The sequence below is a fragment of the Equus caballus genome, chromosome 2 (assembly GCF_041296265.1).
Source record: "Equus caballus isolate H_3958 breed thoroughbred chromosome 2, TB-T2T, whole genome shotgun sequence".
Lineage (NCBI taxonomy): Eukaryota > Metazoa > Chordata > Mammalia > Perissodactyla > Equidae > Equus > Equus caballus.
The window spans coordinates 30501102-30562049 of NC_091685.1; the positions used below are offsets into that span (position 1 = coordinate 30501102).

The window sequence follows — 60948 nt, forward strand, 5'->3', positions numbered from 1 at the left end:
TGCACCTTATTGTCAGTCACCGTATATACGTGTCCCTTCACCCTTTATGCCCACGCCCCACGCCCCTTCCCCTCTGGTAACCACTAATCTGTTCTCTTTGTCCTTGTATTTGTTTATCTTCTACATATGAGTGAAATCATATGGTGTTTGTCTTTCTCTGTCTGGCTTATTTCGCTTAACATAATACCCTCAAATTGCACCCATGTTGTTGCAAATGGGACGATTTTGTCTTTTTTATGACTGAGTACTATTCCATTATATATATACCACATCTTCTTTATCTATTCATCAGTCAATGGGCACTTAGTTTGCTTCCATGTCTTTTTCTTTTTTTGAGGAAGATTAGACTAGAACAGATGGTGACTAGAATAGGGTGGTAGAAGAGATGTGAAAGGCTAGTCTTCAAAGGAAAAAAAGAAAAGCTTCAAGAGAATATCTTTAAGGACTAGGCATAGGGAAAACTTCTTTAAACAAGATATTTTACAAAGTGCTACCCATAAAAGAAACAAATTGATAAATCTGACTATATTCAAGTAAAGACATTTGTTCATCAGAAGATACCACAAAGAGAGTAAAAACACAATTTGAAACTGGGATATAGAATTTAAAAATAGAGCAGACAGGGGCTGGCCCCGTGGCCGAGTGGTTAAGTCCGTGCGCTCCGCTGCAGGCGGCCCAGTGTTTCGTTGGTTCGAATCCTGGGCACGGAAATGGCACTGCTCATCAAACCACGCTGAGGCAGCATCCCACATGCTACAACTAGAAGGACCCACAATGAAGAATATACAACTATGTACTGGGGGGCTTTGGGGAGAAAAAGGAAAAAATAAAATCTTTAAAAAAAAAAATAGAGCAGACAATTTACTAATGGATGGGTGTGAGGGAAATGGAGGAATCGAGGATGTTGCTGAAGGTTTTGGCCTGAGCAACTGGAAGAATGGAGTTGCTTTTCTCTGGGTGGGAAAGACTGGGAGAGGAGTAGCTTTAGGTGGAAAAAACAAGAGTTTGCTTTGGGCCGTGTTTGAGATGCCTGTTACACGTCCAAGTGGAGATCTCAAGTGGTCTCTTGGCCGTTTACGTCTAGAATTCAAGGAGAGGTCTGATGACACACATTTGGGAGTTGCAGCATATAGGTGGTGTTTAAATCACGGGATGAGAAGTCACTGAGGGAGTGAGCACAGACAGCAAAGAAGACTGAGCCCAAGCCCCGAGGCACTGGGTTATTTAGAAGTAGGGAAGGTGATTAGGAGCCAACCAAGGAGACGGGAAAAGTACTCAGGTTGGAAGAGAACCAAGAAAGGGCGGGGTCCTGGAGGTCAAGCAAGAAAATATTTCTAGAAGGAAGGAGTGATAGGCTAAGATGAGCCAGGAGGACTAAGCAGATAAGGATAGTTTAGTGCAATGATGGTGTTGAAACCTCACTGGAGAGGGCTCTGGAGAGACCAGGAAGAGAAAAAGTGGATAAAACAAGTAGGGACAACAGTTTTGTTTTTTTTTTAATGGGGTGGAAAATTCAAGGACTTTATTTCTGGTCACCACTCTTCTCTCTTGATCCAAACGGTGATATAAAAAGAATAGAAACACACAAAAATCAGTCCATGAGATTAGCAGCTAACTCCCCTCCCTCCCTCATTCACTATCAAATCAAGACACGTGGTTGAAGTTTAATTGATGTTTATCCTCCGCAATTCCTGCTTCCTGCTGTGTCCAAATTCTGCTCTTCCCTGAAGCCTCCACCAACAGGTGGGGGAGAGGGAGGTGGGCCTTGGAGAAGCCTGTGTGTGGCAGCTTAGTCCTCTGAGAACAGGTAGGGTGGAGACATGGGCTGGACTGCCATCGTTCCTCTCTCTTCCAGCTTTCTTTTTGGCCCCACTCAGGCCCCCTGACCCACCAACATGATTGGCCTGTGCCCAGCACCGTGGTGCTTTTCTTTCTCACCTCTCCAGCCCCTGTGAGGCTGCCAAACCTCGATGGCCCTTACATCAAGTCGCCTCTGCCTTAGGATACAGCTCCTTCCTTTGACAGATGTTCTCTGCCAGGACCCCAACCTCCACACACCCCAACCTGGAGGAGTTAGAGGCTAGAGATTTGGCACGGGGGGGGGGGGGGGGCGGTTTAGCCCACGTCTCCCTCCAGGTGGGCAATCAGCACCATCATGACAGCTTGCCCCACCGCCCCAGCACCTCCAGATGTGACAGCTCAGACAACACAGACTCCATTGCTACGGAGATAAAGCCGCCTGCAGTGAAAGGCAGAACCCAGCCGCCACCTGTACCACTGCGCTTCACTGCCCACTGTCCCTCCTAGCGTTAGAAGGGCACAGGCTGTGCCTGCCAGTGTGCCTATTGCCAAACTGGACCAGGATGCACTTCATGTAGCAGGACAGTCATATGCGCAGGATCCCAGCTCCTGATCCCCTTGAAATGAAGCGCCAATGGCCAGACCATCCAGCAAGCTGTGTGCCAGGTCAGCAGCCATATTCAGGTTCCCCGATACACGCAGGTCTGAACCTGTTTTTCCCCCTTCAGAATTGTGAGGTCTCCACGGCCCATCTTTGGGTCTGTGCTCCCTCATCTCCTCTTCCACGACCCCCCGCTTCCTTTTCTTCTTCCTCTGAGCTCTGCTTCTCCTTCGAAGGACGCTCTTGTCTTCCACGTGTGACCGTGAGCGTGTGCATGTCCTCCTGTCACGCGTCTCACAAATTTCTCCACCACAAGAGAAGCAACAGTTCCACCGAGGACCCACAGTCCCGTGGACAGATGGGGCCCTCCCACAGTGCTCCAGGGGGTGGTGAGAATGAGGCTCCGGGGCAGGAGCGCTGAGTTGCAGGCAAGCATCTCCCAGGAGCCCACTCGAAGCAAAACAGAGCAAAATCTAGAGCAGAGGGCGATGCCAGGAGTTTGACTCCACAGGAGTAAAGAAGAGGATGAAAAATGGAGCTACAGAGTCAGCACTGTGGCCTCCAGAGTCCAGGTCCTTCCTGATGCCAGGAGCCCCTGACTCCCCACAGCCTCCATGACTGTCCTCGTGGCCATGGCCATGTCCTCTGTGGCAGAGGCTCTCGTGGGAGTGGCCATGGTGCACATCCTCATGCGAATGTCCGCGATTGTGACCATGAGTATGTACATGCCAGATGCCCTAATGAAGGTGACCCATGGCCACAGGCATGGCTGTGTCCATGGTAGAAATCCACACGTGAGTGCCTGTGGCTGCAGCCATAGGGGTCCTCACGCAGGTCCTTGCACAGGTTGCCATGACCTTCGTGTCCAGCCACCAGCAGCCCCAAGACTGCCCAGGACAGCCATCCCAGCACACCCAGTGGGGACCCCGGGCCTCTGGCCACCTCACAGACCAGTAGGACAGAGGCAGTGACTCCACTTGACCCTCAACTCTATATCTATGCGGGGTCTGCTTTATTCCACTCATGCCCTCTGTCCACTTCTATGGGCCTCTCCTCCATTCCATTCTGTCCCCACCCACAGTGTTCCCAAGACTCTTCCCGACATGGCAGTTTTGAAGCATTTTGCCATCAAGAAAAGCAGAGGGGTCGCGCAGTGCCTGGAGGGGCCATTTCATCAATGGAAAGTTTTTGTTTGTTTTTAGTATGAGACAAATTGAAGAAATTAAAGGGAGTGTCTATGGTGGAGAAGAAATGTAGAAGCGGGGATTCAGGATGAAGTGGAAAAATGATTAAACAAGAGGGGCTCTGTATGGTCAAGATGCAGGGTGCCCCTGAAGGGAGAGAAGGGTAGAAGTCTCTGTGCTGGGGGCCGGGCAGTGGGGGAAAGCAGATAGAACAGAACAAACATCACAGTCTTCTTCTTCTTCTTTTTTTTTTGGTGAGGAAGATTGTCCCTGAGCTAACAGCTGAACCAGTCTTCTTCCATTTTGTATGTGGGATGCTGCCACAGCATGGCTTGATGAACAATGCGTAGGTCTGCGCCCAGGATCCGAACCTGCCAACCCCGGGCCACTGAAGCAGAGCATGAGAACTTAAGCACTTTCACCAGTGGGCTGGCCCCCACCGTGCTCTTCTCCCCTCTGGTCTTTATCATGCAGAGCAAACTGCCCAGTTCACAGATTCGTCCATTCAAGGTTGTGAATACTCATACACTGATGTTTTTTCTCTCTTTTACTCCCATGTGACTCCCAAGGCAGGAACTGGAAAGCTGGAAAGAATGAATAAACTGGTCGTTGTATTTCTCTGACATGAAGGAAGCCACTGCAGCATTCTTTAAGAGCATCAGGGGGCCCAGGTAAAATTCATTTAAGAGATTGAGTTTGAGCTGGGAAGGGACCTTGGGCTGTAATTGGACATAGGGCTTCCTATGGCTAGAGAATTGAAGGCCAGTCTTGTTTTCACCTGTTTCTCCCAAACGTGGGCAGACAGAGTCTGGGGCAGTAGTATCTGCTGAGCCACAGCAGTTTGCTTCTTTGCCAGGAAATGTTCTATGCAAGGGATGGGTGTCCTGAGACAAAGGCCTACAGAGCTGGGACAATGCCCCCAGTGTGTGCTCCCATCCAGTGGGCCTGAGACGATTCCTGGAGACATTTTTGTTGGGTTACTGCACACCCACAAATAGCTACTTAAAAAAAGGAAAAGAACAAAACTTGACAATTAGTGGGTTTCTTAGAAAAGGCATTTTAAAACTAACAGATACACAGATGCGCCTGTTGCTTCTTGCGATAGACTGTAAATTGTTCCCCCAGCCTCCGGTCTTGCCCACGCCAAACCATTCTGCACATTGTAGGACTAATCTCCTTAAGGCACAGATCTGATCTTGTCACTTCAATAGTCAAGCACCTTCAGTGGCTCCCCACTGCCTTTAAAATAGTCAAGTACTGAAGATCCTTCATCCTGGAGCCTGTCTTCTCTTCCCAGCCCATCTCCCACTGCTCCCTTGGTCGTCTGCTAAACTGAAGCTTCTCTCTCGAGCTCGTGTCTCTTCTTTATCTCTCTTCCTCTCTTCCCTCTCTTCCCCTGACTCACTCCTACTCAATTTTTACTCTTAGTTTAGATGTTATTTCTCCTGGGGCGCTTTCTTCCCAACCTCTGGGCTGAGCTAAGTGCAAGAGGCTTACATAACACCCTGAACTCTTTCCTATCACAAAAATCACCATTCTGTATTGTATTTGTTTAGTTGTTTGTCTTCCCTGCTATGCAATAAGTTCTGTGAGGTCAGGGACCATATCTCTCTTGCTCACAGTTGTATCTCCAGTGCCTGGTATGCACTTACGAATGTAAGCAAGAAAGAAGGAGCAAGTGGACTGAGCATTCTGCCTTGACTCCAAAGTTCTCCTCTTGCTTTTCTTTCCCCCTTGTGACCTGTCCTCGCCGCAATTCTTACCTATAAAATTTCTACCCAAACCACTCATATTCAGTCACTCAGTTTAGGAGAAAGTTGATGTTGCAGCAAAGCAGGGAAAGGATGGTCTTCTCAAAAAATAGTGCTGGGTCAACTGGATATCTAGATGGAAAAAAATGAATCTGGACCCCTACCTCATACAAACACCAAAATCAATCTTAGATGGATGGCTTATTTAAATATAAACAATAAAACAATAAGACTTTTGGGAGAAAACATAGGAGAAAAATCTTCATAATCTTTAGGTAGGCAAAGATATCTTAAACAGGATACAAAGAGCACTGATTATAAAGGAAAATATTGATAAACTAGCATTCAGGTAAAAACCTGTTTTCATTAAAACATACCAATAAGAGATTTAGAAAGGCAGACACAGAACAGAAAAATAATAGAGAAAATCAATGAAATCAAAAAAGTTGGTTCTTTATAACAATCAATAAAATTGATAAACCTTTAGGTGGACAAACCAAGAAAAACAATAGAGAAAAGACTCAAATTACTCAAATCAGGAATGAAAGAGGAAACATCATTACTGACCTTTCAGAAATAAAAAGAATAATAAGGGAATACTATGAAAAATTGTATGCCAACAAACTAGCTAACCTAAATGAAGTGGACAAATTCCAAAAAAACACAAATTACCAAACTGACTGAAGAAATAGAAAATCTCAATAGACCTATAACAAGTAAAGTGATTGAATTAGTAATAATAATTTAAAAAAAAAAGACTTCCAACAAAGAAAAGCCGAGATCCAAACAGTCAGACAGCTTCACTGCTAAATTCTACCAACTGTTGCAAGAATTAACACCAAGCCTCCCAAAAAATAGAAGAGGGAACACTTCCCAACTCATTCTATGAGGCTAGTATTACTCTGATACCAAAACCAGACAAAGACATCACAAGAAAAGACAATTGTAGACCAATATTTCTCAAAATTTAGATGCAAAAATCCTCAGCAAAATACTGCGAAAAGAATCCAGCACCATATAAAAAGAATCTCACACCAGGACTAAGTGACATTCATCCCAGGAATGCAAGATTGGTTTAACATATGAAAATCTATCAATGTAATATACCATATTAATAGAATAAAGGACAAAAGCAGTATGATCATCTTATAGGTGCAGAAAAATCATTTGACAAAATCCAACTCCTCCTTCTGATAAAGACACTTCTGCTGGGAATAGAAGTGAATTTCCTCAACCTAACAAAGGCCATCTAGGAAAAACCCACAGAGAACATCATACTTAATGGTGAAAGACTTGTTGCTTCCCCCTAAGATGAAGACGACGACAAGGGTCTGCTCCTACCACTCCTATTCAAAATAGCACTGGAAATTCCAGCCTGAGCAATTAGGCAAGAAAAAGAAATAAAAAGCATCCAAATTGTAAAGGAAGAGGTAAAATTATCTCTATTCACAGATGACATGATCTTATATGTAGAAACTCTAACGATCTTACACAAAAACACCGTTAGAGCTAATAAACAAATTCAGCAAAGTTGCAGGATACAAAATCAACACACAAAAATCAGTTGCATTTCTATATACTAATGATGAACAACCTGAAAAGGAAACTAAGAAAACAATTCCAGGGGGCCAGTCCGGTGGCGCAGTGGTTAGGATCACATGTTCTACTTCAGCGGCCCAGGGTTCACTGGTTCAGATCCCGGGTGTGGACATGGCACCACTTATCAGGCCATGCTGAAGCAGGCATTCCACATATAAAGTGAAGGAAGATGGGCACAGATGTTAGCTCAGGGCCAGTCTTCCTCAGCAAAAAGAGGAGGATTGGCGCCAGATGTTAGCTCAGGGCTAATCTTCCTCAACAAAAAGAAAGAAAGAAAGAAAGAAAGAAAACAATTCAATTTATAACAGCATTGAAAAAAGTAAAATACTTAGGAATAAATCTAACAAAAAAAGTGAAACACTTGCACAATGAAAACTAAAAAATTCCATTGAAAAAAATTAAAGACAACCAAAATAAACGGAAAGACATTCCATGTTCATGGATCAGAAGACTTAATATTATTAAGATGGCAATATTCCCTAAAATGATCTACAGGTTCAATGCAATCCCTATCAAGATATCAGCTGCCTTTTTTTGCAAAATCAGCAAGTTAATCTTAAAATTAATATGGAGATATAAGGAACCCGGAATAGCGAAAATATCTTGAAAAAGAAAAAAAAGATGGAGGACTGGACAAAGTGGGAGGACTCATACTTCCAGATTTCAAAACTTAACTACATAACAAGACACTGGGGCACTGGCATAAGACTAGAAATATTGACCAATGGAATAGAATTCAGCATCCAGAAATAAACTCTTATATTTATGGTCAATTAATTTTTTTTTTGAGGAAGATTAGCCCTGAGCTAACATCTGCTGCCAATCCTCCCCTTTTTGCTGAGGAAGACTGGCCCTGAGCTAACATAGGTGACCATCTTCCTCTACTTTATGCGTGAGATGTCTGCCACAGCATGGTTTGACAAGCGGTACCATGTCTGCACTCGGGATCTGAACCCGTGAACCCTGGGCTACTGAAGCGGAACGTGCGCACTTAACTGCTGAGCCACTGGGCCAGCCCCTGGTCAATTAATTTTTGATAAGAGTACTAAGACAATTCAATGGGGAAAAATAGTCTTTTCAACAAGTAGTGCTGGGACAATTGGATATCCACATGCAAAAGAATGAAGTTGGACCCCTATCTCACACCATATACAAAAATTAATTCAAAATGGGTCATATACCTGAATTTAAGAGCTAAAACTATAAAACTCTTGCAAGAAAATAAAAGAGTAAATCTTCATGTTCTTGGATTAAGCAGTGATTTTTTAGATATGACACCAAAAGTGCAAGTGACAAAAGAAAAATATAGGTAAATTGGGCTTCATCAAAATTAAAACTTTTGTGTTTCAAAGGACACCATCAAGAAAGTGAAAAGAGAGCCCACAGGGTGGGAGAAAATGTTTGCAAATCATACCTGATAAGGGACTTGTAACCAGACTATACAAAGAACTCTTATAACTCAACAATAAAAAACCCCCAAATAACCCAAGTTAAAAATGGGCAAAGGATTTTAATTGGCATTTCTTAAAAAATAATACAAAAATGGCCAATATGCACATAAGACAATACTCAACATCATTAGTCGTTAGGGAAATTCAAATTGAAACCACAATGAAATACCGCTTCATAACCATAGGTGTAGGATGGCTATAATCACACAGGGGGACAATAAAATGTTAGCAAGTATGTGGAGCAACTGGAACCCTCATACACTGTGTGTGGAAATATAAAATGGTGCAGCCACTTCAGAAAACAGTTTGGCATTTCCTCAAACGATTAAACAGAGCTATCACGTTACGCAGCAATTCTATTTCTAAGATACATGCCCAAGAGAATTGAAAACTTATGTCTGCACCAAATTTGTATGTGAATGTTCACAGAAGCATTATTCATAATAGCAAAAAGTAGAAACAACCCAAATGTCCTTCAACAGGTGAATGGATAAACAAAATGTTGTATGCCCATACCATGGAGTATTGTTCAGCCATAAAAAGGAATGGAGTACTGCTCATACTATGACATTGATGAACCTTGAAAACATTAAGCTAAGGGAAAGAAACAGTCTAAAAAGGCTACATATTGCCTCGCTCCATTTGTATGACATGTCCCGAATAGGCAAATCCATAGGGACAAAAAGCAGATTAGTGGTTGCCAGGGGCTGGCGAGGGGGGCAATGGGAAGTGTCTGCTAATGGACATAGAGTTTCTTTTTGGGGTGATGAAAATTTTCTGGAATTTGCTAGCGGTGATGGCTGCACAAATCCATGAATATACCAAAAATCACTGCATTGTATACTTTAAAATGGTGAACTTGATGGTGTGTGAATTATATCTCAAAAAAGCGTTGATTTAAATAAAGGCGAGCCACAGGACGACAAAGGACTTACATCCAAAATGTATGCAAAACTCCTACAAATCAATAAGGAAAAAAGAAGACAACCAAATAAACGAATGGACAGAAATAGAAGAGTGACTTCATAAAGGATGACATCTAAATGGCCAATAAACATGAAAAAGTGATCGGTTCCATCAACCATCAGGGAACACAGGTTAGAACCACAATGAGAGACCACGGCACACACGTCAGAATGACTGAAATTCAAGATTCTGAAAATGTCCTAGTATTTGATTCCACTGGAATAACTGGAACTCTCGTATCCTGCTGGTGGGAAAGTAAATTGGGACAACCCGTTGGAAAACTGTTTGGCACTATTGACTAAGGCTGAATACACACATACCCTGTGACTTAGCAATGATCCTACTGGAAACATTCCCAACAGAAATATACATATGATCACCAAACTGTTCATAGCAGTATTACTTGTTACAGACCCAAACTGGAAACAACTTTTATGTACACCAAACAGTAGAATGGATAAAAATGTAGTTCTATTCACATATGAAACACTACCACAGTGAGAATGAAAAGATCTTGAACTACCGGTGACAACACGAGCAAAGATGACAAACGCCATTTGTGCAAAAGAAGCCAGAAGCAAGAGTTTACACTCTAATTCTACTTACAGACGAGATTCTTCTGTGGTGGTAAAAGTAAGGATGGTGGCTATGCTTTGTGGGAGGGGAGGAGCGGAGGAAGAGGAAATGGGAGGCTTCCGGGATGCTCGTAATGCTTTATTTCTTCATTTTCAGACTGGTTACACAAGTGTGTTCAGTCTGTGAACATTTTTCAAGCTGCAACACACATTGTACTTCAATGAAAAAAGCTTTACTTAAAAAAATCCTACCCATTCTTCCAGGTTCTTACAAAATATTCCCTCATTAACATCCACAAAGTCCCTGGGATATGTGTAACTGAAGGCAATCTACCGTCTCTACGACCCCACAGCACTTTGTGGGTCCTCTTATCACTTAGCCTCACCTGGAAGCATCTGTATGGAAAGAACGAGAGCTTTGGAGACCTGGGTACCAGAGCCAGCCACTTCTCAGATGGGTGGCCATGAGCAAGTCCCCCACAGCTGTATGGTTCTTAGCGACAAGCAGCAGGAAGTGACTGCTGATTTAAGCAGAAAAGGGAACCAGGTAGTTGCTGGAAGCTCCAGAAGGCCAGAACCAGGCTCAGAGGTCTGCTGCCAGGTATGATGCAGAAAATCATACTGAAGAACTGGTTGGGTCCAGACACCATGGCTGCTTTGTCAGGCATAGGTCACATGGCCAACTCCATAGCCACTGGGTCTGGACTCAAGAATGACCCCAAAACTACTGTTAGAACCCCTGATGTCACTGCCTCTGGAAATGGAGGATGCCAACACACCTGCCACCAGAGCAGATTCTGTACAGTTCCCATCCCATGATGTCATCAGCTTCTGGATTCAAAGTCCGTGGCAGGAGTATCTGATTGGCAGAGCCCACGTCAGGCGCCCTCTCCCTAGCTGCAAGAGACTCTGGGAACATGAGTGTCTGGCCTTTCTTGCTTTTATAGCAGGAGATAGTTCTGTCTCTTCAAGTAGAGGACTCAAACAGGAGAATGGTCACCAAAAGAATGACAAATGTCCATGCTGTCACCTAAGGACAAGTTATCTCCCTGCACCTGTTTCCTCATCCAAAAAATAGGAATAATGATGGCTCCCATGCATGGGAGTTGTAATGGTTAAAGGAGCTGGGGGGAGAAAGGGCCCATCAGATGCCCAGCACACAGTAGGAGCTTAGTTAAGAGTAAACATCATTATTGTTGATTTGGGTTCCAGTTTAATGTCTCCTACAATCCCAGGGGTCCCCAAACCTTGGCATCTCAGTGACTCGTGTTAACTGTAGGCCGTGAAATGGGATTCCTTTTGTCATATTTTATCAAGTTAACAAGTTTCCTAACTCACAGAGAGGTCTTTGATAGCCGCCCACCCTTCCCACCATCCTTTAGAAGTGAGAACGCCACCTCTGAAAAGGCTGCGGCTTCCCCTCGGGACCCTCTTCCCATTGTCAGGGAAAGGACGTCTTCAAAAAGGTATTTGTGAGCCCTAAACTCGACTGAAATCAACTCAACAAATGTTTGCTTTAAACCTTTTTATTTTTAGACATTTTCCTTTAAGCGTTTAACATCTTTTATTGATTCACTGGCCGAGTGAGGCAGCATCTGCTCAGTTAGGGAAGGCACCGTGTTGCAAGATCCCTGTCGCCGGAGAGCAGCTGAGCGTCCCCGGGAGCAGGGACCGCCACCGACTGTGCTTAGTAGCACCTCAACCTGCACATAGGAGCCTGAAAGGGTGTTTACTGAGTTAGCGTCATTAGTTAAAAACAAAACACCAAAACCCTTCGATTCGCCTCCCCCTCATCTCTCCACATCCCCCTCTTTCCTCCATTTACAAGCTTTCATTCAGCAAAAGAACATACACTAGAGGAAAATTCCTCTAATAATTCCAGGAAGATTCCAGCGTGGGCAGAAGAGTCTGGTTTTAGGGCTGAACCATTCCAAACAATTTTGTTTTTAAAGCAGATTATGTTTGGGAAACATATTTCTTTGGGGCTTGAGGCCTTAAAGAAATGGCTTTGCTCTGTCCCACCCTTTGCTCCTTGGCCCTACATGGCAGGGGAACACAGCAGGAGTCCTCAGAGCTTGGATGGGTTTAGAGAGGGTTCATTTGGCTACAGTTGTGGAAGCCCAAAGGAGGCTACCGAAGTGGCTTTACCTCCACTTTTGGTTTGGAAACCAGACCTCTGACCCCTACTCAGACATACGGACAAACCGGCCCTCCTTTTGGTCAGCCCATGATCCCAGTTCTTTGAGCCAGGATAGTAGAGAAGAGTTCGATACAACAAAATGATGGACTCTGGAGTCACAGATACCTGGCTTTGAGTCTTGCCTTTGCAACTTACTAGCTGTGTGACTTTGGGCAAGTACTTTTCCTCTTTGAGTCTGAAATTCTCATCTGCAAATGGAAAACATAATACCTCCCAGGGTTACTGGGAAAAATAAATCCTATGAGATAACTTAGAAGCATCTTGCAAAGTGCCTGGTATTTGGTGGATATTTAAACACAGCGGGAGAAAGATGTCCAGGTAGGAAGAATTGCCAGTACTTCTCCAGACATATTCAAGTGAGCATATTCATGGTGAGATGACATGAGCTGTGTGATCCTGGGTCAGTCTTCTGACCTCCCTGACTCTCACTTTCCCCTCACATGGGGATTTCTGATCCCCAAAGGGAGAAGCTCCTAGAATTTGAGGTGAAATGTCAGAATGTGTCACTGTCTGTAGCAGACTAAAGATTTATTACCCTGTTTCCAAGATGCCTCCAATTGTAAGATGCACAATTGATTAAAAAATAGCTTTTTGAGATGGAGGGGAAAAAAAATGCAACTACATTAATGGACTCATCAATTTGCAGACATATTCTGATTTCAGAATCATTAAAATGTGAACAAATGTGTGTCTTGCAACTGAAGAAATATTGTAAAAATAATGCTGGCTCCCATGTACTAAGCATCTGCTGGGCCAGACACTATCGGAGCCGCTTTCCTAAGTCCTCGACTTGTTATAATAATAACAGATCTGCCATGAGGCAGGTGTTACCATTCTCACTTCCTGGTTAGGGAGCCGAATGTGCAGAGGTCAAGTCCCTTTTCCAAGGCCACGAAACCAGGAGGTAGAGCCTAGAAAGCAGGTCTTCTTAATTCCAAAATGCTTTTCCCTCTCAATGAACGGTTCTCCAGGCTAAGGAGTCAAAGAGATCAGCTCTGTGCAGAGAGATGGTTTGTGAGTGTGGTTCTCTGAATATGTCCTGAATCTCTCCAAGGTGACCAGGAAGGGCATGGGTAACATAAACACAGTTGTAATCTAATCAGTCACCAAACACGGGTCCTCGCAGATAAGGTGTTAACCAGAGAATAAGGATTGCCCAGAATCCAGATAGAAGGGAGCCAAGAAATGAGAATGAGTCAGGGTTAGTCCAGCCCCAGAGGGAGAGGAGGGGTCCTAACCAGCCACCAGGCTGGCCCCGGGCCTCTGGACACTGCAATAAGCTTTTGTGCTGGAGGCCATTATTCCTCAAAGTCACTCTATTCTTTCTACTCTGATGCTTTACTAATGAAGTAGAAACCTTTGAGAAGAACTCAGTCTTTCCCATAACCTTTCTTAAAGAGGGAAAAATGTGCTGCCCATTGTCATGAGCCAGCTGGCAGTCATCTGGTCCTGGAACACATTATAAATTATCCAGTTGGTTTTCTGGCTAGTTAGGCCAAGTTAGTTGCCCTGTGCCTGATTATAGGATTGAATATTTTGCTCTGCAAAGCTGTGCATATGGCCCTTACTCTGATATGACCCCACTGGCACACCCTGTTGTGACCCCTGACTCCAGGGCTATCTCTCTGTCTGTCTAGCTATCGTGTTTGGGAGGAGACAGCCAAACCCACATTAGTGGATTCCCAACATAGCTCTACTGCATCAGATGACAAAAGACAGTTCCACAGCTTTTTGGAAGGGTGGCAGCAGGCAGGTGGACGTAGCTGGGGAGCGGCAGGCCAGGATGGGGTTGGGGGTTGCCTGAAGCGTCAGGGATTGCATAAGAGATGCCCCTGTCGACCTGACCGGAAGGAACTCATGGTGAAGCTGCCAGAGGAGAAATGTGCTTCTTGGTCTTGACTGCAGAAGGCTCCTTGGACAGTGGCTGAGATAGCACCAGGGTGGGGTCACCGAGTCTCCACGTGGACGTCAACGGGACTGAAGGTCACAGTTGCAGGGTGCTGGCTGCTGTTGCTGTTTGGGTCCAGGGCAGAAGGGGAGGCTGGCTTGGGGCCCTTGGGCTCCAGCTCCCGCCTGGTCCTCATTTTCCTGTAATGAGATACGCACACACGGCTGAGTCTTCCCCCTTCATGTCCTGGGGAGCAGGCTCTGTGGTTAAGGCTCTGGCGAGGAGACTGATGTAGATCCTCAGCAAATCACGTTGCTTAATTGCCAGCCACAGAACTTTACAACTGGAGGGGAGCTTAGACATCAGCTAGTCTGACCCTTTCATTTTTTGTTTGACCTAGAGTAGATATTTGATTTTATTTTTTTCCTATTAATGAAAGAGTGAAGTGTCAGGTGGCCATATTAAAGATGAAACGAAGATATTACATTTTTCCTGTTCAAAGTTGTAGTGGGAGTTATGTGCCGCTTCATTACCCTTGCTAAGTTTATTGCTAGAAATAATTAGGAACTTTTTACACAGTTGAGAAGAGAATGTACTTAAAACTAAAATCCTATCTTTCATTTCATGTGCCATAAAATTCAATAACTAACAACAACCATTAACGCTAATGTCTACATGAGACTTCATCTCGTTAACCTATCATAATACTTTTTTTAAAATGTCAAATCCTCAGAAAAGTTGCATGACTAGTATAATTAATACCCGAATACCCTTCATGGAACAATTTACCGATTGTTAACAATTTGCCACATTGGCTTTTTTCCTCTCTCTTTCCCCATTTACACACACACACAGTTTTTTTAAAATCATGCACCATCTGTGAGTTAGTCGCAGACATCATGCTACTTCACTCCTAAATACCCCTAAAAACAAGAGCATTCTCCGTGTCACCGTAAGACGATGATCACACTTGGAGTCTCCTCCATTTTAAAGGTGACAAAATTGAGGCACAAGAGGTTAAATGACTCGCCTGCTTTTGACAGACCGGAGACTGAAGCCAGGTCTCTCAATTTGCAGCCCAGCCATCGTGGTAAACAGGGCGGGGTGAGCGAGTCTCCATTCAATTACAGCCTGGAAAAGGGGCTCAGAGCTCCAGCAACGAAGGAGAGGAAGGAAGTGTAGACATTGGGGTTTGATGCCACTTCCTGGTTTGGGACAGACCCAAATTGTAATACCCCAAAGACGTTTAAGAATAACTTATTAAATGTTATTATTATTATCACATGTAGTGATGGGAATATTTATTTTCTTTGACACCAGAGGGACTGGGTTTGACTCTCAACTCTGCCAAGGAGCGCTGTGTAACCTGAGGCATGTTCTTTAACCTTTCTGTGCCGTTTCACACCTATAAGATTGCAGATATAGAAGTCCCCACCTTGTGGGGTTGTTGGGAGGATTAAATGAGTTAACACATGGAAGGGGCTTAGAACCATGCCTGGCATACAGTAAGAGGCCAATATAAGTTAGCTACCTTTATGAATAATGTTAACATTACTATAAAAACAAGGCATGGGGGCTGGCCCTGTGGCATAGTGGTTAAGTTCACACATTCCACTTTGGTGGTCCAGGGTTCACAGGTTCAGATCCTGGGTGTGGACCTAGCACTGCTTGTCAAGCCATGCTGTGGCGGCATCCCGCACAGAGTAGAGGAACATTGGCACAGATGTTAGGTTAGCAACAATCTTCCTCAAGCAAAAAGAGGAAGATTGGCAACAGATGTCAGCTCAGGGCCAATCTTCCTCACACACACACACAAAAACAAAACAAAAAAATCCCCCAAAAAACCACGATGCATGTTTACTTCTCCTAAAAAATAAAAAAGCACATCCCCTACCCCTGCAAAAACTAACCAACCAGCTAACCAACTGGTAATCCCATCGTGCAGACACACTGGTTGTTACCTTGCTGTGTGTCATTTGAACCTTCCTTGGGTACGTGTGTGTGTAACCCACGTGTACGATCATAATGTACATGTTATTTTGTAAGCTTTGACAATATATTGGAAACAGCTTTCCTCTTCAATAAACACACTTATAAGATATCTTTTTCTTAATGGTTTCTAAGTCTTCTCTAATATGGTTGTATTTATAGTCTTCTTGTTTTGATTTCTTGCCTGAAGAGAATAACCTTCGAGCAAAGTTGTGACCTAACGATGCTGACACAGAAGGTGATAACACCACATTTATTCTTTATGCGATCAAACTTTATTATTTTATTCCCTCTTATTTGGTCCCAGAAAGTGGAGTCCAGGTATGTGCATTCCAGTATTTGTCACCTCAAATATTCATGTGGTCCGCTCAATACAACTAGCAGAGGGCTCTCCAAGAGAAAAGGATTGAAACATTCCTCTATTATCCGTAAATCACATATACTTGTTTACCATAGTGCTCAAGGTCATTATCATTATTATATTTAAAAACTAATTCTCTGAGTACAAAATCATTTGGTCCCTGTGAAGTTCCTACAGCAGAACGGATGTCAGGAAAGGACCCACAAAGGGTTAGAGCATTTGACGGTGGACTCAGGGATACAGCTGGGCACGTGACAGGCACCCACACGATAGTTCCCTTTCATGCTGACATTACCGAAGGGACCAGACTGTCCAAAACCCAGGGCACCCCGTACCTGTTGTACATCTTCAGCAGGATCAGAACCACGGTGAAGATGATGATGACAACCACCACAATGGCAGCGACGATGGCTCCGGAACCTATGAGCAGGAGAGGAGTGGAGTTGGCAGGCGTGCAGAATGAGATGCACACTCAGAGACCAAGAAGGGGGCCCCTACTGTGGTACCTGATATCCCCACTGGGTCAAGGGCAGGAGGGGACAATGCAACGTCCTGGGACACTCCCTGCTGATCTGAGGACAGAGTCCCATCTAGAGGGCACAGGGCTTGGAGGCCAGGTCCTCGGCACACCATCTGCCACAGTTCTGCCTTAGGCCAAGTCCTGTTCTCATCAGCCCCAACACAGCTTCAGACTTGTGTTGGGAAACAAGCAGGCAAAACATCCTTCCCTCTTCATGATAATATGAAAGAAATATGTGACTTTTGTAGTTAATTTTGAAAAGATAAATACAAGCAAAAAAAGGGAGGGGGAGGATAAAGACCTTGCCCCAAGAACCACTGATCATCTACACATATATACAATCACCCATGTATATGCATATATGCATATTAACTATCGATCTTTTTTGAATAATTTATTAATCCTGTGTCTGAAAATCCATCTTAAGGAAATATTCATAAACACAGAAAAATATGCACTTGATAAAAATGGAACCATGTTCCATATCCCATTTTATGACAATATCCTAATCATCTCTCCATGTAGTTACACATTTTCCTTTGTGACTTTTGATGGCTATATAGTACTCCATTGTTTGGATGGGCCATAATTTGTTTACCAATTCCCTATTGAGGATATTTATGTTGTTTTCAATTTTACACTATTTAAAACAAGGTTATGATGAATGTCTTTATAGCTTAGTATCTTGGATTCTAATTTCTATATCAGCCCCCAGTCCCAATGTCTAACTCTAATTTTAGGTTCAAGATCAACATCCTTGTCAGAATTGATTTTGAAAATATCAACAACTATTAAAGGTTCCTACTTTAAACCAATCTATTTGATTCTGGGCAGTTTATCTTAGGGAATAATCCTAAATACAGAAAAATCTGCTTGAATGAAGATGTTTCTTACAACATTATTTATATTCTAAATACGGGAATGGTTCAATAAGGTATGGCGCACTTATCCCATGAAATATTATACTATAAACCGATCCGCATATATACACATTACAGTGCAACCATTAAAATATGAGCATACAAACATAATGCTGAGGAAAAGAGTATGTATGGTATGATTCCATTCATTGAAAGTTCAGGGGCCGGCCCCGTGGCCGAGTGGTTACGTTCGTGCCCTCCGCTTTGGTAGCCCAAGGTTTCGCGGATTCAGATCCTGGGCATGGACATGGCACCGCTCATCAGGCCACGCTGAGGCAGCATTCCACATAGCACAACCAGAGGCACTCACAACTAGAATATACAACTATGTACGGGGGGGCTTTGGGGAGAAGAATAAAAAAAAAAAAGAAAAAAAAGATTGGCAACAGACGTTAGCTCAGGGCCAATCTTCAAAAAAAAATTAAAAACCAGAAAGTTCAAAACCAGGTAGAACTAACCTCTGGTGGTAGAAGTCAGAATAGTGGATCCCCTGGGGTGGCAGTTTGGGGGGGGATACTGATTGCAAAGGGCACTGAGAATTCTGGGATACTGGCGGTGGTCTGTTTCCTGATCTGGGGACTGGTTACACAGGTGTGTTCACTTTGCGAAAATTCATCCAGCTGTGAACTTAGGATTTGTGCACTTTTTTGAATGCACGTAATGCTTTTATAAAAGGTCTATTTAAAAAAAACCCCAAAATATGTGCAAATACTCATAGAATGAAAGGCTGGGAGGAAAAAACGGAGGGGGCAGAGAATCCATCATGGAGTAACGTGTTTTTCTTTCCTTCCGGGGACTCCAGTAATGATACTGTTGGTTCAGGGTTTTTCACAGCCTCGTCTGGATCCCTCCTTGTTGTGGGGACTGTCCTGCATGTTGCAGGATGTTTAGCAGCATCTCCGGCCTCCACCCACCAGATGCCAGTAGCACTTCTCCCCCCACGTTGTGATAACCGAAAATGTCTCCAGATATTTCCAAATGTCCCCTGGTGGTAGGGTTGCGGGATAAAATACAGGATACCCATTTAAGTTAGAATTTATGTCAAGTAACGAATAATTTTTCAGTATGTCTCAAATATTGCCCTACACGTTCTTTTTTTTTTTTTTTGAGGAAGATCAGCCCTGAGCCAACTTCTGCTGCTAATCCTCCTCTTTTTGCTGAGGAAGACTGGCCCTGAGCTAACACCTGTGCCCAACCCCCTCCACTTTACATATGGGATGCCTGCCACAGCATGGCTCGCCAAGCAGTGCCATGTCTACACCAGGGATCTGAACTGGCGAACCCCAGGCCGCTGAAGCAGAACATGTGAACTTAACCATTGTGCCACTGGGGAGGCCCCCTGTACTGCACGTTCTTATACTAAAAAAAGTATTTTTTAATCTTAAATTCAAATTTGACTGTGTATCCTATATTTAAAAAAATTTTTTTTGCTGAGCAAGAGTCACCCAGAGCTAATATCTGATGCCAATCTTCCTCCATTTTGTTTGTGGGTCACCACCACAGCATGGCCGCTAACAGACCAGTGGTGTAGGTCCGTTCCCAGGAACCGAACCCAGGCTGCCAAAGCCAACTGCACCAAACTTACCCACTAGGCCACTGGGGCTGGCCTGTGTACTTTATTTTTATCTGCTAAATCTGGTAACCCCTCTCTACAGGGGCAAAATCACCTAGTTGAGAAGCATTGCTTTTAGTTAAATGAAGAAAGAATTACTTTCATCTTGCTGATAGTGATTCTGTCTACACTCCATTTCTCTTCACAACTGTTTTGAGACATACCTCAGCAGCCCTCCCAGCAAGGAGCAGGCTAATGTGCGGGACCACGTCCTGCCATTAATCCAGCTTCCCACCAGTAGCCCAGGCTGGAGCCGTCTGTCACTGGGGGAGCCCTCTGCGAGTGTCGGGAGGCCTGTTCCATTCACAGAGGTGTATACCAACTCAACTGAAATAAGTGACATGGACCCAAACTCCCTCTAATACAATTAGTTGGTTTTCTGAAGTGTCGTCCTCAAATTTTTCCTTCTGGGGACCCCTCGTTCCTGGCAAATGCCTCCCCAGGACTCTTCCCACCTACATTCATTTCCTCCTTTGTAAATTGATGGGATGTTTCTGCCTTGCAAAAATCGTATGAAAGTAGCTATATTTCAAGATGACTCATTTAGGGACATCTTACAAGAGATTCAAATTTCCATTGCCCTCTAGACTCCAAAACTCCCTAATGAAGATAATAGCACTAGCAGTAATAATAGTAATAATACTCATTAGGTACTTAGTGTGCACCAAAGCTATTCTAAGTTCTCTACGTGGGTTATCTCTTTTGGTCCTCACACCTACCTTATGTGGTAGCTTTATTAATATCCCCACCTTATAGATGAGAAAACAGGCACAGAGCAGTGAAGTCACATGCTCAGGGTCACGCAGCTGGCAAGTGGTAGAACTGAGACTGAGACCCAGGCAGTCTGCCACCAGAGCCCTCGGTCTTGCCCTCAACAGCAGCAGCTGACCATGGCCCTTGTCCCACCTTCCCTCTCCTGGACGCCAAGCCAGGTTGACCTTACTCTTGTACAGAAAGTCTTCTCCCCCGGTGGTCACGTTCAGTGAGAAGAAGGTGGTACCCCCCAAAGGGGTGGCTGTGGTCATCTCGATCCTGGTGAGAACGAAGATGAAATTTCATTTAAAACCAGAGGAAGCTTTATAACCCCTGTACGATGCCTCTTGTGGTCTTCATCTGGACGACTGGGGAATATTCAAACAGGCAGTTTCTCTTAGCAGCAAGTAAATACCAGGGCTTTTCCTATACACTACGGGGAATTAAAAAGAATGTCTGACATTTGTAAAGAACTTCATTTTTCAAAGCAGTTTAAATCCATTCAACAATACTTATTAAACTCCTCCTAACTATGTTTTACCCAGACTGTCTCAATGGATCTTCTAGAATCTAAGGGAGGTTATTATTACCATTTTACTGATGAAACTGAAGCCCCCAAAGGTACGTGGAGCCCAGGTTTATCTAGCAAAAGTTAACCCAGAGCGTCTGCCTCCCATGCTAGGGAGGGACTTTCCCCACCCCACAACAATGCCTGAAATGGTGTTCCTGCTTTCAAAAGCTTTACAGTCTAAGGAGGAAAAAAAAAAAGCCATTAAAAAATTAACTATGATTATTAAGCACTCAGTGGCACAAGCCATTGGGTTGTGAAGAACGATTTCAAGGAGGAGATGGATTTGAATGGGCTTTGCAGGGTGGGCATGGTTAGGGGTGGGAGGAGAGAGAATGAAGGTCAGGTTGCACAAAGCCCGCAGTGGGAAGAGAGTGAATGCGGGTTGAGCATCTCCCATGCACCAGGCTCTGTCATCGGGGCCTTCACACTCTCTACAGCTCATCTAATCCTCTCAATCATCACATTTTGCTGCTGAGCAAACTGAGGCTCAGGGTGGTTGAGTGAATCGACGAAAGTCACACAGCTGGGAAGATGTGGAGCTTGGACTCAAACATATTCTCTGAGTGCACAGAACTTCTTCTTTCCCTGACACCAGTAGGAATCAAAATTCACAATCCTGTAATCTTACACTCAAGGAGCGAGCCAGGAGGTATGACATTAATATGATGTCACGCCACCAGAAACAAGGATTGAGATCCTCCACCAAGAATTATATTCTAAGCACGGCGAGATTATAAATAATTGCTCTGAACTATGGGCACGAAGAAAAGAAGAGAAACAAACCAGGCTTTCAGAGCAACACTGTTACTACAACCGCTGACCATCTGGAGGCCTGTGAAGGATCTCCATCGAGAGGAGAATTCCCCAGGCGTGGCTGCAACCCTAAGAAGCCATAAGGCCTCACTGCGGTGGCTCCATCTTCTGGAGAAGAGATATTCTCTTCATTCAACAAAATATGTGTGCATGAATTTTTTTTCTTCTTAAAAATAAGAAATATTTTTTAATTATGAAGAATAATATAATAGGAGTCCACGTACCCATTGCTCAAATTGAACGACTTTTTACAATCCTATTTTCTTCAGCCCTTCCTTATTGAAAAAAAAAATGTCAGACTCACTTGATGTTCCTTTTCTATCCTATTTCAACCCCATTTCCTCCCTCCCCAAAGTAAGCACTGCCTTGGCCATTAGTGTATATTCTTTTCATCAAAGTTTTCAAAAGTTTACTGCACATGTATATACCCATGAACATTGTGGATGATATACACGAACATTGTCTATATTGTGGTTTTACATATTTGTTAAACAAATACTAACGGAGCGTCACTAAGTGACCCACGCTAGATGTGCTGGGGGTACACTAGTGAAATAAAAGACACACTCCTTGCCTCCAGAAGCCCACGTCCCAGTGAGAAAGTGACCGTAGGTTTGATCACGGACTCTTGGGCTCAGGGAACAATCATCTCCCCAGTGCCCACACTTCTGTCTCTGGCAGTGAGAGCCCTTCACAGGCTGTTTCCACCCTCTGTTTCCAGCCTCTTGGCTCCTCGCACTAACCTCTGCCAAACTGCTGTGACAACAGGCCACTCCATCCTCCCCCGTCATTCCTGGTCTTGGCTGCCCCAGGCTTTGTCCTCCCAGGTCCCCACAGTGGGCCTCTCCCCAGAGTCCTCACCTCTGGGCTGCAGCTCCCCCACTCTCCCAGCTCCTGATGGAAACAGGGTCAGCACCCCTCTGCTGGGGTCAGGTCTCCTGCACCAAGGCTGGGGGTTTGGGGGCTCTGGCCTGCCCCGCCCACCCCACGGGGGCCCCAGCCTCAGAATAACCCTCTGTGGCCAGGCCCTGTTGATCCATAGGAAGGGCTCTGCCTTCACTCTCTCTGCCCTCCTTTAAGCCTCGGGGCCCTGCCTAACACCCCCAGCTCTCGTGTGTCCTCTCTTTCTAAAGACCAGATCATCAGGACTCCCACGACTCAGGTTCCCTCAAGGAGCCTCGTGCCTCTGCCTGACCTTTCCACACCGGCCAACCTTTTCCTGGCTGGGCTTCCTTCTCTGGACTGCCTTAAACAGGCCTGGGTTGGCCATGCTCCGTTGCCTGCTCCCTCTCCAAAATGAACACATCCTTCGAGACTCAGCCGAGTCACCCGCAGGATGACTCCCATCCAGACAGAATCAGCCACTCTGTCGTCCACACTCCCACAGCAGTGCTCTGCGAAGAAACACCACCACACCAAGGGTCCCAGTAGCTCTGCCTGGCAGTGAACTCTCCACATTCACTGTCAGGTCCCTGAGGATGGAGACTGCTTCGGGTTCTTTTTCATATCCTTCTACCTCCCCTGGATAAAGTGTCTGGTCGTCTCACCTTTGCCAGTGGCATTACTCAAGCGAGTAATTGAATTTCTCCCGGTTTGGTTTACTCATTTGTAAAATGAAGGAGCTTTTTCTCAAGGGAGCTGAGGGTTAGAGGTTAAGTATGGAAAGTGCTTTGATGCGCTTGGTAAATAGTAGCTCTTACTACTATAGTGGTTATTAGTAAATATCTGCTGAACTAAATTAGAGACAGGTGGATCTGGAGCACAAAACAAGAAAAATTCTTTCTATAGAAATACGTATGGACCAATATGAGAACCGGGAATGCAAGTCTTCCCCAACCCTGCCCCCACTCCCACTCCCAAGGAGAGGTGCCCACCCACACACACTCCCCAACCCAGCACGGAATAGCTTATCATTTGCCAAAACCTTCTACTTCTATCCTTACCAATATCAAGCTGAGAAGACTTGCCAATAATGCCTCTCACAATTTCTTCTAAAAACAGAAAAGACAGGCAAATAGGTGGCTGCTGATCAAGGGTCACCTAGTGAGAGACACAGGGCACCATCCCCGGAGAAGCTAAAAGCCCTCTGGGGACACATCCGCCGTTACATCAACATGCACAAAAATGACAGAAGGCGGCATCCCAGCGCCTGTCCCGTGCGAAGACCCTGTGCCCGGTATTTTCAATCCATGCTGTGATTTAAGTAGCAAATAGCATGTAAACTAGGTTTTCTGCTCCTCTTGTTTCAAATGAGGACCCGAGACTGGGGCATCTAAGGCTAACTGTCCGTGTGCATACCGCCCGGAAGCTGGCCCTGCACACTTCAAAGGCTGTGTCCTTCCCCCTGCAGCCCTGGCCCTGGGCCACCTGGGGGTCCACGACCAGTCGCTGCAGAAACACACACACACACACACTGACCAGCAAAGCAGCCTCCTCAGGCCACCAGGACTCAGGCTCCTCTGCAGGGCCTTCAGGGTGACCTCCTGGGTGCCGAGTCCAGGTGTGACCCTCTTTCGGATGGACGAGCTACTCTTCTTTCTGAGAGAACAGTCAGCTGTCCCGGAGCACAGCCTGCTTCACCTCGGGACTGAGGGCTCTCAATCACATCTCTGTTCCTGCCGCATCAGACGGGGTGGGAGGGAGGGTGGGGGGACACCCATGGCCAAGGATGTGGGCATTTTCACGTATGGGGCCCCGGGGATTCTTATTAACCAAGTGAGGTCCAGCAGGGGGATTTCAGCATCAAACGTGCCTGGGACCAGGGTCCATGGGCACAGAAAAGGAGGGAGAGGCCAGGGAGGGTGAGGCTGGTTTTCACTGACAGAGGTTAATTCAATAATAGTAATAATAATGTACTACGTGCCCAGCCCGGCACTCAGACCTTTATGTGGGAGTCTCATTTAATCCTCATACCTCTCTGGTAAGGAGAGTGCAACCAAGGTGCCCATTCTACAGACGAGGAAACTGAGGCTCACGGCAAAGAAGCAATCAGTCTAAACCCACAAGGCTAATATGTAGCCGTGCTAGGATTTAAGCGGGAATCTGTCCTACTTCACAGCCTCTCCTCTTCCTCACTAGACTGCCTCCCAGTGAATGCACAAGGTACAAACGGCACAGCACTCAGGACCCGAATCAACGTAGGGCTTTGATCAGATAACACACAGAGGCTGGGGCTCAGCAAAGGGACCCAGAGTCTTTGCCCCCAGCTGGTCCTATCTGACCAGTCCCTGCCCTTGGCCACACTCTGAGCTTGTCTACAGCAGAGCCTTAATCACATTTACAGAATCTACAAGGAGCTGTTGTTCCCTCGGGGTTGTTTACAAGTGGCCCTGTGTGGGAGGTCAGTTTGGGAAGTGACGGAGGGTCATGGCTATTTACTCATTTAGCCACCCGCCTCTGACTATCCCTCCGTCAAGTGCAAGAGCCATATCTGGAAGATAAATGGTGCCAGACCCACCTGTCCAAAATGTCTCCCTACTGCTCTGCCCCAGCGGCACCCTCCTTCCCTCTGGCCTGGTCTAGAAGTTCCTCCCTGACAACAAAGACACTGCCAACCCCGGCCGACCCTACTCAAACGGCCAACTGTAACTCAGAGTAGGTAACCCACAAACACCTGCCACCCACCAAAACATTGGGAGTGACTTCTCCCAATCATCTGAGAGATGGGAGATTCAGCATGACTTGCTCTCTTCCACAGACACGAACCTCACTACTCCTAAGCAGCCCCTTGAATTTGGGGATGTTTTTTCAGAAAATTAACCTTCATGGTGGAACCAAAATCTCGCTCCTTTAATTTTCACTCATTGGTCCTAATTCTCTTCCCACAAAGGTAATCTCCTACTTCTTACACATGACGACCTGTGTCAGGTTTAAAAGCACTTCTATGTCCAAAAGGTTGAACTCAAACTTCCATGGAGGGAACAGCCATGGTGGCTGATATCAGCACGTCAATTTTACCTCCCACCAATAGGTGGCGATAGCAGTTGGCTACACTGCACCCCTTCGAACTTAACCAACAAATAGTTGGTAAATGCAAATGTCCCATGAACCCAACCTGTTTCTAAGTAGAGGAGGTTTCTGCCCTTGAAAATAGCAATCGTATGTTTTCTGATGATTTTCTTCTCCAGGATAAACATTCTCAGCTCCTTCAAACAAGCTTTAGGGGGACAGTGATCCTCATGGGTTCCTCATTTCTCCATGTGACAAAGTCTCCCTTAAATACAGCCCCCCAAAATAGAGACATGACTCCAGAGGGGGCCTGAAATGTCCAGAACGATGCTTTGCTCGATACTTAGCAGACTTAAGCCTGAATTCTACTATTTACTAGCTGTGTGACCTTGGTCAACTTTCTTTTTGGTGTTCTGATCTGTAAAGCAGGAATTACAAACTCCATAGAGTTGTTGTGAGAATTAAATGAGATAAAACATGTAATATGTTTCACACAGTGGCTGTGCACAAAATCTATTGCTATTACACTGGATGAATGCAAACAAACGGCTCATTAGCTTTACAGACCGCACAGCGCATTGCTCATACAAACCTGTTGATACACCCCAAACCTTTTTCAGACTTATTCTCATGCTTGCTTATGGTCAAGTGAAAGGGCTTTCTCAGTTGCAAAGTGCCACGGAGATATAAGGCAACGGCAGCCGCATTATGAATGGCGACAATGTGAGGATGAGCTGCTGTCCTTTAACCAGGTCTCCATTATGCTGTTGTGCAAAAGTCTTTTGGAACTTAAGTGTAAGACTTTGCATGGATCCCTGTTAGCCTTGACCTTGTTGATTTGGGTCCTCAGGAGAGAACTTCTGGCTCCTCCTGGGCGGCCCCTGAGAACTCTTGATGGCACTGTGGGAGAGCACGTTGTCAGGAGCTCATGACCAGCAGGGCTTGGGGTCAGGTAGACCTGGGTTTCAATCTTGGCCTCACCACTGACCAGCTCTCTAAGTCGAGCCACTTCTCTAGACCTCAGTAGGCCTCAGTGTTTCCATTTGTAAAACAGGGCTAACACCCCTACTTTGAGGGGTTGTGAGAATAAATGAGCTCCAACTGCCCAGCATGGTGCCTGGTGGATGCTGGGTAAATTGGTAAATATCAGTTCCCAGACCCTCTTCTCCTCTCCCTTCTGTCCCCAGTCTGTGTTCTCCTTGTTCTTGGAGCTTGAGCTCCCAGCTCTCCAGCTGCTCAACAGTCTGCCGCATGAGGTCGAACTCGGGGATGAACAGGGAGGTCAGGGAGCCAGCCATGAAGCATGGCGTCCCAAGGAGGGGATTGGAGGAGGGGTTCACCAGAACTCCCGCAGGGTTCGAGCTTCTCCTCCATCTCCACTGAGGGCAGAGGCAGAGGAAATAGTGAAACCTCCCCCAGGAACACAAAGATCCTAAAGGGACTGTAGGGCACGGGGGCCGCTGGGTAAGCAGGGGAAGAACAAGTCATAGGTTCATAACTCGGGCTGAGAATCAGGAGACCAGGGTTCCCACATGCCACTCACTTGCCATGTGACTTTGGAAAGTCCTCTCCCCTCTCTGGACCTCAGTTTTCCCATCTGTGAAATGGCCCTGTTGGGAGAGGTTCTCCAAGGCCCTTTCCAGGCTAGTTCTATTGCACGGAACAGCCATTCATAAGTTAACTCAAGAACCAGTGACTTGCAAAAGCTCATCCTTCCTTATAGATGTTGACTCAGGGGTTGTTAGGAGAGGGAAGCCAGCGTGTGCAGTTCATGCTGGAAGGCAGGAAGCCTTCCTGGAAGGCAGTTGGGACTGGAACAAACCGAGAGCTCTACAGAAGACTTCTGACTTGGCAGCATATGGGACCCTTAGGAACGAACCTTCAAACCCTCTGTTGGATACATAGTAATCCAAATCTGCCTGAATCCCAAATGGCCAGCTCTCACACTCTCCATTCCTGCTGGCTTCCACATCATCTCCCACAACCCCGTCTGCCCTGTCTGCTTGGCTCTGTCCTATTGTGTGTCATAGCTTCCAAAGGTGGGGGTCCGAATTGGCATAATGCTCCCCTGAACTTGGGCCACACACAATTACATACTGAATACATGGTCCTTGTGGTTGGTTCCCAGAAATTAGGAAGCACATTTCCTGTTTCATTTATCCATCCATTCTTTCATCCTCCTGTCCACTCATGCACCCACCCACCCACCCACCCAGAGCACACATATTCCTCCTTCAACCTGTTCTTCTGTCCATTGCCCTGTCATTCATCCAACCAGCACCCACCATGTACATAGCACTGAGAATATTAAAGAAAGGCTGGGGGATCACATCCCAAGAACTCAGACAAAGAGAAGGAAAAATGGAAGTGTTTCCTTTAAGAATCTTTCCTTCAGTCGATATTTATTGGGGATCATGACCCCTCAAGCCTAGCCCAGCACCGATCACAGAGAGATGCTTGATCAATATCATACTGAAGTTCTATGGGAAAAGCAGTGCCCTCGGATCCGGAAGTCTGGGTTCCAGGCCCACCACATCATTAAATCTTATTTAATCAACTTCACTCTGTCAAATTCTGGCTTGAACATCATTTTTTATTTTTGTGGCCCATGTTGTAAAGAAAGATGCCTCAAAGAGTTTCCAGCCCAAGACCTGCAAAACTGATAAATTCCACGTACTAAGAGTTATAAACAGAAATCCCAGGTGAAAGTGGTCACAAGGCATATTTTGCCTAGTGCCAAAAGGGCGGCACAGGCTGTGCCAGGAGTCGGTGGAGGAGGAGAGTTGTGGGTGTCCTGGTGGAGACTGACCAAGAGCTGAAATGTGACCTGTGGCTTCCATCTGCCCCTCGGTCTTTGGACCCAAGGCAAGGGCCCAGTTCCCAAGGGTCCTCAAACCATACCCGAGCTCCCACATAAATCTCCAGGTGTCCCACTGTCCCCAAGGGGAAAAAAGACACAAGGTTAAAGAGTTTATGCCCCTAAGTGAAAATGTCAGAGGAAAATAATTCCACCCAAGACTCTAGTCAGGACTAACATCTAAGGAGATGCTAGGAAAGTGCCAGGCACTCTGCTTTCATGTTTCCTCATTTAATCAACACAACACAGCGAGAGTTTTTGTCTCCACTTTGCTGACAGGCAGTGGAGGCTCAGAGAGGTTAAGTGACTTGCCCAAAGTCTTACAGCAAGTGAGTGGAGGAGCTGAGTCTCAAGCTCAGATCTTCTACCTCCAAACCGTCTGTGGCTGCCAGGCCTCCGGGGGTGAGCAGTATTCCTGGGGACCCTCTGAGGGTCCACAGATATCATCACTGGGCCAGGACTCTGCTCACTCTTTCTGCCTGTTGATATTTTGAGCCCAGGAGGTACCACAAACCCTCAGAGTATGGCAGGTTCCTCACTCTCGGGACGACTTACATTTGGGCTGGATAATTCCTTGTCTGGGGGCCTGTCCTGCACATTGCATGATGTTTAGCAGCATCCCCAGCCTCTACCCACCAGAAGCCAGTAGCATCCCCAGTTATGACAACCAAAAATGGCTCCAACCATTTCCAAACGTCCTCTGGGAGGCAACATCACCAGTGGCTGGAAACTACTGAAGCGGAGCGATCAGCCCGTCTCTTAACAGTTTCCTATCCTTTCTATCCAAAAAGGTCTAGACAAGAAGGAAAATGTCCAGTCCATACTTACATCTGTGGATACACAACCAACAATGATGATGACATCAATGATAACCACAGACACAACAGCTTCCATTATCAAGTGCTTACTAAGTACCATGCTAAGTACCTCATATATCTATTTTCTCACATATATTATCTCTATTTTCCAGATAAAAGAACCAAGGCTCAGAGAGCTTAGGTAACTCACCCAAGGTCTTGGTGCTAAGATACAGCAGAGCTAGGATGCGTTAGAGTCCCATGTCTGCTGTAACAGATTACCACAAACTTAATGCTTTAAAACAAGACAAATTTATTTTCCTACAGTGCTAGAGGTCACACGTCTGAAGTTAGTCTCCCTGGGCTAAAATCAAGGTGTTGGCAGGGCCGTGTTGCTTTCGGAGGCTCTAGGGGAGACTGTTTCCTTGCCATTTCTAGCTTCTGCAGGCCAGCTGCATTCCTTGGCCTGTGGCCCCTTCCTCCATCTTCAAGCTAACAGTGTAGCATCTTCCATCTCTCTCTGACCTCTGCTTCCATCGTCATGTCTTTCTCTCTCTCTGACTCTCCCACCTCCCTCCTATAAGGACCCTTGTGATTCCAGTGGCCCCACCCAGGTAATCCAGGATAATCTCCCCATCTCAAAATCCTTCACTTAATCACTTCTGCAAAGTCCTTTTTGCCATGTAAGGTCACATAGTCACAGCTTTGGGGGATCAGGATGTGGGTATCTTTTGTGAGGAGCCCATTATTCAGCCTAACATATAGGATTTAGACTCTTATCTGTCTGACCCCGAGGTTTATACTCAATTCATTCCTGCCTCCCCTCTCCTGCCCGAACAGACACATCCCATAGGCTGCGGGGGACGCGGAGGTTGATCAGACACGTCCAAGGAGTGGTAGGCGCGGGCCCACTATGAGAAGTATGGTGAGAGAGGAGCAGAGAAAGAGTCCTGGAAACACTGGGCCAGCTGGGGCTAGGGTGGGGCATGGGGAGTGGGCTCAGGAGGCAACCGGTGGGCCTGATTCCTTCCCCGCTGCACAAGCTGATTTCATGGAAGTCTCAGCACCTACCTCCAACCTAACTACAAATCGATCTGCAGGGCATCCATCCTGAAGGACCACCCCTCCAGCCCCAGCCAGCCAGGATCTGGTCCCATCTGTGGGATCTACTTGCCCAGTTAACTGGTAATCCTTCTCAATTTTTCCTTTCCAAATCTCCTCGCTGCCAAGGGCTTAGAACGTCTTCCGTTTTGTAAGTCCGTCCCTGCTCAGCTCTGGTTTGAGAGGATGCCCTTGCGCTGCCTGGCCCCTGCGTGAGCCCATCAACCCCTTTACAGAACAGAGGAACCACACCGGGTGGGTCAGCCTGGCTCTCCCTCTCCCCTCCTCCAGCAGCTCTCAGGCTCTGCAGTGGTTCAGGAATGGGTGCCCTGGGCTCCTGGGCACAACAAATCTCCTGGCCCGCAGGAAAACTACAGGGAAGAAGGATAAATTCCGGTTTGCCTCACCTTGGGAGAAACACAGTTTGGGCTCCTTTTAAAAAATCCAAGAGGGACTTCTGGTGAAACACAGATGGAACACAAGTATTCATCTCTGCTTCCTCCTGAAATCCCTCACGAAGACAGTAAAGGAATCAAGACGTACAAACCCACAAGGCTAAAGGGAAGGGGAGAGAAGACGACCACACGGGAGAGAGGCCAATCTGGAAGAGCAGATGGCTGAGCGTGACTTAGCAGCCTGGAAAAGGCTGAGGCTCAAACCTGCAGACTGGGGAAACCCATGAAAGCTGATCGCACTGAAGAAACCCCAGGAAGACTCAGGAACGGGTGGCAAGAGATGCCCCTAAAAGTCAAGATGCCACATGGGGCTGAAAAGAGGAAGACAAAAGTGTGTAAAAGGAGCAGCTTAATCCCATTCCCTCCATCCCTTCAGCGAAACAGAATAAAGGAAACACCATTTAAAGAGGTTGGGAGGCCAGAAGGGGGAGCCCTCACACGCTACCACTCCGTGTCGATTACAGACCCCAAACAGGAAGACATCCATTACCACCCCAGCAGGAGGCAGGAAGATGACCTCCTTGCCGCCACTCAGCTGAGAGAAACCCTCGTGAAGCTGAGCTCTCGCTTTCCACCAAAGGATTTTCATTCAAAACGACCCCTCCCTACTTCCTCCTTCTTCTCTATAAAGTAATGTTCCTCTCCTTTGTTTGCTGGACTTGCCTATGGCTTTTGCTATAGCTGGCTTGTCTCAAATTGCAATTCCCTTGCTATTCCCGAATGAACCCATTTTGCTGGTAAAATAACTGGCTGTTTTCTTTGCTTAGGTCAGCACCTCCACCCCCTCCATCTGCCCTCCCAGCCGCAGGACTCCTCCATCCTGCAGGATCCAGTAAATTCACCCTGTACAGAGTGAATCAGGAGGGGGACCCTCCCTGCCCAAGGTGACAGCCACACGTGGCCATCTACTTTTAAATGATAATTAAGTAAAATTAAATACAAGTAAAAGCTCAGTGCCCCAGTCGCACAAGCCACATCTCAAGGCATCATGTGCCCAGTGGCCTATGGCTCCCACATTGGTCAGTGCAGGTCTAGAATGTGTCCACCTTTGCATAAGGTTTTATTGGACAGCGCTGCTCCAGACCTTGGCCATCCAAAGTGTGGTCCTTGGATTGGCAACTCTGGGGACCTTGTTAGGAATGCAGAATCCAAGGCTCCATTCAGACCTGCCGAATGAGAATATGCATTTTAGCCAGATCCCCAAGCGATCCATGGGCACATTTGGCTTTGAGACTCAGGGGAAATGGCAGAAGGCAGTGGTTAACCTCTGGCTGAAAATGGAGTTCAGGGAAAGTCTAAATCCTGCCTGGTGGGGCTCAGCCAGGCCCCTGAACCACCTGGGCTGCCAGAACTCCCAGAGCCGGGCTCCAACCTCCAGGCAGCAAATTAGAGAGGAGGCTCTGGGGAGATTGATTAGCCAAAGAGAACAGAAGTACAGACGCTACTGATGGTAGAGAATCCCCCAATGAAATGATGAGATTCCTGCCCATCGGCCTATGGGAGGCTGCTAGTTGACAAGCCCAGCCCACACCCAGAGCTTCCCATGAACTTTTGTTTTCAATGAGCTTTTTAGCACCTTACTCTTAAATAGGAACAGATGGCCAGAGTCAATGGACCTTTGGGGGTAAAAGGCTCACATGCAATGAACAAACAGCAAACAAAACAAATGAACAAAGGGAGGTATTTAAAGCAAAGAGGCAACACAAATAGCAGAAGAAAACTTCAGCATCCTCAGAGAGACGAGACACTACACCTATAAAACAAGAACAGGATGCTATAAGAAAAGAATATTTTGAGAATAAGAAAGGGTGCTTGGAAATAAAAATTTGATGAAAGAAATAAAAAATTCAATAGAAAAGTTAGAAGATGGTTGAGAAAACGTCTCATAAAAGGGAACAAAAAAGATTGAGAGAGAAAAAGGTGAAAACAGATGACTCCAGGAGGACCAACATCCTAATAACAAGAATTCCAGAAGTGACTAAGCAGAGAAAATCAAAGCCAGGGAGGAAACGATCAAGCACAGGATACCTGAAAATTTCCCAGAAACAAAGGACGTAGAATTTTCAGAATGAGAGGACCCTCTGAGTCCCAGAACAATGAATAAAAAAGACCCACAATAGGACTCATCATATGACTTCTCGGAACACAGGGCATAAAGAGAATATCCTACACACGGCCATATATTTTTTTTTTTAAATGGGGTCAAATACAAATAAAAGGATCAACAATCAGATGAAATCAGAATGGCAGTGGATTTGACAGCAGCAGCACTAGACGCTCTGAGACAACTCTCCAAAATTCTGAGGGCAAATAATTTCCAGCCTAGAAGTGTACAACGAGCCAAACTAAATATTGAGTGTGAGGATAGAAGACATTTTCGGACACACAAGGCTTCAAAAAAATCCACACCACCCCATGCACCTTTTCCTGGGCAGCTTCTGGAGGACCCGCCCCCGCTGGATCCAGGGACCGGGGGTGCCCGGGGCGGCGCCCTGCAGCAGCCAGGAGGGTAACCAGTCCAACTCAGGGGAGGCGGGAGGCGCAGGGGGATTTTGCCAGCCACGAAAAAATGCAAGCGGTAGATTTTCTGCTGTGTTTGTCCAGACTGAAAGGAGATGGATCCTTCTGTTGGAGAGTTTGGGGGATGAATTCATAATAAACTAAGCTCCTCCAAAAGACTTAAGGAACCAGACTCCTCCCTCCTACTCCACCCCCACCATTTCTCCTCCACCAGTCCCCACGCCCTCTGTGCTGGCAACGCCTGTGATCACAGGATTCTGCGGAACCCAGTCTGAAGACTGCTGTGTGTCCACGGCCCTCTCCTGACAAATGGGGAAACTGAGGGCCTGTGAGGCACCCAGGGGCAGCCAGAGAGAGGAAGGTTCATTGGCAGACCACTTGGTACGTTTTCAAGAACCCCCTTCTCATTCAGTCACAACAGCAGCAAGAACCAAACCAACCCTACAAGAACCGGGGCTGGTGGGTGATAAGCGAGACCCCCCCGGGGCCATGCGCTCACCTTAGCTCTGCTTTCAACACCCCCTGCTGATGGAACTGCGCCCAGTTTCTAAAAGGCACAGGCTGAGCTCCCTGGGTTACTTCCAGGGGCCACCTAGTGAAGCAAGAACGTGTAGGTGTAAATGAGTTTTGTGCACATGGACAGGCATGTCCTATCCCAAATGAGCGCCAGCAATCTCCTTGGGACCAAGGGTCCCGACCCCAGTGCTCTAGGGTAGCTCCTTATTATTATATTTTTAGGAACCGAGGCCAGTGCCTCCTAGGAACTCCCGTATCTGGGTTCAGCCCAACGCTGACCCTCAGCGCTCTCACCCCTGATTCTCTGCCTCTCCCTCCGCCTTTTCTAGGGCTTGGCTAACCTCGAAGTGCTTGGAATTAATGAGTCCAGGACGTAAACTCTGTCTGGAGCACCTGCCCTTTAACATGGAACTCTAGGAAAATTAATACACTGCAACCTTCACATGTGACATTCTTTGAGTCTCAATGTCCTGGTCTATAGAGCTCTACCTCACCTATTTAATACGGTCACCACTGAAACCCCAACAGAGAGGCCTGCTGTGGGGGGCAAGAACCCTGGGCTGGGAACTAGGGGTCCTGGGTTCGAGTCTTACCTCTTTTACTTACTTGCTGTGTGACCTTGGGCAAGTCACTTGTTCTGTCTGGACTTCAGTTTGCTCTCCTGCAAAATGCACAGCTGGGCCCCAGGGCCCTCCCTCTCACGCTCCTTTCATCGGTGACTCTCCCGGTCTCCTGGTTTGGTACAGGCTGTGGCCCCTCACTCTCCCCAAGGCTTGCTGGCCTCCCACACTCTCCATTCCAGAAGGAACACCCCTCCCCTTTCCTGCCCCAGCGCAGGCCTGGCAGGCGCTGGCCTGCAGAGAGGACAGGAGGTGGGGAACAATCCGGGCCCTTCAAGCTGCCCGCGGTGAGAGCTGGCCGGCGGCCAGTCACAATAGGCCCCGAGATACAGAGGGGCGTTTGTCTGGGGGACCCACGGTTTCGTGTAAACCTTTGCTCTTGCTCTGGCCTGCCGCCTCTGATTTCTCCCCTCCCTCTCGGGTGGCAGTGCCAGCCTCCAGCTTTGTTAGGAGGTGGGATGCGGCTGTTGCACAGGCATGAGCAGCCCCTCAACAGGCTGGGAAACCAGACAAAAAGGAGGTGGGAAGAAAGGCGGGGAGCCATCCGGGGGCAGCGTGGCTGCGGTGAAGGAGGCCACAGCGAGGGCGGAGGGTGGAGATGGGGGGACCACAGGGCAGTGGGGCAGTAGAGAGGGGGTCAAGAGGGCCTTGTTCCCGACTCCTTCATTGACTCGCCACGGGACTGTGAGCAAGGCACGTCCTTCTTCTCTCCAGGCCTCAGTTTCCACAGCTTTCAAATGGGGGTGATTGTCCCGCCTTTAGGCTGTAACGACTAAACTAAACAAAACGATGACTTACACACAGTGTGGTGTAGCGAAGAAAAAGCCAGCCCCGGTGGTTAACACTGGGTGCTCTTACCACCTGTCTGTCAGTTGGCATACTGTGCCAGCTGTGTGTTGCTGAGATGCTGAAAGCTGTGCCACCGGGATTTCAAATACCAGCAGGGTCGCCCGTGGTAGACAGATTTCAGCGGAGCTTCCAGACTAAGACACACTAGGAAGAAGGACCTGGTCACCCACTTCTGAAAAAATTGGCCATGAAAACCCTACGAATAGCAGTAGCACGTGGTCTGACACAGCACCGGAAGGTGAGAGGATGGCACAAAAAGACAGGGTAGGGTTCCGCTCTGCTGGACACAGGGTCGCTAGGAGTTGAAATCGACTCCCCAGCACTAACAACAAAGTGAAGAAAGGGGTTTGGACTCAGATGGGCCTGGGTTCAAATTCCACTTTTGTTACCTTGAAACTCACTGTTGTGGGCAACTTATTTACCCTCCATGAGCCTCACCTTCCTCCTTTGAGTTAAAAAGACAAGATTGCAGGGCTCAAACAACAACTGATAGAAAGCACCCCACCCAATAAATATGTCTGAATAAATAACGAATCGGTCAGGGCCACTGCATGACTTTTGGGGGGCCCCCCCATAATAAATTTTCATGGGCTCTGAATATTTTATTTTTTCTGATGTGAGAAAACAACGGAACACTTCTTCTGTCCTAAAAGTTGGGTTTTCCTCCTGATTTTAAAAGAAATGAAAACATTTTGGGAGGCCCTTAAAAATACAGTGGGCCTCGTTTCTGCCGTGCCTGGTTGATAAGTCGGCCCTGGTATTGGTTCAGCTGACGTGTCTCAGGTGGCGTTTTTTTTTCCAGCTTCCCACAAAATGAACTAGTGAGCGAGCACAAGATGGCAGCCAGCCTTTTTTTTTTTTTAAAGATTGGCAACTGAGCTAACATCTGTTGCCAATCTTCTTTTTCTTCTTCTCCCAAACCCCGACCCCACCCCCATAGTTGTATATTTTTAGTTGTGGGTCCTTCTAGTTGTGGCATGTAGGATGCCGCCTCACCATGGCCTGACAAGCGGTGCCTTGTCTGCGCCCAGGACTCGAACTGGTGAAACCCTGGGCCTCGGAAGCAGAGCACACGAAATTAACCACTGGGCCACAGGGCCGGTCCCCCAGGCGCCATCTTTAAGGTCCACTGGGTCCCCAGTGTTGTCTCTGAACCCCACCATGGAGCTCAGAGAGCCCTGGAATACAGACACCTCCCACCCCACAGAGCTGGGCCCAGGGGCCCCTTTTTGCCCAACCTCCTGGTTTCAGCGTGGTCTGAGCCATGTCGCCCAGGCTGATGGGAACGCCACAGGCGTGGAGCCTGGGAGAATCCAGGGGTCCCGGGCGTGTGAGCTGGGCCTGGGTCTCAAGGAGCTAGGGCGGGGAGGACGAGCACTCACCACGCCCGGTCATGGCCGCTCCCTTTTGGGAGCCTCTGTGCCAAGCACTGTGCTTGGGGCTTCACGTTCATAATCTCATTTAATCCTCATCACAACCATTCTGCCTGACACCCAAGGAAAGTGAGGCACAGAGAGGCCAAGTAATTCGCCCAAAGTCACAGAGCCACCAGAACAGGGTTGGGACCAGTCTTCTGCTTCCCAAATTGGGGGCCTCCCAGCCCCCACCCTGCCCTCCTCGAAGAGTCCAAGAGTCGGAGGAAACATGGCAGAGACCTTTAGGGGCAGCGGAACGTGCAAGGCGAGCGTGAGTCCGGGGTCCAGGGAAATACAGAAGTGAGCGGGACAGTGGCGCGGGCAAGGGGCGCACAGGGGCCCCTGCGGACCCCGGGGGTGCTGCGCTCGCGGGCAGGCTGCGGCTGAACCGCTAACGGTGCTTCATCCCCTCGCCCAGCGGCCCCAGCCCCTCTGCTCACCGCACACACAGCCCAGGCCGCCCCGCTTGGGGACCACTGCCTGCCTCGCCGGGAAAGAGCAGCTCAGAGTCACAGCGGAAGGAGCGTGGCTGGGGCCTCCGGCTCTCAAGTTCACCCAAAGAGGGGGAGGCCTAGGTGGAGCCGGGGCTTCCATGCCACCCTCCTCACCCTACAGCCAGGAGAGTGGGCACGCCTAGAACAGAGAGGATGGAAAGGTCCCCCCTTCTCTCAAAACCCATGAGCTGCACAGCCAGCCCAGAGAACTTTCTAGCCACAAATCCGACCCTGCTCATCTCTGCCTAGACCTTCCACAGCCTCTCATCAGCAGAGGCAAATGAGGTTGACTCCCTAACACGCCTTTTACCGCCTAGCAGCTCTAGACTATGGTAGCCACTGGCCACAAAATGTGGTCAACAAGTTCCGGCAGGATCTGGATCCTGTAGACTCCTCCAGTATCATCCCTGTTGGAGCGCAGCCCTGTCGGTCCCTCCCATCCCTGCCACAGGGCCTTTGCATGTGCCAGAGCACCCTTTCCACGCCCACTAACTCAATACTTTTTTTTTTTTTTAAAGATTTTTTTTTTTTTTTCCTTTTTCTCCCCAAAGCCCCCCGGTACATAGTTGTATATTCTTCGTTGTGGGTTCTTCTAGTTGTGGTATGTGGGACGCTGCCTCAGCGTGGTCTGATGAGCAGTGCCATGTCCACGCCCAGGATTCGAACCAACGAAACACTGGGCCGCCTGCAGCGGAGCGCACGAACTTAACCACTCGGCCATGGGGCCAGCCCCCTCAATACTTTTTTTTTGGAAGAAGATTAGCCCTGAGCTAACATCTGCCACCAATCCTCCTCTTTTTGCTGAGGAAGACTGGCCCTGAGCAAACATCTGTGCCCATCCTCCTCTACTTTATATGTGGGATGCCCGCCACAGCATGGCTTGACAAGTGGTGTGTAGGTCTGCACCTGGGATTCACACCAGTGAACCCCGGGCCGTGAAGCAGAATGTGTGAACTTAACCACTGCGCCACTGGGCTGGCCTCTGACACTTATGATACTCTAACCCAAAGGTCCCTTCCAGTCCCCGTGCCGTGCACTCTCACAGCACTGTGTCCCTCAGCTCACATCTTCCACTTGGTGACCGCTTGTGTCCACACCAGGCTCTGAGCTCCGTGACTGGGGGGCCGTGTCAGTTTTTATTCACCTTTTGGATCCCCAGCGCTGGAACCGCGCTTGGCACCTCGCCAGCGTCAACACTCGGTTGTTGAATGAAACACGTGACCGGCTGAATGAACGAGCGGGGGTCGGGGGGCGGTATGCGCAGTAGTTGCTGCTGAACTGCAGCATCCAGCGGGACCAAGCACAGGCCTGTGCTCTTGTGCTTTCCCACGTGTGGTGGCCACAGTGATGCAGACGTGACACTGAGACATGGGACAGGCCGAGGGGGCTGTGGAGCTCAGAGAGGGAGACAGTGCTGAGCAGGGGGCCGGGGAAGAGGGCAGGCTGCCTTGAGTGGCACCAAACGGTCATTAGATGCTTGTGCTGTGGGGTCAAAGTGACCGGGGTCTGTATCCTCATAATTTAATGATCTCTCTATTCACATGGTTCCCAGTGCCAGGCCCTACACTAAGCCCCTTATGCTTGATGTTTTCATCCGCCCTAAGTGGGAAGCATGTTACAGTTTAAAATTTTTATGTGAGCTGAGGCCCAGAGAGGGTAAATAACTTTTCCAAAGTCACCAGCTGAGGTAGGTTGTGAACCCAGGGAATCTGACTTAGAGTCTGGTCCACATTTTAAGCGCTCGATGATAAGAATAAACATTTAAAAAGCGCTACGTGCTGAACACTTTTCTAAAAACTTTACAAGTAAGTTATTTGTTTAGTTTTAATTTGTATAACCCATTTCTTCCCATAACAACCCTAAGAGGTGAGTATCATTATCTCTATCTTACAGGTGAAGAAACTGAGGTGCAGAGAGGTTAAGTAACTTGCCTGAGGTCACACAGCCAGCAAAAGTGGTGGAACTGGGTGGAACCCTGGCAGAACACTCCAGAGCTCATGCTTTTAGCCACTCCACAGCTTCTGCTCAACGAAGGAGGATTATTATTATTATTGCTTATTTGACGGGGATTTTGTAGGGTAGAGAAGGGGGGGACGACATTCTAGCTGGGAAGAACAGTGGGAGTGGAGACTGGGAGGTGGGGGCGGGGCTGAGCACATTCGGGAAGGGAAATCTAAGATTCGGCGAGGGGATGGGACGGTGGAGGTCCCAGCACAGTGGAGCCGAGAGTCCAGGGAAGGCCAGAGTGGAGATTAGATGCGAGGGAAGTCCTGGGATTAAACTGTGGAGGATCTCCCTCCACAGGGAGACGCTAGCAGCCCCCGCTCCCTCCGGAATCCCTATATCATGGATTCTGTGTGAGGTGTTTGAAAACGCAGAGCGTCAGAGCCAGACTGACCTGGCACTGCTGGGTGCCGTTTGGAAAACTACTTAACCTCTCTGTGCCTTATTACTTTTCGGTAAAATGGAGGTAAGAAACGAGACTTCCTTCATAGGGTTGCTGTTTGGGTAAAATGAGATAATGAACATAAAGCCCCTGATAAAGCACTTACTAGCCCTTTAATATATTTCATTTCTCTCCCCTCCCCCACCTCTGGGACGATCTCCCCAAACCCCCAGTCTTACTAGAATTAAGGCTAAAATCAACGACTGATCTAGAGCCACCAAGATCCCTGGGGACCCCAGGTCAATAAGGTGACAGAGGAAGAAGAGAGGAAAATGTCAAGCTACCCAGTTTTCAAAATGTGTCCAAAACTGAGAAAAAAGAATAACTGTAATCTATTTCCTTCTCCTCCTTGCTGTGGCGACTTGGGGTTATATAAGCGGACTTCTCCGTGAGGCACCCGTCGGGGGCCTGCAGCAGGCAGGTTGGCAGCGGCATAAATAAATATTTCTGTGCTCTCTGCCCCGGGCTCAGGTTCTGAGCAAACACCACAGGCTGAACGGGAGGACTCGGCGAGGAGGAAGCTGGGCGCGGAGCGAGCTCTGGGTCCGGAGTCAGGTGACCTGCCTTCCAGGCCCAGCCCCGCCTCCAAGGACGTGGACAGTGGGTGACAAGTCTTCACGGAGGAGAGATGCCAGTGTGGGCCGGGGAGCCGAGGATCCCTCCGTCAGTTCTCTTTGTGGATAGAGTTAAGCCTGCTCCCCTACCCTGGCCTGGCATTCAAAGCCCCCCAACCCCACCTCTTTCCTGCCGCCTCTCCCATCCCATCTTGGCACCCACACACTCGGCACCTTAGCTCTTTGGTACTACAGAGCCCCCCCCCCCCCCCCGGCCCCACACTCTTGACGGGGTTTGGCCCCTCTCCTGGAACATCCTCTCCCCCTGTGAACTGGCGGTGTGGACAGAGGGACGGGTTGTAGAGTTAGATGTGGGCTTGAATTCCGGCTTCTCTGAGTCACCTTGGGCTTATGACTTAACCTCTCTGAGCCTGTTTCCTCATCTGTAACCTGGGCTTGGATTTCGGCCTCATTCCTGGTTGCAAACAATGAAATGAGAGAATTGTTAATAAGAGGTGCCAGTTACTGAGCCTTATTGCAAACCAGGCACGTGGAAGGGCTTTACACGCATAAATCACTTAGCTATGCAGGCCACTCCCCTAGCAGAGCGCCCGAGGCACAGCGGGCACTGACACGTGCTGGTGTCCTGCTCCTCTGAGACCTACCCCAGGCCCCCCAGCATCTCAGATAGGACAATCTCTCTGAGAGTCTTTGCACCATCTCATAGGTACCTCTGTTATGGCACTCACCACGTGAAACCATTGTAATTAGTAGATAGGTCTGTCTTCCCTTCTATTCCAGGAGATCCCTGGGAGACAAAACCTGCCTCAGTCAGAGCCATGCTGCCAGCACTCAGCCCAAGGTCCACCATTCAGAAGGCACCTGAGTGAATAAATGAATGAATTTGAGCACGCATACAGGCTGCACGGGGGAGACGGGCTTCAGCAGACGCCCTAGGATGGGCTGGCTTTGAATGTACACAACTCTGCGTTCTGGCTCCCTGAACTCTGGGGATGGCCATCAGGGCCCCTTGCTCAGCTCCACGCGGACCCAGGGACAAGTCACTCCCTCCTCCGGGCTCTTATGTTGCTTGGACTTGGACCTGGACCATAAATTTTAGAGGAGTCAAAGAGGAGATCTGGAAGCTGTGGAATGAATGCAGAAATACTGGAATTTCCAGGATAGTCCAGTGGTTTACGAATCGTAGAATTACTTCCACAACACCTGGCCTGGCCATGCACCCAGCATACGACAACTGTCTAACAAATGCTTAGCAGGTTGGGGGCAGTGCATTTTTCACTCCATGGTGGTGCTGGGATATGCTACACTGAAGGAACAGATGCCACCAGCTTCTACCCTGGGGACTCACTTGTTAGAAAGGGAATTAGAATTATACAGGCTCTGGGGGGCCAGCCACGTGGCCGAGTGGTTAAGTTCGCGCGCTCTGCTTTGGCGGCCCAGGGTTTCGCTGGTTCAGATCCTGGGCACGGACCTAGCACCGCTCATCAGGCCATGTTCAGGCGGCATCCCACATAGCTCAACTAGAAGGACCTGCCACTAGAATATACAACCAGCTACTGGGGGGCTTTGGGGAGAAGAAAAAAAAAAAGATTGGCAACAGATGTTAGCTCAGGGCCAATCTTAAAAAAAAAAAAGAATTATACAGGCTCTGAGACCTTCGCTTTCCACACGGCGTCTCTCCATTGCTCCAATACCATCAATTGCTTCTGACTGGCTACAGAATACAGCCCTAATCCTTTGTCTTGGCAACCAAGGTCTTCCATGAACTTTTCTCAGTCTTATCCACCAGCACCGGTCTCCTCCCTTCCTCCCCCATCCTAGGCAGAATGAGCGACTCTCCCTCTCCTGAACTCATCAGTGCTTCCCAGCCCTGGGAAGCTGGCCTCGCAGGATCTCCCATCCCACGTGCTCTTCCGCCATGAGACCCAGCCCGTCCCCTCATCAAGAGGGTCTAGTTCTCCACTCCCTTGGATCTAGGCGGGCCCTTTGACTGGCTGGATCACTAGAATACGGTGGATGTGACGCTGGCAGTCACACCGGAAGTGACCAGGGCATAGCCCCTAGTTGGCAGCTTCTGCTCCCTGCCTCAGAAAGCTTGCTCCTGGGAACCTCCCTCTCAGAACCCAGCTGCCATGCTGTGAGAAGCACATGGAAAGGCCACAGGGAGACATGATAGTGGACGGCCCCAGTTCTGCCCCCAGTGGACAGCATCAATAGGCAGCCACGTGAGTGAGCCACCTTGAACACCCAGGCCGATAACTGAGTATCTGACCCCCGAAACCATGTGAGTGACCCCAAGTGAGACCCTCCTGGCTGAGCCCCGTCAACCTAGAGAGCCATGAGAGCAAACAATAGTAACTTGTTTTAAGCCACTCTGTTTTGGAGTGGGTGGGGACACAGCAACAGATACTCAGCACAGTGACCTTCACTCCAGCACTCTGTTCCCAGCTACGCCAATCTAACCCTCTTCTATCGTGAGACCCAGCTGTCCCCTCCTCCCCAGTTCCCCTCTTCCACCTCTCACCTCTTTTAATAAGTGTTTGCACCAATCATGATGACTTTACATTGAGATCCCTGGACCTACTCTTCCTTTAAAATATTTATCAGTTTATTCTAAACAGAAATTTTCTATCACTTCTGAAGATGGAAAACCAACACCACTTGCCATCAATAGAAGGTAACAACAAAATAAATTAGATGAAGCACAACAATGTTATTAAATTTTAGCTAGACAGTGTTACCTTCCAAAGTGTCTGAGCCTAAGGCTGGCCCGCTGTTTGTTTAAAAGATGAGCAAGTGTTGTGTCACTGGTAGCCAGACTCTGAGTTCCAGCATCTGGGCAGAGACAGCATTTCAACTTCTGGATCCCTGGATCAAGAGCCACTGTCATGTGCCCTTAAATTCAGCAGTTCCAGGCAGCCTGGATTCTCCCAGTTTCCTGAGACAGGCACCACAGCTCTCCAATCTGGCCCGTTCTGCAGTGTATGGGGAGCCTCCAGCCTTTCCAATATTTTTAAAGAATTCGGTGCATAAAATCCTCTCCCACCTAAAATGCTGAGTTCTCCTTCTATTTCTTGCACTGACCTCTGACCCATCCCCACGACTTCCCATAGCTCTTGCAGCATCTCCTGGATTTGTTTCTTTTATTACTTAAGTATTTCCTCCATAAATATTTTCAGTGTGGTTCTTTGTGTATTCCACCTTCTGTGGCTTTATTTGCCTAAGAATATTTTTATTATGATCTCATGTTTGAATGACAATTTGGTTAGCTTTAAAATTCTGGATTGAAAGGGCTCTTTTCTTTCGATTCTTAATAACATTACTCTGACTTCCTTTATCAAGCGTTGTTATTGAGAAGTATGGTGTCAATCTGATTCTTGTTCCTTTGTAAGGGATGTTATTTCTCTCTGCTGTCTTCCTCTTTGTCTTTTATATTCTCAATTTCATTGCAATATCTGTATGTAGATTTTTCCTTCTTTTTTGTTTTTTTTAAGCTTAGCCCTGAGCTAACATCTGCCACCAATCCTCCTCTTTTTTGCTGGGGAAGACTGGCCCTGAGCTAACATCCGTGCCCATCTTCCTCTACTTTATATGTGGGACACCTGTCACAGCATGGCTTGATAAGTGTTGCGTAGGTCCACACCCGGGATCCAAACCAGCCATCCCTGGGGCGACCGAAGTAGAACATGCTAACTTAACCCCTGCACCACTAGGCTGACCCCAAGATTTTTCCTTATTTCTACTGTTGGCTGCTCTATAAGTCCTTTTGATCTGAGCTGGGGAAATTAATAAAAGAAACCTTAACCAAATTGGAGTCAGTGTGGCCCATAAGGGGAGCTCTCATGCCCTATCCTACAGCATGGGTTACACCAAACAGGAAGACACATATGCTTGCATCTTGGACAGAAAGTAAAGCTATTTTACTACTGAAGGAAGATTTCTCTCCCTACCCAGTGACAGCTCAGCCAATGAGAAACGCCGAGCTCAGCCAATGAGAAACACTGCAGCTCAGCCAATGAGAAACGCCGAGGCTCAGCCAATGAGAAACGCCGAGCTCAGCCAATGAGAAACACTGCAGCTCAGCCAATGAGAAACGCCGAGCTCAGCCAATGAGAAACACTGCAGCTCAGCCAATGAGAAACGCCGAGCTCAGCCAATGAGAAACACTGCAGCTCAGCCAATGAGAAGCTGTTTCTGCTCTGAACTGTTACTTTCCCCCAATGTACTTTCCTTTAGAACAGCCACTCCCTTGCTCCCTTTTTCTGTATGGAAGCAGCTCCCCAACTTTGTTTTCTGGATTTGCCTGTGGTTTGCCATAGCATCCACGTCCTGAATTTCAGTTCTTTTGGCTATTCCCGGATAAACAGGAAGATATTTTGAGGATAAAATAACAGGCGAGTTTGCTTTTTAAGTTGACAGAGTTCACTCATTTTAAAATCTGGAACATTTAATCTCCATTATTTCTTCAATTATTTCCTATTCTCCACTTTAGAGTTTTTTTTCCTTTTAAGGATTCCTACTTCTCCTCTCTGTATCTCTTACGTTTTCTTTTTTATTTGCTATCTCTTTGTCTTTTCTTGCTGCCTTCTGCCTTCTCCAGCTGATCTTCCTCTTTACTAGTTAATTCTCCAACTGTATCCATCCTGATATTTACACCATCTATTGTGTTCTTTTAAAAAATATTATATTCTTCTAGCTAATGTTTTGATTTGGTTCTCTCCTACGACTTCTTGTTCTTGCATTATTTTATGAATTTCTTCCTTTATCTCCTCAAGTTTAATTATCACGCTTTACTTTAAAATCTTGGTCCATCTGCTTCAATAATTCTGCTTCAGGTGGCACATGTAGCTTGATTTATTGTCTTTCTTTTCTAGCAGTTGTTCTTCTCAGGTGTCTAAGTATTTTGGTGGGTGAGTTCAAGCACCCCTGAGGATACCAGCTATCTGTCTAGTAATGTGCCCTGGGGAAGGGCCCAAGGCAGGCGTAAGGGAGGAAGAAGACGAGCCCCAGGGCAGAAACCACAGACGCCACGGCCACCGCCTTCTGGCTGGCACTCTGCCTGCCTGACTGTCAGGCTGCACCTCTGAGTCCCAGGGAGAAGCAGCCTTGGCAGGAGGCAGACTCCTCCAGGGGGATTCCACAGGCCGGGGCGGGGGAGGAGGCAGGAGGGGGCAGGGATGGAAGAGAGAATGCCTGCGGCCTTGCCTGATGGATCAATTCCTCAGCTCTGAGCTGCCCCAGACTACCCCCCGCTGTCACTGCCAATTTCTGCACTAGAGGGGCAGGGAGTGACTGTCTCAAGACTGAGGCAGGGACAGGAAGCAGGTAAGCTTCCCAGAGGGCGGGAAAGTAGAGAGGTTAAGAGTTCAGGTTCTGGGGTCAGTCATTCCACATGGAAAGCTTGTATGTACCCAGTGTTGTGCTGGGCGATGGGGAGACGGTGGGAAATAGTCCTTGCCCTCACGGAGGTTATGCTCTGACAACAAGCTGACAGACTCAGGTCCCAATCCTGGTACCACCACTTGGACAAGTCACTTAGTCTTTCTAAGCCTCAGTTTTTCCATCTGCAAAATGGAGATGATAATAGTATCTATCCACTGCATTACTGAGGCTTTCAGGAGGCAATGCTTGCCAAGAGACTGGCATAATGCCTGGCACACCGAGAACTCTCGAAAATGCTCATTATTATGACCAATGATATCGTTACTGGGGCTCAGGTGGGAACTTGGAGCTGTTCTACAAGATAAATGAATCGCCTTTCATCCTCTGGGCAAACCCGTTACCCTTAAGGTCTATGTCTGAAGAGAATGCCAAAGTGGGGTATCTAGAATTGCACATAAAGAGGATAGAGTGGGCTTGGCTCTTAGAAAAGTTTCAGTCAAAAAGCCACAAGGGGGTGGGGGAGGGGGAATATCTCCATTTTCCAGAGAGAACTGTTAATACCACTACAGGGTTAGGATTTTGGATAAGTAGTCCCTTTACCCCAGGTCTTCGCTTGTTCTTTTTTTTTTTAATTGCTAAAGGGCAGTACCATGAGGAGGTCAGAACTTCCACCGTGATGGGCGTGGGCTAGAATCCCACCCTCTCCCTCCTCAGCTCCAGGCCGACCTCTCCACTGGGCACAGGAGACGAAGCGCCCAGGGCCCACGACACTTTTAGCGGCCTACACAGATGTTTTCATTTCTTTCAAGATCAGAAGAATAAAAGGAATTTTAGGTTGAAGACAATGTTTTAATACACCAATGCAGTCATAAATATAATTCTTAATATTTTTTACAGAGCAAGGGGCCCACAAAGGCAAGGATGCCTAGGGCCCAAGGAAGTGAGAATGGGTCCCTGGTTAGCTCTGTGACAACCAGCAAGTTACATATGTCTCTGAACCTTAGTAGGGAACTAGAGAATAATACTAGTCACTTCCTCTGTGCCGTGGGTGTTAAAGGGACTGAGCCTGGGGAGCATTTAGCACTGTGTGGGCACCAGCAAGCGCTCAGCAAACAGGAGTTAACCGTTTCTTTCCCCTGTGACCTGCAGGCTAACACCTTAGGAAAGCTGGAGGACGGTTATGGGATTGGGTGTGACAGTGGGGGAACAAGTGACACAATCGCTTTTTATTGCACAACAGACTGAAGAGATAAGCCCAGGTGGAGGAACAGGTGGGGGCTTCCAGGCAAGGCCATCCTGTGCTGGGGGTCTGCAGGAAACCAGACGAACAGCAGCAAGAAGAGCTGTCCCTGAATGCCCAGTGCAGGCGCCAGGACAGGGGTCAGCCCTGAGGACGTGGACCGACTGACTGACTGACTGAATGAATGAAGGATGAGTGAACTGTGGAGGAATCTGAAAATCCTGAGGTTGTTTGCCCTAAAGGTTGGCTCACTAGATCCCCAGACACAAGTTTCTCTAAAGAGGCGGGGAAACTAATATTTACAAGTGCTTGTGGTGGATAGTATCCTCTGTAATAAATTAGGAAACAGGCTCAGAGAGGTCATGTGGCTTGAACAAGATCCCACAGCTCAAAAGCAGAGGCCTCCGTCCCTGCTTTTCCTCCCATTCTCACTGCTGGTACTTCTGCCCAAGGGTGCACCCACCCCTGACATGCCAATGCCTCTACCGCCACCCCCTCCACCTCCTCGAGGCCCCCAGCAGTCCAGAGGATCTGGCAGTCCCACCGAGGGCCCCAACAGCTCAGGAGTGTCCGGCCAGGCAGGAGGCCCCTCAGAACAAGCTGGAAGCAGGCTGAAGAACAGGCTTCTCTGTCTTAGAGATTGGCACTCCCTCTTTTCCTTCCTTAGGCCCAACGGCAGCCACCACCCCCGGGGAGTTTCAAACCACGTAAGAGGTTCCAGCCCCACTGCCACACCCCCTCAGCTTTACCTACACCCCAGCTCTGTTCAGGAAGCCACGGCTGGCTCTCGACTTGGCTCGGTCTCCTTCCTCTCTTCCTGCCTCCTCCTGCCTACCTAGAATCTATAGTTCTGATAAGGAATTCCTTTGAGAGAAAACAAAGAGGGATCCATCCTGCCGGATCCCAAAGCAAAGCGTGGGATGCCAGAAGCCCAGATGCCAGCCGCATCAGGAAGCTGCTGGATGGAGATGGGGAAACCGATAGGGGCAGCACGCAGGGGCTGGGCGCTTGTCCAGGAGAAACAAACATGCTCCTGCTTCTAGGCCGCCCTCGGAGGCCCCCGCAGGGGGTGCGCACTGTGCATCCTAACGCCAGCGCTTCTGGCCAGCAACAGTTCAGCCTCAGCTAGACGGGTTCCTATTTTGGATTGTTTTTCTTCAGTATCAATCATATGTCTTGAAAAAAATGAGTGGACATAATGTAATCTGGGGTCTTATATTCATCACACATGAGGTTTTTTTAAAAAACTAAAAGCGGGGGCGGGCCCCGTGGCCGGGTGGTTAAGTTTGCGGGCTTCGTTTCAGTGGTCCAGGGTTTCGCTGGTTCGGATTCTGGGCGCGGATATGACACTACTCATCAGGCCATGCTGAGGTGGTGTCCCACATGCCACAATTAGAAGGACCCACAACTAAAAATACACAACTATGTACTGGGGGGATTTGGGGAGAAAAAGCAAAAAAAAAAAAAAAATATATATATATATATATATATATATAAAAAACTAAAAGGGTTTATCAGGCAACTTAAAATCCACTTTACCTTGCTTTTTGTAACCCTTTATTCCATTTTATTGGAAGATTGGAAAATAAAAGGAAGTCCTGCTGCATTTTCAACTCCCGGAGGATTCCACAGCCCACTGCAGTGACAAAGGCACCAGGAATTGGGAGACTTGTGGTCTCCCCTCACTCTGCACGACTGAGCCTAACTCTCTTCTCGGGACCCCAGTTCCTCACCTTTAGATGGAGGGGGCCCTCTCTTGCCATTAGGGGTCCCCGTGGCTCTGACACTCTCACCCTGTGTCCCAGAAGCAGTGAGCGGGGGATCGGTGTGGACATTGCTTTACTCCCCTCGGGTCTCCTGGGAGGATCTTGGGGACTGGTTTGTCAAGGGCACATTGCAAATTAAACAAATGATTACAAGCAATTACGGAGAGTGCTACAAGGAGAAGCCTCAAACTTGGCTCTTTTGAGGGGTATAGTCCTCCCGTCCCCTGTCAATATGCTCCCCCTGGTCTCTCACCTCCACTTCAGACCTTTGCTTCTCACATAGTCCTGGTCACCCCAGAGAGATGGAAACCCAACACGGCTGCCTGCCAGGACGTCAGAAAAGCTAAGGCCCTAGCTTTACTTAGAGCAGTTCGACCTCCAAGACCCCGCTGGCTCCAGGCCTGAGGCAGGAGTGCCACGGTCCATAGCGGTGATATGGAGCACAGGAACTGGCCCAGGGGATAAGCCGTCGATGTGAAGCCCATACAGCAGATGTCCCCAGAGATCCAGCACCTTCCTCTAGCCCTGCTCCCTGGGCGCCTGGCTCACCACACACACCCAGTGGTTGGCTCACTTGGCACCATGCTGCCCGCTCCAGCTACTTAACCACCAGCCAGCACAGAGACCAGCAGGGACAAGGCGAAGAATGCCCCACCCCCACAAAGGGGTCCTGGGATCCCCTTTTCATCATCTGCTCCCATCAGGCATCCATGGTCCTTTGCTGTCTCTCGGCACCCCTCCCCCCCTTTCCCCTGTAACTTTAGGGTAGACACTCAGAGGACACGAGAAAGGTATTTGACCTACCTAGAGTTCCAGCTCCTTCATCCACTCCCACGTGGCTGCTGGGATTCAGGATTCCAGGATTTGGGGTGTCCTCCCCTACCTCTGTGCTCTGGCTATGACTATCATGTTAGTCTTGGGGGGGGGTGCTCCAAATCTGTTACTCTGGGCTTATGTTTGTGCTGTTGCATCCACCTAGAGCACTGTTTCCTGTCTCCTTACCCATCAGTTAGCATCTGGCCATCTCTAAATTCACTCCTATTTGTTGACTATTTACCATGCGCCAAGCATTGTTCTACATACTCAGCCATCATTCATTCCTTCAGCAAATACATAGTGAGACTTGCTATACGCCAGGCACCATATCATGGTGAACCAAACAGACATTGGTCCCTGATCTCGAGGAGCTGGTCTAGTGGAAATTAGTACCTTATATTTATTGAGTGCCTACTATATACAGGCACTGTGCTAAGCACTTTATATGGATTATCTGACCTAATCTGCTGGAGAAATTGCTTCATTTAAAGAGCACATCAAACTGAACCATAGAGAAATGAAGGGTCCAAGACTAAGTTAGACCACCCGGCTAGGGCGCAAGGCCAGGATTCCAAGGACTAGAGGGCTTCCTTGGTCCCCTAAGCCAGCCTTGTATTTGACACACCCATCTCCTCCTCCCACCCGGGCACCCAGACCACAGAACTGGAGCCGTCCCTGCGTCCTTCCTCTGGAGCAGCTTGTCCAGTGAGCCACCGGGGAGCTGCTCCAAACGCGTCTACTGGCTTTGCGGATCCGAACTAGAACTCTGGGTTCCTCCCCTTGGTGTGGGGTTTCATTCCACTGAACCGCAGATCTTCCTCCGGGAGGGGCCTCCGCACAGGGCCCACCCGTCCAGAGGCCCATTTTACAGATGAAGCAAACACAGGTCCTGAGTGGTTCCGAGTCCCTTCTATCTCCTGGCTGGCGGGATCAGCTCCCTTTTCTCCGGGGGAGTCTCGGCCCCTCCGCGGAGGGCAGGCGAGGTGGGGGGCGGAACAAGGAAACGACCTGCCTTCAGGATGCCCCGAATATTCACCCCCAAATGCAGGCTGGTTCCCAGGGCGCTTCTCTGTGCTCGGGGGAGCTTGTTAAGCACTCTGGGCACCTTGACGCAAGCCCCATCCCCATCCCCATCCCCAAACCCCCCTGAGGATGATCGACCTCCCCCCTCACCCCCCCCCCAGCACCGCCCTCGCGCGCAGACCCCAGGCGCTTCCTCCAACAAAGGTGGGGCGACACTGGGATCCCCTCTCGCCCCCACCCCCGGGCTCTTCTTCGCCCAGCGCAGCCGGCAGGTGGACAGCGAGCCGCCGCGCCTGAGCTGGGCCCACCCGGGCGTCCCCGACGCCCCGCGCCCCTTACCTGCTCGGGCAGCCCCGCGCCGGCCACCGCCCGCTCGGCCTCCAGCCGGCGCCACCGCTGCCGCCAGCTCTCCCCGCCTGGGGACCCCGCCCCCGGCCCCGCCCCGCCCGGCGCAGGTGATTCCGGGGAGGGGCCGAGCTCGCCCCCTCGGTGCCCCGGTCTCTGGGGGCCTCCCGGGGGCGCCAGGGTCGGGACGCTGGGGCGGCGGCGCCTCCCCGTGGTGTCCTCGCGCCTCTCCCAGGCCTCGGTCCTTTTGGGGAGTCCGGTTCTAGCGGCCCTGGGCGCTCAGCCGCCAGACCACATCTTCCAGATGGAACTTCTCCGAGGGCAAGAGAGGAGGAAGGGGCCTTACAAGTACACCGGGGCGGATGTGAGCTGTAGGGGATTTGTGTCGGTGTCTTGAAAATAGGATTATGCTAATCTGATTGAAGAGTGTGAGGGCAGGTTGGGGTTTAGACAATCACAGAGTGTTACACCGGGAGGTTTGACAGATGGCAAGTGTCAAAATCTCCGCCCCGTGGGATTAAGGACGGTCTCCTCCATCAGACTGGTTACTGCTGTGTCCCCAGAGCCCAGCACTCTCTCTCTGGCCCACAGGAGGTCCTCAATCAATATTTATGGAAAGAGGGGAGAGATCTTAGGGGAATCCTAAGCGCTCTCCTCTTATAAACAGGGAAACTGAGGCCCAGGAAGCAGAGGTGAGTTGCTCAAAGTAATACAGCAGGTTAGTAACAGAACCAAGAGCTCAGCTAGGTTTCCTCGTTCTGTTTTCAAATTATTTCCAGAAAGTGTCGGCTATGGACCTATTGCTTTGCCTGAGTTCCTCTGAGATGCTGTCAAAGCCTAGATAACTTCCTCCCAGGTTGGCTGAGAGCTGAGAGAGAGACCACTGTATTTTTATAGGAAACTCCGAAGTGGTATTTATTAACAAGCATTGATTAAGAAGCATAATTCTGTGATTCCACTTCTTCCCCAAAGACACGAGACACAATCCTTGGCGTCAAAGACTTCCCTGTGGTGGGAGGTGCAGGCCGGTCAGCAGAGCAGGAGCCGTGAAGGAAGGGAGGTGAACAGGGAGAGCGCTCCGGCCTTGAGACCTGAGTTGGGAAGAATGGGACACTATGGGGCCACTTCAGGATGCTTCCAGAAGCTCTTGCCACATTGTGCATGGGGGCAAGGGCTCAGCAGTCAGGTGGCCTCGGGTTCCAGCCCTGACTCCATTGCTTTCTAAGGCAAGGCAGGAGCAGGTTTTTTTAAACTTTCTGAGACTTAGTTTCTTGCAGTTGAATGAATCTAATATACTTACCTGAGTATAGTTGTGCTGAGGATTAAAAATGAAATAATGCTTGAAAAATGCTGGATTAATGGGACAATTATTATGCTAAGTGGTAGTGGCTGGGGAAGGGGACATGCTGACACAAAGAGGACTTTGGCATCTCTGGGTAGGTCCCCCTGCATGGGATTCGGTGGTCTTTAGCCTTCTGTCATCCATGGCTCTACCTGCCTTCTGTTTTCTCCCTTAACCCAGGCCAGTCAAGCGGTAGGACGCTGCCACGTCAGGATGAGTCTGCACACGCCTGCCGTGAGGGATCTGGGAAGGGACCTCTTCCTCTCAGCAGCCTCCCCTGTAAAGAGTTGGCCAGGGTCAGAGCCACGAGCCAAGCCCAGGGAGGCAGAAGCATAAAAAGGCTCGAGAGAAGCTTCCTCTCACAGTTTATTCGTTCTTCAAGTTCCCCCGAATTCTCGCTCCAGGCCAGGCACTCTACGAGGTGGGGCAGATTTAGTGGGGGCCTGTCCCACCTGTAGACTTCACCTTCCAGTGGAGGTGGGGGCAACAGCTGATACCCAAGCACAAAAGATCGTAATGCAAGAGAGACAATCTGTGAAAAACTCTACGAAGGAAACTGTAAAGTGCTGTCATTGATCATTATCGGTGGGAGGGCAGCGGCTCCTTCAGAAAGGGAGGGAAGGAGGAGGACCATCTGACCGGAGAAGACAGGCGAACTGAGACCTGAAGGACAAGCAGGCAGGTGCAGGGGGCCATTCCAGACCAAGGGAAGGCCCATAGGGCCAGTGTGGTTGACTGGAGTGGGGGTTGAGGGCGGAGTGGACAGGATGAGGTCACAGGCAGGCAGAGATCTTATCTTGTGAGGTCTTAAAGATCAGAGTGAGGAGTCCAGATTTCATTCCAAGGACTGTGGAAAGCCGTGGGAGGATTTTAAGAAAGGCAATGACCCGGTCTGACCCATGTTTTTAATAGACTACTCTGGCTGGCTGAGAAAGACGCATCAAGGGAGCCCAGGTAGGAGGGCAGCATGGAATGGGTGGGGGGCGGGTGGCGGTGGAAGTAGGGAGAAGTGGTCAGATTTGGGATATATCCTGGAGAAAGGGCAGACAGGAATTGCTGAGGGGAAGGAAGACTCAAAGAAGGCCAAGTGGCGGCCACTTGTTGCTGATGAGGCGGTTCACGCCCTGACAGCGCAGGCTTCCACCTCCAGAATCACCGGGCCTCCTCTGGCTGAAGCTGGACACCACCTGGAAAACTTCAGGTCCCCCCGAGGTTTGACACCCACAGAGTCTGAGTCCCGGGAGGCAGGGAAACGGGCCCGGGGCTCCCCGCCGGGCAAAGGCAGTCGTCCCAGTCCAGAACCACCTGACCCACTGGCCTTGATTTATTCCTCGGGCGCACCAGGAGCAGGTCATCTACGGTGCCACATCAGGCAATCGGGAACAAGATTATCGAGTGATATTCTGCATGTAAAAACTAGGAATGACCGCAATTCCAAGTGATGGAGAATGGCCAAGCCAACTGTGCTTCATAATAGAGGTACCAGGCGTTTCCAACTCGTGGAGATGTGTGTATGTGACAGTGTGATTTATAATAAGAAATATGTGTTTTGGTCTTCATCCAAGCTCCCAAACCCCTGTAATTCCTAAGTGATTGGAGCAATGAGGGCATCTTTTGTTCTAATATTTGGGTTTTATCCTCAGTTCCTAAGTGATACAGGTGAAGTGGATGTCTTCTGTTACTCATAACAAACCCGTTTCAACCACACCTGAGTTTACGATAATGAGGTGAGTTTTGGAAAGCCCCTAGAGAACCTAAGGTTGGGAGCTGGTTGCCAGAACCAATCAAGTGATTAGAGGGTTGGAACTTGCAGGGCTGCCCCTCCCTCGACTCGAGGGAGGGGACAGGGGCTGGACATTGAATCGATCACCAGTGGCCAATGATTCAATCAATCATGCCTATGTAATGAGGCCTCCATCAAAACCCAAAAGGATGGGGTTCAGAGAGCTTCCAGGTTGGTGAACAAGAATGTGTCCACCTGCTAGGAGGGCTGCTCCCCAAACTCCACGGGGACAGAAGCTTCTGTGGTCAAGAACCTCTGGACCTCGCCCTGTGTGTCTCTCCATCTGGCTGTTCATTCATATCCTTTAATATCCTTTGTAATAACCCAGTAATCTACTAAGTAAACTGTTGTCCTGAGTTCTATGAGCTGCTCTGGCAGATTAATCGAGTTGGAGGAGGGGATTATGGGAACCTCTGATGTCCGCCAGGCGGTCAGAAGCACAGGTAACCTGGATGTTCAGTTGGCATCTGAAGAGGGAGGCAGGCAGTCTCGTGGGACTGAGCCCTTAACCTGTGGGATCTGGTGCTATCTCCAGGTGGATCATGTCAGAATTGAGTTAAATTGTAGGACACTCAGCTGGTGTCCCAGAATTGCCTGGTGTGTGCATCCCCACCCTGCCCACACACACATTTGGTGACCAGCAGTGTCAGAAATAAAGCAGGGTGTTGGGTGTTGAGAGGAGAGGAGGCACAAGAGTGTCTTAGCATAAGAGGATACAGATAGAGCATGGAAATGGCACGTGCAAACTCTGGCAACTGTATAAGATGCGTGCCCGTATACTGAGTAAGATTTGAAGGGAATTTAGGGGAATGTAAATAAAGTGTGATTTTCCGTGTCCTTTTTCCTGTAAATATGATAATGTTTATATAAAATAGTTTTATAAGGCAATGAAAATTGCTTATAAAATTACCCAACAAACCACCCCTGTTTCAGATGTACCATATGGATTCTTAGGTGCCGAGAGATTGAAAAATGACAACTGCTCTTTCCAAACGGAAAATACTCAAATGCCGTGAGTGATCCCTCCCATTCTTGTTGGCAGAGGGCGTTGCTGCGATCCAGCCTTGGAGCACCTGGGTTTATCTCCCCCCAGGATGGTGCTGCCTGTCACTTCTCCCCACAAAGCCTTCATCTCCTCTTTATGGCTTTGGAGCTGGTTGCTGGGGAAACGGGACAAATGTTGTGCAGGATTAGAATGCGATTTCAGGAGGGAGACCAGCACAGAGAGTCATGGAGCCAGACAAACTCCAGTCCACACTGATTAATCCAGTCCAAAAACAAGGGAAGCAAACATGCCGGGGCCAAGTGATTTTGACATCAATTCCTTGCCTCTCAACCAAGGGGGAGGAGGGCGCAGCAATGGCCAAGAGGCTCACAGGTCATGGTTCTTAATTGTCAGGACACACGGTACGATTTTTCAAGCAGCTGTTCCCTGGATAAACATGGACTGTGTGGTACCCAGGGCTGAGATCCAGAGGAGGCAGGTGCCCCTTCCCACAAGCTGTTGTCTGGCATTCGGGTTAATTCCCATTTCACCTTTGGGAGGTATGAAGGGCGAGCAAAGAGAGCGATGGGGAGCTGAGTCAGGCATCTGCAGCCGCCACCAAGCCGCATGGTCTGTCCGAGGTTCTGTGTTCTCATCTGTGAAATGGCAGGGGGGCTGTTCGGTCTTCCCGCTCCATGGAAAGTTTGATTGTCCGGACTGTAAACAGCCAGCCCAGGAATTACCCAGCAGCTTCCTCATTTTTGTGCTACGTTAGGAACCCCACGATTCAGTTTCAGTGTGTTAGCACAAATCATTTGCAGGTACTTACAAGAGAAAACTTCTGTTCCCAGGATAAAAAATGAGAGGCTGTAAATTAAGCCCTTTGGCTATCAGCAGAAGCTGCTCTTCCTCACCATGGCAAGGAAGCTGTGCTTTTGTGTAGCATAATTCTAGAAGCACTTCCTGGCAGCAGTTGGCCCACCTGCAGCTATCTCAGCTGCTGAATTCCCTCTCCCCTGGTACCTCCTGGGTCCACCCTAATGTCACGGTCACCCTAGGAAACCCAGAGCGAGGGTAGAAAGAACACAGACAGAGAAGAGGCAGTTCAACAGCTACTCTGTTTACTTGCTGTGTGACCTCCAGCAGATCTCCTAACCTCTCTGGGCTTTAGTTTACTCTTCTATGATTCAGTCATTCATTCATTCAACCAATATTTACTGAGTGCCAGCTCATGTGCCAGCAGTGAACAAGAGACAACAATCCCTGCCTTGGTGAAGCTTCCATTCTTATCTGGGGTAAAACGAAAATAGATAAGCTGATCATAGGGCCTGTTGGAGGGTGGTAAGTGCTCTGGAGAAAAATAAAGGGGAGGTGGAATAGTGAGATCTGCTCAGCGCCCGCCCCAAAGGGTTGTGATGAGGACTGAATGAGTCAATACTCTGACAATTACTTCGTCAAACAGTCACGGGCTGTGCAAATACAAAGAGTAATTAATATACTGTTCAATGAAAGTGTTTACAGTGATCTAAAGGCCCAGAGAATGTGGTGTTCCGGGGGTCGAGAACCCCCAGTCTGGGCTTGAGTCACGGCCTGGGGCTGGAAGGGAACTTGAGCGTCCTCTAGCCAGGGGCTCTCAGGGCTGGCTGCCCCCTTGAATCACGTGGTGCTTTGAAACACTTCTGCTGAGGTCAAGGTTGCCCTGCAGAGCCTTTGGACCGGTCTCTTGGGGTGGGGCCAGACATTCACGGGGCTTTTGTTTTTTTTTTTACTAGCCGCCCTGGTGATGCTAATGTGTGACCAGGGTTGAGAGCCTCATCTTGCCGTAGAGACGGAGCCGCTTTGCTCTTCCAGGCCCAGAGTCACTGTACACGGCTCAGTACCTTGCTCCCCTCGGTGCTGGGAGCCCCCTCAGGGATGTCATGGCGTCCTGGCTCCTCCTCCCCTCTTCCCGCGGGCTGAGGTGTCTCTCTTATCGAAAGGCTGAAAAGCTGTGTGACTTCTTGGTGATGACCAGGCTTTGGACCACGCCAAATTCAACCTTCATCATGGGCTGAGTGGTGTCCCCCTCAAATTAGTATGTAGAAGTCTTAACCCCCAGTATCTCAGAATACGACTGTATTTGGAGGTAGGGCCTTTAAAGAGGTAATTAAAGTAAAACGAGGTCACATGGGTGACCCTGTAAGAAGCGATTAGGATACACAGAGACGACAGACCAGGTGAAGACGCAGGAAGAGGACGGCGTCTGCAAGCCTCGGAGGGCAGGTCTCAGAAGACAGCAACCCTGGTCTTGGATTTCCAGCCTCCAGAACTTCGAGGAAAGAAATTTCTGTTGTTCAAGCAGCCTGGTCTGTGGTCCTCTGTTATGGCAGTCCGAGCAAACTCATTCAACCTGGTAATTGGTCACGTCACGGGGCCTCCAGTGCCCTTTGGCACCGGGAGGAGGAAGCACCTTGATCTGATTCCCCTGGAAGCCTGTGAAACTTATTCACCCTTCAAGTTGCAAGACTAGGCTCAGAGTCAGTTCCTGGGCACCTTCATCCCCCAAGTCAGACTTACCTTCCGCCTCCTTATGTTGTAGATAGCGGTGATGTTATTTTTCCTCTCAGAGGTTGTGAGCTTCTCGTGTCCTGGTTGTCTTTGCGTCCTCTGTCGCATCAAGCACAATTCTCTAAACTTAACGGCTGTCCAGGAGACAGTCATGAATGAATAGATGAAATACAGTCTTTGCCATGGTTTCTTGGGTCATCAGATAAGGGTGAATAACAAAAATTTAAATTGTAGGTCACGTTTAGGGAACATGTGTTACATACACAGGTCATTTAAATGTCTAGACAATTCTATGAGGTAGATACTCTTATTTATTGCATTTTACACATGAAGAAACTGAGGCTTGGATGGGTCATACAGTCTGCCCAAGGTCACTCAGATAGTCTGGCCCCAGGGCTTTCAGGCTTATCCGCAGGGGGTCAGCACTGTGGTAGGGGTTGAACCAGAAAGACCTGTCTGGTCTGGAGATCAAGATGGTGCTGGCCTCAGGGACGCAGTGCCTTCCCTCCCCTCAGTTTCACTAACACTCATCATCTGACCATTTGTTCGCCTCTTGCCCACACCACGTGGGCATCTCTCTGGCCCTGCCGTCCTTCCCAGATTTCCCAGGACTCCTCCCTTTCCACCCCCACCCCCACAGCCCCGTGGGTGACTCCTGTTCCTCAAACCTGCCCTGCGCTCCCCGACGTCTGGGTCAGAGCCGGGCCACTCCTTCCAGAGAAGGGCACCCTGTGCTCTCCTGCCCCTCCCATCCACCAACGGCCTTCCTTCAAGATCCCACATCCTTCCGTGAAGCCCCATCTAACCCCCTAGTCAGCCATATTCCCCTTGTTGGGGCACCCTAACGCTGGGTCTGCATTGGAACCATAGCCCGTGATTCTGTCTTGCAGTAGAACTGGCTGTTTGCAGATCCATCTCTCGTACAGTTATAGACTCTGGGAGGGCAGGGGCTGGAGTTTGGATTTCCTGGAGCACTTAATGTTAAATAGGTTTTAAAATGTTTGATTTGCAAACTGAACTCATTTGCCTTAAAGCGCCCCCTACCTTGTAAGGACTCGGACCTTCCCGGCTGTGGACACTGCAGGTCCCCGGCTGTGGACACTGCAGGGAGAGGCAGCCAGCACTGCAGTACAGAAGAGGGACTTGGTTGGGCTACGAGACTTTGGGATCACTCCTGAGAGTGGCTGATGGCTTCTATTTTGCCTGCAGCTGCTCTGTCTGGGGACATAAAAGCATCACCCCAGTGAGAGGAAACCGGTCTGGAATTTACTTCTCAGGCACCCAGAGGAATTAGGTGGAAATCACCCCATCATCCAAGGATGCTGAAGATCGAAGAATCCTGGCTGCCCACAGGTGTGGTCATGGTGGGATTTGCTAGAAAGACTGGCGTCCCCAGGGTTTGCTCCGAGGATGGACAGATTAGAGAATTGTTTGAGTTGAACATTTCATCCTTCTCTCTCTCCCTCTCTGCGAGGTGAACTGAGTTCGTCACCATGCAGGGGAACCATGTCTGCGGCAGCCTGCATGGTTCACATGATAATAGTCTGTGCTTCTATGGCATTTGTGCAGCTCCCATGGCTTGTTCGCTCTGTTATCACGAAAGACTGGGGATTCCGGGGTGGGGTCAAGTTTGGGCACCTCTGACACTGACCAGCTGCACTTGCCAAGTATTTTCTCCTTGTGTCATTTATTCTTACAGTTAACCTGTAAGGCAGGAAGGGTCATTACCTTTCATGTACGTGTAAGAAAACGGCCACAAAATGACTTGCCAAGATGCCATGAAAGCAAGACTTTAAGCACAGCAGTTAACTCCAAATCCCAATTTCTTTCCAAATTTTAAACACACCCATCCTCCAGCCTGCTCCTCCTCCACCCCCTACCCCACAGCACATTAAAGTACCGTCAGACTCAGCTGAAGGGGAGTCGGCCGTTCTTCTCGGCTTCTCTGGCCTTGTCATCTAGTCCAGCTCTCCTCCCTTCACAGATGAGAAAGGACTTCTTTATGGCCACCCGGGGAGCCGGGAGGCATCAAGATTAGAACTCAGGCTTACAGCTGGCTCTTTCCTACACAGGTGCCAGGTGTAAAAACCCATGGCCAGTGAAACCAGAATCTGTTCCAGGGAAAAACTATTTCACAAATCAGGGCAGATAGTAAGTGAGTGACTATTGAACAGGTCAGCTGCTAGGATCCCAGGGTAGCAGCCAGCCTTGAGAAGGTGGCGGCAGTGCCCCAAATATAACACTTGTCGAACAGGAAACACACTAAAACTTGTTCTCAGGGCCATGCCCTTTGCTGTTTGTCAGATGAAAAACACAGAAGAATTTACAGTGGTCAGGTTCAGAGGCCATGGCACAAGATCAAAGTAATTCCAAAACCATTTAGCACACTGCCGAGGGAACCACCTTCCAACATGCCCGCTTGCTATTACTTTCAGGATCAAGAGAAAACTCACAGGGTCAGCATTCGGGGCCTGCCTTAGTTTGGCCTTAGCTGATCTTTCCAGCATTATCTCCTACTATGCACCTATTTATACCCAACCTTCAACTAACTACACTTGCTCCCCAAAATGTTGAACACTTTTCTATCTTTAGGCTTTTGTTTCCTCTGTCTAGAAGGCCATTACCTTCCAATCCCACTTGGTCAAAGTCCTACTTCTCCTGCAAGCCCCTGGTTCATTTTGTTGTTTTTTCCAGCTTCTTGAGTTAACGTGTTGTTTATTTAGACTTAGTCCTTTTTGTTTTCGAATATGTATACTTAAGACTACTATGCATTTTCCTTTGAATGCCACCATGGCCACATCCCACAGGTCATAAGAGTGAGCAACTCATTGTTCATTTCCAAAAATGAGGTTTTCCAAAAACAGCTGTGTTTTCCTCTTTAACTAAAGAGATATTTAGAAGGGTAGTTTTGAATTCACAAATGGTTAGATTTGGTTTTCTATCCTTTTATGGTTAATTTCTAATTTTATTACACTATGGTCAATAAATGTGGCATATGGGTGCTTGAATTGAATGTTTGTGTCCCTCCTCAAATTCATATGTTGAAATCTAATCTCTAATGTGATAGCATTTGGAGAGGGGGGCCTTTGGGAGGTGGTTAGGTCATGAGGGTGAAGCCCCCATGAATGGGATTAGTGCTGTTATAAAAGGGACCCCAAGAGACCCCTTCTGATGTGAGGATACGGTGAAAAGACAGCCATCTCTGAAATTACTGAAATTACCAGTGCCTTGATCTTGGACTTCTCAGCCTCCAGAACTGTGAGAAATAAATATCCATTGTTTGTAAGCCACCCAGCCTATGGTATTTTGTTATAGCAGCCCGAACAAACTAATGGGATTTCTGCTTTTTGTAATTTGTTGAAAATTTCCTTGTGGCCTAATACTTGATGATTTTTAGTGTGTTCCATATATGCTTGAAAAGAATGTGTAATACTGCTTTTCCAGCTACAAAGTTATATATAAAGTTATATAGACATATATAATCTATTACATATAACAGATCACATAATTATGTATCATGATACTAGATTATATTATTGTATAGTGTATATTTTATATAATTTAATATATAT

At 48.4% G+C, this 60948-nt stretch overlaps 1 protein-coding gene, 1 long non-coding RNA gene and 1 pseudogene across 13 annotated transcripts; 1 reads left to right on the top strand and 2 right to left on the bottom strand.

Moving 5' to 3' along the window:
• Positions 1-2115: 2115 nt before the first annotated feature.
• On the bottom strand, positions 2116-9909 carry LOC138920164 (zinc transporter SLC39A7 pseudogene; annotated as a pseudogene).
• A 1528-nt stretch (positions 9910-11437) lies between these two features.
• Positions 11438-50849, bottom strand: NCMAP (non-compact myelin associated protein). Of its 5 annotated transcripts, XM_070260723.1 has the most exons (5): positions 50714-50801; positions 40876-41008; positions 20361-20449; positions 16701-16785; positions 11438-14215 (listed from the first exon to the last, which is right to left on the bottom strand). In XM_070260723.1, exons 2-5 carry the CDS (start codon positions 40995-40997, stop codon positions 14074-14076), a joined length of 438 nt encoding a protein of 145 aa, XP_070116824.1. In that variant the 5' UTR covers positions 40998-41008; positions 50714-50801; the 3' UTR covers positions 11438-14073. The 5 variants fall into 5 exon arrangements, with proteins under 5 accessions (XP_070116824.1, XP_023491259.1, XP_005607402.2 ...); XM_023635491.2 differs by lacking the exon at positions 40876-41008 and having other exon boundaries at positions 50714-50849; XM_005607345.4 differs by lacking the exons at positions 40876-41008; positions 50714-50801 and adding an exon at positions 34355-34610.
• A 1019-nt stretch (positions 50850-51868) lies between these two features.
• On the top strand, positions 51869-60666 carry LOC138923207 (uncharacterized). Of its 8 annotated transcripts, none has more exons than XR_011436505.1 (4): positions 51869-53015; positions 53406-53540; positions 53705-53788; positions 54047-60666. It is a non-coding gene; the product is annotated as an uncharacterized lncRNA (long non-coding RNA). The 8 variants fall into 8 exon arrangements; XR_011436507.1 differs by lacking the exon at positions 51869-53015 and having other exon boundaries at positions 53038-53540; positions 54778-54856; positions 56602-60666; XR_011436510.1 differs by lacking the exon at positions 51869-53015 and having other exon boundaries at positions 53038-53540; positions 54799-54856; positions 56602-60666.
• The last annotated feature ends 282 nt before the right edge of the window (positions 60667-60948 follow it).

Coding starts and splice junctions, on each gene's coding strand:
- NCMAP (XM_070260723.1), bottom strand. CDS start 40,997: ATGGTGGACCTTGGGCTGAGTGCTGGCAGCATGGCTCTGACTGAGGCA. Junction 20,450..40,875: donor AATTACAATGGTTTCACGTG/GTGAGTGCCATA, acceptor CGTTCTCACCAG/GATCGAGATGACCACAGCCA. Junction 14,216..16,700: donor CTGCTGAAGATGTACAACAG/GTACGGGGTGCC, acceptor ATCTCATTACAG/GAAAATGAGGACCAGGCGGG.